General features: G+C 33.8%; 3 protein-coding genes across 3 annotated transcripts; 1 reads left to right on the forward strand and 2 right to left on the reverse strand.

Moving 5' to 3' along the window:
• Nucleotides 1-15,541: 15,541 nt before the first annotated feature.
• Nucleotides 15,542-24,753, forward strand: LOC126775032 (gustatory receptor for sugar taste 64f-like). Its single transcript, XM_050496759.1, has 7 exons — nucleotides 15,542-15,623; nucleotides 16,513-16,667; nucleotides 18,063-18,254; nucleotides 18,593-18,747; nucleotides 23,880-24,042; nucleotides 24,426-24,515; nucleotides 24,700-24,753. The coding sequence occupies exons 1-7, from the start codon at nucleotides 15,542-15,544 to the stop codon at nucleotides 24,751-24,753; spliced, it is 891 nt and encodes a 296-aa protein (XP_050352716.1).
• Nucleotides 24,754-30,439: 5,686 nt separating this feature from the next.
• Nucleotides 30,440-37,120, reverse strand: LOC126773428 (inosine-uridine preferring nucleoside hydrolase-like). Its single transcript, XM_050494386.1, has 8 exons — nucleotides 36,992-37,120; nucleotides 35,488-35,583; nucleotides 34,649-34,748; nucleotides 33,839-34,007; nucleotides 33,416-33,532; nucleotides 32,103-32,239; nucleotides 31,482-31,668; nucleotides 30,440-31,026 (listed from the first exon to the last, which is right to left on the reverse strand). Exons 1-8 carry the CDS (start codon nucleotides 37,072-37,074, stop codon nucleotides 30,902-30,904), a joined length of 1,014 nt encoding a protein of 337 aa, XP_050350343.1. The 5' UTR covers nucleotides 37,075-37,120; the 3' UTR covers nucleotides 30,440-30,901.
• Nucleotides 37,121-41,580: 4,460 nt separating this feature from the next.
• On the reverse strand, nucleotides 41,581-51,977 carry LOC126773422 (uncharacterized). Its single transcript, XM_050494373.1, has 8 exons — nucleotides 51,853-51,977; nucleotides 50,879-51,001; nucleotides 48,864-48,963; nucleotides 44,705-44,873; nucleotides 44,071-44,187; nucleotides 43,380-43,516; nucleotides 42,797-42,986; nucleotides 41,581-42,129 (listed from the first exon to the last, which is right to left on the reverse strand). The coding sequence occupies exons 1-8, from the start codon at nucleotides 51,945-51,947 to the stop codon at nucleotides 41,990-41,992; spliced, it is 1,071 nt and encodes a 356-aa protein (XP_050350330.1). The 5' UTR covers nucleotides 51,948-51,977; the 3' UTR covers nucleotides 41,581-41,989.
• Between the last annotated feature and the right edge of the window lie 325 nt (nucleotides 51,978-52,302).

A 52,302-nucleotide genomic window follows, 5' to 3' on the forward strand; every position in this document is an offset into this window, starting at 1 on the left:
TGTCTTTTACGCTTTGACGGTTAAGCTTCTAAAACAGATTTGGATGCAATTTTGTAAGAAGCATTGAAAAATGTTTCGGACAACAAGAAAAAAAATAAAAATAAACGCGCCACGTGATAATAATAGTTTTGTTGTGGATTTTTTTGCAAAAATTTTTAAGATTAAAAAATGCGAGCATTCATTGGTCTAGATTGATGATTCTCCTTACATAATTCAAATCCTGTGTCCATTACATCATACATTCATCCATCAATTAGCATTTGTGGTACAAAAACAAGCGTTGCGAAATGATGACAATGATAAATAATATTATTAATATCCGGGGACTCCTAGCACATGTTAAGGGGCTTCCCGGCTGGGCTAAGGCCTTCTCTCTTTTTGAGGAGAAGGCTTAGAACTTATCCAATGCTGGTCCAATGCGGGTTGGTGGAATAAACATGTGGCAGAATTTCAGTGAAATTAGTCACGTGCAGGTTTCCTCACGACATTTTCTTTCACCGTAAAGCACGAGATGAAGTTTAATCACAAATTAAGTATAATCACAATTTAAGTACATGAAAATTCAGTGGTGCTTGCCCGGGCTTGAACCCACGATCATCGGTTAAGATTCACGCGTTCTTACCACTAGACCATCTCGGCTGTTAAAAAAAGGCTGGTAAAAGTTAAAGAAATAAATAATTTTAAATGTATACGTGCAGCAGTGGACTAATACGGCCTAATGATGATGGTGATGATGATGAAAGAAACAAATGAGTCGAAAATATAATAATGTATATCTGCGGACTAACATTAGAATATCCTGGTATGGAATAATCAGAGTAACAGTGCGATTTTTACCCAGTGGGAAAATCTCCTTTTTTATGTAAAATTATTATGTATATACATACCTTTTTGAAGTTTGCTAATAACATTTATACGGACAGGTTCGATAGACATTTTTAATAAATGATGTGTTACTTTCAGTCAAGAACATCACAACTAACTTTGATTTTTCGGAAAAACATAATTTGTGTATGAATAATAAATAAACATGTCGTTTGTCGTACATCATAATTTTGTTTGACGTCGCTTTAAGGAATTAAGTGTTAAGTATAATTTATAAAAATATCAAACGTTATGGATCATTGAAATGTTTTGAAATAATATCTTTCAATTTGGTTCCGTTTTTAAAAATTGACAAAATATCGAATAAACCAAGCAGTGGTATTCTGTAAGATTCAGTTCGTTACTCAGCCGTGAAATTATGACAACCGACTTTTGTTGATATATTATTATTTCGATGCGTGTATTCCTAAGCTTGAATAATTATTATGGTCAATGTCGCAATCACTTTACGACATTTCACGACCGTCTTCTGAGGTGAATTTCGAATTTGTTCTTACATATTAGCCCTACAGTATTTGATCTTTTTTTTTCTTGCAGTGGAAACCTTCAGAAAGGTACCCGTGTCCCATGGGGGTGGAACCGGGTTATGTGGGATTCTTACCCACTAAAACCACTGCGATGGCCGTCCTCAGCACGGATCAGAGAGGCTGCGGGATCGTGTTTACATAACGCATCCGCGGCCTTTCCCGTGCTGTGGGCGAATTATGTGCTCTCCTCAGGGGGCGAAGGTAATCTCGTCCCAGGGTTACGCCCTATCTTTTCAGCCCCTGGCATCTGGCTAGTATTTGATCTAATTTAATCCACCAAGAAGGCTAATTTAAATTATGAAAAATACTGATTTTTCCAACTTCTTGATTTATGTTGTTAAAAATTCATCTCGTGGTTAAGAAAACAACGTAAGGATCACCTTATGACATTTCATGACCATCTACGATGAGTTTCGGGTTGTTGTTACAGATTAGGTCTACTGGTATTTAAGGAGATAAATTTAATTGAGAGCTAATAGGTATACCAGGTGGACAGTATATGAGAATCTTAACCTTAACACTTTAGGTAGTTAGGTAGTTAGCTAAGGTTAAGGTTCTCGTCATTACTAAAATATTATATTTAAAACGCAATTGGCCTTATTGAATATAGCAAAAAAGGAAAAAAAAAACTATACTCTATATATCTTTTAGGAATACTTCTAAAACTTTTTTAAGGAATAGGTAGCCGGACTGGCAATCGAGCCACTTGTTTGTAAGTGGTTACCACCGCCCATAAATACTGGCTTTGTAAGAAATATTAACGATCTCCTACATCGCCAATAGGGTATCAACCTTTAGTGGTGGGTCCCTTTACTGGTACGGGCCCGCACACCCTTCAAACTTGAACATAACAATACCAAGTACTGCTATTTTGCGGTATAACATCTGATAAGTGGGTTGTACCTACCCAGACTAGCTTACACGAAAACCAACCACAACCATGTCCAGTTTCAAGTATTTTTTATCATTTACATAATTTTTTACTCTTATAAAATTACATCACGTCAACACGATATTATGCTAATAATATATTAAGACTTGTATTCAAATAATGACTTTATACAAGCGTATAATATGTGAAAGCGATTTTCACAAAGCAAGTTTCCAGGTTCATTATTATCCAATTAACATTTTCGTTTCATAGTTAAAATAAAACGAAATAAATTTAAATTAAATAAAACTGTTGGCTTAATGTCGAATGTCGATGTTTTAATTAGTATATTTCATTAATTATTATAAATGTGAGATTTAATTACATACTTAAACTTCAGTCAACTATAATTAGGTAAAGTTGATTTATAAATTATGAAAAATAATTTATGTTCACTTAAGCTCGTTCTTGTGATTTGGTTTTTTTTTATATGAAACTTATATTGGCGTGCCATTTCGAACAGGTGATAAACTTATTCCATTAAATTATTTAGCAGTGCTTGCATGAAGCTTCTTGAATTAACAGCAGTATATTCAGATTTTTAATACAAAACATTTGTAATATACCCTGTATATCGAGTACCAAAAAACTTTATTTTACAGTAATTTTTGTTCTATTAATCCTTTCAAAAGATGAGTAGCAGCTTTTGCATATAAATTCCATTTAACTGGTTAACATGATAATCCCATAAACAACAGCTCATAAATGTCCTTCCGCGAGTACGTTGAGCTTTGAAAATGTTCCTTTAATACGTTATAGCTTCCAGCGAGAATTTAAATGATATAATTTTTTCGTAATAATATATATATATATATATATATATATATAATATTCGTAATAATATGTATAAATATAATAAATTGAACATACGATATTTTACTTAAATTATCTTGTTCATATATGTTTCGTCCAAGATATGTGTTTAAATTGGTGGTAAGCTTTTGTGCAAGCCTGATATATCTAAGGTTGGTGATGCATTGGCGATACACGAGATCGCTTATATTTTAATAATTTCAAGCGATAATGACCACTTATGAGCCATGACAAACATATTAATAATTAGAATTTTCATTCACTAAAATCTTACAGATAATATAGAGGGTCTGTTCGCCAGGCTCTCTCGTTCGATCACGAACATTTGACTTGACTCTCTTTAGAGGAGAGAAGAGACAACTCAAATCCAATCTCCCGGGTTATTTCTATTTCAGGCAGAAACTCGTCACGATACAGGGCCACGGCCGCGTGCAGAGCCCAAGCTCCAAACTGCCCGAGGGCATGCGATTGTAGGGTAACGAGACAAGGAAACTGAGTTGTCTCATCATCACTGTGCCTTGTTGTTAAAACAACTTGTATGCTCTAAAAATTAATTGCTTTTTAAATTAAAAAATAAAACTAGGCTATACTATATACCTTACTTATTTTTACAATATGTGAAATTTAAAAGCGACAATGTAAATTTTCAGTGCTCTGCTTTATATAGTGAAATTAGAAGACTTTGTATGTTTATAGTTCATTGTCTTGTACATCTTCACTTTAATGTAAAAAGCATTGTACTTACTTTGGAGATAAACCTTTATAGCCCGAACAAATTAAAGCAAAAAAAATTATGATAGCAGTTCGGCCAGCCTGCCTATGATGGGGTATTGAAAAAAATATTATATTAGAGTCAATAAAGAGATAAATAAAACCATTTGTATTTTATAGCCATTTCTTTAATCTATTGAACCAAATGTGAGTTATCTTCATAGTAGAATTTGTCAAAAGTACACATTATACTCGGGTTGTAAAATTTTTGTTACTAAATATGTTTATTATATAACCAAAAAAAAAATTCAAGCGAGTATCGATAATTAATCGGTGCATATGATTAAACGTAATGGTTTTTGTATTTTGTGGCATATGGCGTCGGTATCAGCCAATTGGAAGTATTTTGCAAAAAAAATCGGGTCGTCATCCTGATAGAATTGATCTCGGTACATTTTGACGGCACACAGTTGCAATTCTATTAGTACTGATTTAAATAATAATAATAAATAATAATGTCTCCAGACCGATTTCAGCCACGGCGGCCGATCTCAAGAGAGATATGAGAGTTAGAATGAGTGTGTGCGCAAGCACTCTCTCTTCCCTAGTTCTCATAATCCGATGGGACGGAATTTCGACATGACCGAAAAGAGTTCAGGCGCAGGACCAACGGCTTTACGTGCTTTCCGAGGCACGGGAGTGAACACACTTCCAACTTCCAGACTCTGGACTGCAACTGATAATTTTCTGACAGATAAACCCAATAAATTTTTATTGGCCCGTCCTGGATATTGAACCTAGGACCTCCGGGTCTGCGGCCTTACATCAAGCCACTAGACCAACAAGACAGTCAGATACTGTGTATACATGATATTTAATTAAAACGAATTACTTATTAAATAATATATTAAAATAATTGCAGTGTGATTTGTATCAACTAGGTAACTGCTGAGTTCCTTGAAGGTTTCTTAAAAGAAAATACCAATTAATAAAATTGAATTCTTTGTCTGTGATTAATCTTCACAACAACTGAAAAGCAAATGAGTAGATCTGAATTATTATTAAGAGTATTTAAGGTACCGTGTAATTTTTAATTCATCAAAATCTGCTGCGTCTCTTAAAAGTTACCAAAACCAAAACAATAAAAAAAAATTATTAGCTTACATAATCATTTAATAGTTGACACTATTAAATGATTACGTAAGATAAGATGACAGATTATTAAGGACTACTAGTTAAAAAATAAAAATTGGAAAATATTAATTAATACTAATAAACTCATAGTTGCAACAGGACCAACTCGTACGTCACTATGGTTGAAAGCATCTGAAAGGAAAAGAAAAAATACAAAATGTTTTCATAGAAAAGCAGCATGATTTCTGCCACGCTCAAGTGGTCAACTGCAATGTACATATTATGGTTTATAATAAGCGCAAACACAAGTGCACTCTTTATTCCATCACTCTAATTATCTAGTTGGACAACAGGTTAAATTACAAAAAAAAGACAATTAACAAAAATTTCTGATTCAGTTTTATTATTTACTTTATATGGATTTATATTATTTATATTTATATATTTGTCTCAACTTTGTATGGATGATATGAGTATTTTTTTTATAAAATGAAAAATCTTGTAACCCAAACCCTCTCAAATGCACACAAAATTCATCAAAAGGGATTTATAAAGAATATTATATATGCGTAGGATTAAAATGGTTTAAATTCTTTTTCCAAAATTCATCCCAAGTTCGATCGATCCATATTAGTTTCATGTCAACCAAACTAAATATTAGAAAAAATATATACGAACCGACAGTATAGTTCCTCTTGTAACGTAAAAATATCCTAATCCACTCAGGTTAACCTTTGAATAATACACTTGATCCATAAAACGCTGCACCTGAACAAAGACAGTACATTCTTTTATTTATAGTTTCAAATTAACTTTATCAAGAATAAAAAAAATGTTTCGAATTATATGAAAAACTGACCGTTTAAATTAAATAGTTTGTCAACCCATTTACTGATAAAGGTAAATGGGCTATCTACTCTGTAAATATCCCACTGCTGGGATATGGTCTCTTCTCCTAAGAAGAGCTTATTCCATCACGCTACTTCCATTTGAGTTAATGAACAGATTGTGAATATTTGTTGCCCTTTCATTCGACCTATACATGTTGCCTTACGATGCTTTGCTTCACCGCACAAGATGAATTATTGTTTCGAATAAAGCAATTGAAATGTAAATAAATTACAGAACCTCAAGAGTGTACGCTGATGCTGGCAAAGTATGAAGAGCTCTTAAAGGTTCGCGGCTTAGAGTGTGAAGATGGGCAGTGAAGGTTGATACTAATGTAGTTCTGAAGATAAGGTGGAGTGTAGGCAGAGACGAGTCTAAGATCACTATCCAATCAGAACTGTAACAACAAATATCTAAATCAATGATAAATACCATCGCCAGCAGTGAAAATCTATAAGAACTCACTTCGCATTTCACTTTAGAAACGTTGAAAACTTGCAGTGATACGCAATTTTGATGCGTGTGTCGTTTAAATTATATAATCATTAAAGTGCAAGTATCGAGTTTTACCGTGATATGGACATCAATTATTATTCCATAAATTCAATTAACGATTATGCAACGTAAAGTAACGCCTCACCGTATGTGGTATCAAGATGATATGATTCGTTACGAGAGCAAGATAAACAAACCTGTTCGCGATGCTGCAGTCAGGATTATAGGAATTCATTGTTACGGTCTTCTGTCTCCTTAAAACAAATGTTAATTTAATAAATTTTGCGACATACTTAATGTTGTTTACCTAAACACTATCGGTCTTCTTATAAACGGTGCTTAGACTGATTAATTAAACACTAACACTTTCACTTTTGGTTTGAAGTTCGAAAGAAAAAGACACAGCATTGTTTATATAATCACCCGCTAAACGAGGATATGAGACTATGAGATATGGTATATGGGACTATGAGAAAGCCTTTGATTCGATCGAAACCTGGGCCGTGCTGAATTCTCTTCAAAGGTGCCAAATTGATTATCGGTATATCAGGGTGTTAAAGTGCTTGTACGAGAACGCCACCATGTCGATCCGACTCCAGGATCAGAACTCAAAACCTATCCAACTGCAGAGAGGTGACTCCTAAACTGTTTACCGTTGCATTGGAAAATGTTTTAAAGCTTCTGGACTGGAACGGACTTGGCATCAATATCAACGGCGAGTACATCACTCATCTTCGATTTGCCGATGACATTGTGATTATGGCTGAGACTTTGGAAGACCTCGGCACTATGCTCGATGACCTCAGCAGGGTATCCCAACAAGTGGGTCTAAAAATAAACATGGACAAGACGAAAATCATGTCGAACATCCATGTTGCACCCACTCAAGTCAAGGTTGGAAATTCTGCACTCGAAGTTGTAGACAACTATGTCTACCTAGGTCAGACTAGGTAGGTCCAACTTCGAGAAAGAGGTCAATCGTCGAATTCAACTCGGGCAGCGTTCGGGAAGCTACATGATATCTTCTCATCCCAAATATCGCAGTGTCTCAAGTCGAAAGTCTTCGACCAGTGTGTGTTGCCAGTGATGACTTATGGATCAGAGACGTGGTCGCTCACAATGGGCCTCATAAGAAGGCCCAAGGTCACTCAAAGCGCAATAGAGAGGGCTATGCTCGGAGTTTCTCTGCGAGATCGAATCCGAAATGATGAAATCCGGAGGCGAACCAAAGTAACCGACATAGTCCGAAGAATTGCTAAATTGAAGTAGCAGTGGGCGGGGCACATTGCTTGCAGAACCGACGGCAGCTGGGGCAGAAAGGTTCTCGAGTGGCGACCACGAACCGGAAGACGCAGTGTGGGCAGGCCCCCTACAAGGTGGACCGACGACTTAGAACGAGTCGCGGGAAGCCGTTGGGAGGCCTTTGTCCAGCAGTGGACGTCTTTCGGCTGATATGATGATGATGATGATGAAACGAGGATTATAAGTAAATACGTATGAAGTAAATACGTTTGAGCCAACTTTGAACTATAAAAGGTTCTAAGTCCTAAGTCGCATCGTATGTATTATGTAACACAATAATTTAAAGGAACGGAGCTTTTTTAACATACTTTAAGATCGTAATCTATATATCATCTTTAGTACGCAAAAGAAGATTTAATACAGGCAAATATAATACATAATTTATGGAACTGTTATTAAAAAAAAAATGCTGCTAGCATTCTTGCTTCTATTCCACGCATTCATGATTTGTTCAGCAGTTATTTTGCATTAATACTTTTAAATTAAACAATACTTACAAAAATATATACTTACTGAATGATGTCATACATATGTTTGCATATGACGACAAGGTTTGATAGAAAACTCATGAAAACGAAAGGGTTGACGTAATCATCGATTATTTTCACCAGACGCGTTAAACGGCTGTAATGTGCCTGTAGATCCATCCAAGACACATGTCTGTTTTTTGTACACTGCAATAAAAACTTACGAAATTAAGACGCGTGAGTGTCATTTATTCAGGGCCCCTTCTCTTATGCTTTGTTCGGATTTTACGAATTTTACTTGGTGTAAATTGTCCTTCCTTATACAATCATAAGTGCTCAGAAAAATATGTTCTGGTTCACAAATGGGTAATTTTTTACAGTTTTAAGAAAAGATATGCCGTCTTTTCTTGAAACAAATCTCCATGTTAAGTGCTCTCCGCTGCGGTCTTTTATTTCTATATACTCAAGGTCAATCATTATGTGGACCGTGTGACCTTTTATCGTGTTATAACGAACGTAGACGCAATCCTGTCAACCTTTCGAAATATGATCTTAAAGCTAAAGCTTCCTCCTATGAGGTTATATGGGACTTTAGCAAGAAATGATACATCTGCCGACCAACTGAGCATCTTATTAAATCTCTTTCTTCTATAATTGTCTCTATTTTAAGAAAATCTGACTATAAATTATTATATTGCAATTATAATGAATTAATTTTTGTTTTATAATAATTTTATAATATTACAATTAAAAGGATCATGAGAGACATCTTTACCAAAATCAACTATATTTAAAGAAGCTTGTTCAGCCAGTATCGATCGTTAATTATCATCATATGAAGTTAAAATTATTTTTTAACATTGGACAAATTTGCTACATATTTTTTATTTTTTGTCAATGGCATTATTTGGTTTGCTAAACGTTTGGCATGGTCACATTATTTTTATTAATGTAATGGTGAATACTATATTGAATGGTTATATCGGTAATCCTAAATTAAATCAACTTGATATAATTAAAAAAATATTATAAAATAAAAATTTACTCACTTTTATTTGCCTGATTCTCATCAGTCGGTTGAAATTCCGAAATCTATATACCAAATAAAGTGTTACTACTGTAACAAGAGCATCAATAAAGTAGTATACGAAAGTTGTTTGAAATTTTGTAAGCTGAAAAAAAAAAATAAAAAAAAAATTTAAGTATAGGAAGGATGCGGCCACCTGACGGTAAGGGGTCACCGACACCCATAGGCATTAGCATGTTAACCATTGCTTACATCGCCAATGTATCACCAACCTTGGGAACTAAGATGTAATATATCTTGTGCTTGTAATTAATTTTTTTTTACACAAGAATAAACATAAATACACGCACACTTATTGCTCTGTAGTAAGATGATGGACTCTGTGTGTTGGATACTCCCCTTGGCGGATTTGCAAATTAAGCAACGTTTGAATAATATATGTTACTAATTTACGTGATATTATAGTATTTTTTGTATACTTGTAAGTTCCCCGTTTAAAACGAAATAAGTCCTTTTTCTATGAAAAAGGACCAAAAAGTAAAACCTTAAACTACTTGCATTTTATAAAAAAAATGCTTGTATGTACTGAATACCGCAATAATAATTGCTTGAATGTTAAATATAAAGTCAAAAACATAGACTCAAATATTCTTTTATATTTGTGTATTACATGCCATTACCATATCGCTGTAATATACAAATATACATTATACATACATACAATTACATTTGTATACTAATGTGTTAAAATATCCAGACCTGTAACAAAAATGCCGTTCCATAATTAAAGTTGATATTATCAAAGACCCATCTATAATAAAACGTGTAGTACTTCTCGAGAGTCATAATTTCGTCAGGTTTGTAACATAATAACACCATTCTGACGGTAAATAGTATATGAAAAAAATGATCAACTGAAACAAATAATATATATATATATAAATGATTTAGTACTTCATGGTAATATGGCTGTCTTCATTTGAAAGGGCCATATTCTTAACAGAGGATTGCCAACTTTTAGGGTATATTTATGGTAAACTAGTATTTACGTATGTAAAGGTGTGGTACACCTTACCTCGCTTTCATAATTCAAACAAACGGATAGGATACGGTTATAACGTAGGCGTTTGCTTTCTTAATTTTTAAAAATTAATCACAGAAAATCTCCAAATTTTTTTATTTGCCTGATTCGGGAATTTAACCCAGGACCTCTGAACCTATAGTCATATTATCTAGAAATTACACCAAGAAGGCAGTAAATAAATATAAAACGGTATTAACATACCCAAACCGAAAAGCAACAATGTTAGCATAACACGATTAATATTTCTGAAAATGCGTTTTGGATTTTTGAATGACGGCAACACTTGTTCAATATCTTCAATTTTATTTATCATATCGTTCCACGTTATGCTAAATTTTATTAAAAATAAAGATGAAAATACCGCAAAGATTTGCAATACCAGGCCTCCTGGAAAAAGTCGATTGTTTGAAAATACAAAAAATTGAAATAGAAAATGTTTGAATTGTAGTCTCGTCATATATTTTTTGCTGCGTCATTACTTACCTAAATCTTTAAATCGCCGTTTTGTATTTAATACATCGTAAAGATGGATTGATGCGCAAATAATTGTCAGAAATACACTTACAATATTGTAGATGGTATACTGTGACAACAAAACATATCTAAAACAAAACATTAAATGTCATCGTTACTGCATCTCTTTCTCATGTGTGGCATTAAGAAAGATAGCAACTGTATTAAGTCTGTCAAGTAGATTTCAAGTAAAACAAGTACCAATCTTGAAGAACACCGCTTGGTGTTGATGTGCTTAAATTGTGTTTTTAATTCAATTAGAAAATTAAAACAATGGTTCAGCAAAATGCATGTGTTGGATAAAAATCCCCTCATGATTTAGTAGTTCCAAAGCCCTTTTTTTTAAGATATGTATTTTCTTTAAAATGGTAAAAGTGACCACTTGTCAGACTTCTCTATGTAATTTTCAATACAATACTAATAAATATCAAAATAATATGATTTTCTACTTAAATTATTAATAATAGATGTAATTTATTAAAATGGTTTAAATTATTATAAAAAAAGTCCATCACTTTTATATAGACAAATATAACAAAATCACTACTACATATTTCATTATCGCTTGATGAAGATATATTTACAGGTTTGTGCAATTTATGCAGACAATTATAACGAAAATATGCGTTTTATTTTAAACTTAATACCATCTGATATTTTATTTTATTTCTAACAGCCTGTGAATGTCCCACTGCTGTGCTAAAGGCCTCCTCTCCCTTTTTTTTTTTGAGTACTAGGCTTGGAGCTTATTCCACCACGCTGCTCCAGTGCTGGTTGGTGGAATACACATGTGGCAGAATTTCAATGAAATTAGACACATGCAGGTTTCCTTACGATGTTTTCCTTCGCCGTAAAGCACGAGATGAATTATAATCACAAATTAAGAACATGAAAATTCAGTGGTACTTGTCCGGGTTTGAACCCACGATCATCGGTTAAGATTCACAAGTTCTAACCATTGAGCCATCTTCGCCCTCTATTTATCTATTTTATTTTATGATACCCTTTAAATATTCTAATGAGCATTACTTAAAAGTAAAGTAAAAATTCAAAACTTGAAGTGATTTTTTTGTGATTATCTATTTAGTTTTAAATTGAACATTCATGATAACGAAAGTAATAGAATCAATTTCGCTTCATTAAATTGTTAACATGTACGTAGGTAAATATAATTACTGCCATTAAATATTTGAACTCATGGGGATACACACACCTTTTAAATTACGAAGAATTACCTTTTAATTGCAAAATAAATTTAAAATTATTATTTATCACATGATTTTAAAAATAAATTACTATTAAATAATCATACAAAATAACATAAAACATACTATATTATTTGTACTGTTAATAAATTGTTATTATGCGCGCACGAATATACGATTTTCCCGCATTAATATTAAGCAGGATTTTTTTTCTGTAAATATTAATACTCATATCATGTCGTTACTGTTTATTTTTCCAGCTTCGTATTATAAAATTGTAATCCTATGTGGTCTTACTTTAGCAATAACTGTATAACAATTTTTGTAACGCTGTTGTTTGCAAGTAAAAATAAAAATAAATAAATTATGTCTTTTATCACTCAATTTATATTTCGTACCTGGAAACTTTGCCTTCTTCATTCATCAAACCCGTTATAGGTAAGTAGCCTACTATTCTGCATACGAAGAAAGTTCTCCTTACACTTTCATAGAAGCCTTTTATAACTTTTCGTTCGTCCATTTCGACATACAATGTTAGAATGTCATTATATGTCTTGGTACTGGGAAGTGACGTGATATCACTCGTGTTATTTTCTGGCAATTAAAGCTTTGAATGCAGCAATAATAAAAAAAATTGACATGATAAAAAATATTGAAGATATTATAGAAGTATTAGTAATAATAGAATCAATAATTAATTACTAGCAATGTTTTTTAATATCTTTTATTAAAACATCGCTCTTGATAAGTGGTTAAATTAATAGTTAAGACTGCTGAAATATCATTGCTGAGCTAAATCTTTTCCTATTTAGATAAAATTTTGGTATATAAGCACATATGACAGATTTTTATCCGAGACGACCTTCTCCGACTAGCCGAAAATGAATATTATAAAGACTTGAACGGGCTTGAACCTGTAAGCTATGTAGTGCTTTGAAATTCAACATCGAATCAAAATTAAACTATTTTAAAAACTAGCAGAGTCTGGTATTACCTTTAACAATGACAAGTATATATTGAAGCTACCAACAAAAGCGATGGATAAGAATAGACGAGTGACAAATTATTTCGTCTATCTCAAGATCACGTCAACAAGTCGAGTATTAAATTTTGATGAATAATTTATTGAATAAACAATCAAAGCAAGAGTTTTCGAACTTTTAATGCTCAGAATTCCGCTTTATTTTATTCATTAATTACATTTCAGGCATATAAAATCTCTAAATAGTATAAAAACAAGTCGCTGTCGGCATCTGTCTGCATTTCTGCTTATTTCTTGTAAGCCACGCAACGGATTTTGATACTGTTTTCACTTATAGAAAGAGTAGTTAACGAGGAAGATTTTTGTATATAATTTGTATGATGTTATCAGTCTCTATAAGAAACAGCTTTATTAAATAATAATATGTAATATACATACAACATTGTGATACATACAACATTGTGGTTTCTCAAATTACTTTATAAAAATGTCAAGAAATACTAAATTTTTCATCTATTATTAGAAACGGAACCAAATAGATATACCATCTATAAAACAGACTATAAATTTAGACATTTAAATAAAATTGACCGAATATTATTTCTATGATTCATAACGTTTGATATTTTATAAATTATATTTAACACTTAATTTGTTAAAGGGACGTCAAACAAAATTATGATGTACGACAAAACGACATGTTTATTTATTATTCATACACAAATTATGTTTTACCGAAAAATCAAAGTTAGTTGTGATGTTCTTGGATGAAAGTAACACATCATTTTATTAAACATGTCTATCGAACCTGTCCGTATTAATGTTATTAGCAAACTTCAAAAAGGTATGTTTTATAATATACAAAAATATATTTTTTTTATAAAATAAAAACGTAAATTCACGCTCGGGCAAAGTCCTCTTCTTTTAAGGTAAGGTTGGGGGGATCACATTCTGCCGCGGAAATCACTCAAAGCTGTTAGTCCTTCTTACACCTTTCTCTCAACAATGGATAAGTAACAGCCTGTGAATGTTCCACTGCAGGACTAAGGCCTCTTCTCCTTTTTTTGAGGTTTGGAGCTTATTTAACCATGCTGCTGCGGATTGGAATACATATGTAGCAGAATTTTAATGAAATTAGACACATGCAGATTTCCTCACGATGTTTTAATGATCCATAGCCAAAATCTGTCAGAGGAACATATTTATCTAGATTTAGATATTATAATTTAAATTTTTTGATCTTAATTCAAGTATTTTATCATTTTCCAAAAGAATATCTGAATGCGGAAACTTATAAAGAAGGAACGTTTATGAACGGCAATCGTTATTTAAAAGAGAAAAAAAAAACTGATATGAGGTAAATACGAGTGCTATTTATTTTTATACTTAAGCTTAAAAGATTATCTATCTGTTATAGGGATTACCTTTCGTTTTCAGTACTAGCAGTGATCATTCAAATATGTCACAATGGAAGCGCTTTAAGATTAAGTGTAAGTATATAGTAGTATATATAAATTATATAATTGTACTGTGTTTGTTATGTGTTACCTCCGCCGATGACAGGAGCTGGTTCATTAAGCCTATAGAATTGGTATTGCGGTTTCAACGGCAAAATGCTTCATGGTATGCGACGCGGTCATGGTACAGATAAATTTTAATTTTTAATTGTATATACAATTTAAGTCATTAATGTGAATAATTGTTGTGTAATTGAATATAACATTAAATTTGTTAAGTAAATTTCAGTGACAAGAACCATTCAAGACTTTCCGAATCGCGGATCAAGGCCAGAAAATCAACTTGATTTGTTTGAAAATTCAATGAAATATTGCCTTCTAAGCGGTCAATGGATGGGCATCTTTCCTATCGGGAACATTACAGAAACTAATCGAGAAGAGAAAAGGTTAATATGTATTTGTTCATTAGGTTAAAAATGCAAAGTATTTTATACGATTATAAGATAAACAATTAAAATAAGAAAGCTGATGAATTCAAAAATAAGTGTCGAAAATGAAAAAAAAAAAAAAACTATCAAATATTTTAAATATAACAGAGATATTGAAATATTTTGTTTTATTTCTCTATGTAAAAGCTGTATTTTAAAGGTGAAAATATATCTAATAATAATAAGTGATAATGACATTCGATGCTAATTAAAAACAATTAAAGAGATTGGTATGAGACAAACTTGGTGCAAACCCATCTGAGTAGGTACCACCCACCAACTCATCAGTTATTCTACCGCCAACAGCAATTCTTAGTATTTTTGTGTTCCGGTTTGAAGGGTGAGTGAGCCTGTATAACTATAGACACAAGTGACATAACGCTTTAGTTCCCAAGGTTGGTGGCGAAATGGCTATGTAAGAGTAGTTAATAATTACTTACAGCACCAATACCTATGAGTGGCGGTCATCACTTACCACCACGTGGTAAAAAAAAACTTTCTACAAATTAGTTTTTGCGTAATATTGTATACAACTAAACATTCTAGAAATAGAAGATTTTCTGAACACACCTACCACCAATCTACATCATTTTAGATATCATCTATTTTCCTGGAGATATATACTGTGTTGCATGACTTGTTCAGGGCAAATAATGGCACTTATTCTTAACTTATATGGATTGACAACAAGAACTGTTACAATTACAAGAGTTGGTAAGTAATCGCGTGGAGTAAATACAAGTTTTATAAATTCTTTGAATAATCATCAATTTCGATGTTCCATATCTACCAGGCTACCCATCACGGCATTTTTTGTTTATTAATTGTACATTAATTGAAGCAACTAAGCCATACATTGTAAATTAAGGGTAAATATATATTTATTCTCTAATAAGACATAACAAGTCACTTCTATGAGAAAAATGCAAGAAGTATGTCAATCAAACCAAATTGTAAATAGGATTGAATAATTTGAATGTTTGCAGCATATTTTTTATTCTTCTTGTCCAATTGCTACACAAGCGTTTTCTTCATACGACTGTCAACGAAGTGGCATAATCTAACGAAACAAATTGTTGCATCAGAACTCAAGGAATACTTAGACTTAAGCGTCAGGCTTAAAGGAAATTTTGCAACTATTATAATATTAAGCGTAGCCATCGGTGAGTATGTTCGTGTATTATTATTACCATTTTACTTAGAAATGTTTGTGGTAAGTTTAGCTTGATACAATTGCTACTAAATTTTAAGTGCAATGTTTCAAATATTTAGGCTTTTCTTGAATTATCACCAAAGATTGCGGTTCCACACCTGCAAGCATATATTAATTATCATGCGCTTAATTTCTGTTTATTCAAATCGTGCTCGGTAAAGAAAAACTCGTGAGTAATAAAAATATGATACCTGCATGTGTCAGATTAATTTCTGGTGATAATGGTATATTCACTAACCCTCTGAACCTTATCTTCTGTGTATGAGTAATGAGAAATAAGGATAGATAAAATTAAAAAATATAACAAATTTAGAAGACCCGCTTCAACAGCGCAACCCTAAGGTCTTATTAAGACCATTTATAAACATTTAAAAAAATATTTTATTTCAGTCGAGTATATACTCTCAAGAATCTCTAAGCTGGTTGATGTAAAAAATTGCATTATAGACGATGATAACATATACGAAAAATTCGTTATCGCTTCATATCCTTGGGTATTTGAGCTCGGTTTAACATATTCTCCTGCTGTTGGAACGTATTTATTGGTAATTATAAATGTAATTTAAAAAAAAAAAGAAGAGACAAACTTTGTAATCATGTAACTTTGTTCTGATTTTTTCGTAATTGCATGTTAACTTGTCTGTGATATGATGTCTTACTGATGGTCTATCTCCTTCCTCAAGAGTCATTAACCAACTGTTTTCAAGTGCAAACCCAGGCAACCATCATTGAATTTACATGTGCTTAATTTGTGTTTATAAATTATCTCGTGATTGACGGTGAAGGAAAAATAGCGTGAGGAAACCTGCATGCGTTGCATGAAAATCTGCTACGTGTATCTACTAAACCGCATTGAAGCAGCATGGTGGATGTTCCGAATTCTCTCATCAAAAGAATAGGCCTTAGCCCAGCAATGGGGCATTTACATACTGTTTCTTTACACAAATTATTATTCGTAGATTATGAACACGTTGGCTACAATGGTATGGAACTATTCGGATATTTTTATCATTTGCGTTAGTTTATATTTAACATCAATACAGCAACAAATAAATAAGAAGATTATCTCACGAGACGGTCAAGTAAGTGTTATTTTATATAACTAAAATGTATACATTTAGTGTTCTTAACTTATATACACATTAAAAATACGTACTTTTTTTCTCGCAGTGGAAACCTTCAGAAAGGTACCCGGGTCCCATGAGGGTGAAACCGGGTTATGTGGGATTCTTACCCACTAAAACCACTGCGATGGCAGTCCTTGGCACGATCGGAGAGGCTGCGGGATCGTATTGATATAACGCATCCGCGGCCTCTCCCGTGCTTTGCTCCGCTCGTGGCTCGGCGAAACTCTCCTCAGGGGGTGAAGGTAATCTCACCCCCTCCGTATTCCTCGCTAGTGCGTACGGCAGCGCGAGGCCATCCCGGCTACCGTCCTCCTCAGGGCTGTCTGAAATAGGACACGCTAGGCCCCCACCTCAAGCATCCACGGCTCCAGGGTTACGCCCTATCTTGTAAGCCTCAGGCGTCTGGGCTGTGATAAGGCCGAGACGATGCCGTCATCGTCACTACCGAGCAGGATCGGCCCTTTCCCGTTCCCACTCCGCCATCTCCTTCTGGACCATGACGGTTTCACAGAAGGAGGCTAAGGTGCTCGCAGGGACAGGTCTTGTCCGATTTCACGGACCAGGATCTCCCTCTTCGCACTCAACGCGGGGCAGGCTTCTAACCTATGCTGAGCGGTGTCCAGACCCGCGCCACAGTGGTGACACATTGCATTCGATTCGCGTCTGATTTTACACAGGTATTCTCCAAAACAACCGTGACTGGTCATTACTTGCGTAAGTCGGAAGGTACCTCGTCGCTTTCGTCTCACCCATGCTTCGAAGGCTGGGAGGATCGCTCCGACGACGCGTTTGCGTGAGTTCCATTCTTCGTAGATACACGGTCGTGCCCTGTCGCAAGAGCCCTCCGGTGTTCCCGCCGCTTCAACGCCTCAAGCACACTCGAAGAGGGCGCTCTTTCACTTTTCTGGCGGAGGATGCGGGTTTGTTGATAGACCCTCGCTTCCATATCCGCCAGAATATCCAAGGGCAGAAAGCGCGCTAGGACGGTTTGCACCTATGCGGATGGCCACTCTCCGCTGCTAACTTTGGGTCTAAAACGGGTGTCCCGTAGAGGGCCATCGATCGTACGACACCGGCATAGAGACGGCGAACTTACTCCCTCGTGCAAATACGTACTTATTCTATGATTTAATTAGACATACGCTTATTTTAATATTTTTATTTATTTGTTAATTATGCTATACATCGGTCATTTTTTTTTAAATTCACATACGGACCAAAAGTCAAAATCACTTGTAGAGTAATTTTGAGATATTCATTAAAGATTGTCGGAATATAAAACAACTGAAGTGCTTTTTCATTTATTCGACATTTAAAAATATTATTTTATCATTTTGTTTTAGCATTTACCAGCATCCCAATGGCGGGAATTGCGCGAAGACTATAATAGAGCGACCCGATTGGTTCGTTCCTTTGATGAGGTCATTAATAGTATTGTGTTTACTTCATTTGCGAGTAATCTTTTCTTTGTGTGCGTTCAACTTTACCATCTATTAGGGTAAGTAAGTATTCAACCGTGAAATCACATTTACGATAGTAATTATTTCCTTCTTTGGTACTATTTTTTCTGTAAAAAACTATGTGTATGCTTTTAAGTTCTTCTAAAATAATCTTTTTTTAATAAAATTGGTAGGGGGACTAAGATGTACTATCCCTTGTACCTGTAATTATATACTGACTCCCTCACTCTTGAAACTGAAACACAACCTGAAAAACTGAAACACATAATTCCGTCTAGGTAGGCCACCCTACCTAGACGGGCTTGCAGAAAACTAAACCACCAAGTAAAGTCACTACTATTTGTAAAGGTTATTATATAGATTGACTGGTTTGTTGGTCTGGTAGTTAGCTCATAATGCTTTAGATCTCAAAATTCTGGTGTCAGACATAGACAACATTGGATAGAATTTTCTAATTTATTTTATGAAGAAATTATCAGTAGCAGTTCGAAGCCGGACCGGTCAGCGTGGTTGGTAAATACTTGCCTTTCACGCTGAAAGTTGTGGGTTCGATTCCCACCCAGCACAGACATTTGTGTACATGAACATGTCTGTTTGTCCTGAGTCTGGGCGTAATTATCTATATAAGTATATTTTTACAAAAGAAATGTAGTATTAGAAATCAATAATAGAAATAGGTTTTTTTAAAAAGAGATAAATCAAAATAACTATACAACAATAAATTAAACGTATATCGACACGTACAATTTACACACAAAAATAAAACAAAGAAATCAAAACTGAGGAACTGAAATATTATTTACGAGATATCCGTCACAACCGAGAGTCCAAACAGAAGTGTCTTAAAGCCAGCCTGGCCGGCCGATGAGCTCGGCAAGGCCAGTCCCCGCCACGATGATCATCACGTGATCAAGTCGAGCCGCTAGGCCACGCCCCGTCGGAAGATATTCCACAGTAACAGTAGTATATCAGTTGTCTGGGTTTCATAGCAAATGTCTGCTTAGTTTATGATCAGATGGTCGAGTGTGAGCCAATAATGTACCATGAAGTTTCTTATAACACACTCGCCTCGGAAAACATGTAAAGACGGTTGCCTTGCGCCTTCTCTTTGGTTGTGTCAGGTTGCCGAATCGGAGTACGACAGTTATGGGATAGATAGTGCAACCATGTTTACGTTACTACGGGGGACTATTACATCTCCTATGTAGTTGTCGAGACGTCATTGATATTATCAATATCATTTATAGAAATGTTTACTATCATTACATAGACGACAAATATTGATTATACCGTCATTCTACCGGTTTGAATATTGTGTGAGTCTCCAAACCTTCTCCTCAAGACAGGAGAGGCCTTAGCCCAGCAGTATATAATTACACTAATACTGTCAAATTAATTTGATGTAGTCGATTGATCAATTAACTGCATTAATGATATTTTTTCTTGTTTCAGGCGCATTGAGACTATTAAAAGCATTCCTGCGGTCGAGTGTTTTAATTATTCAAACGGGTTTGTATTCTTCCTCGTATTTTTTTTTATGTGTCCGGGATGGCAAATGACTCTACTCCACCTTATGGTAAGTGGTAGTAGAGTCCAAACGCGACGACGGCCAGTACAGTCGGGAAGAATGTTCTGTACTAGCCGTCACCGCCTTGCCGGCCCGCAAGATGCCTCTTCACGCCTCGTTTGAAGGAACCCGGGTTGTAAGAGGAAACGTGAGCTGGTAAGGAATTCCATTTTTTGATAGTGCGACAAAGAAAGGAGTTGCCAAATTTCTTTGTGCGCGATGGAATTGATGTCACAGTTAGGCGGTGACATCGAGAACCAGCTCGCGTGGACTTAAGAAGGAAGGGGAAAGCAGGAATTAGAGAGAATAATTCCTCAGAGCACTCGCCGTGATACAGTCGATAGAAAGCGCTCAGTGCTGCTATCTCGCGACGTAATTGTAAAGGTTCAAGGGTGTTTGTGACCTTTACGTCGCCAATAATGCCTACTGCACGTCGCTGCAACCGGTCCAAGGCCTCCAGTAGTTACTTAGTGGAGCCATCCCAAAGGTGCGAGCAATATTCAACGCAAGACCGTACCTGTGTTTTGTATAACAGGCACAGTTGTTGCGGCGTGAAAAAACGCTCAGAACTCCGAGTTTTCGTGAAGCTGTTTTTATAATAGCCTCGATGTAATCCCTTGGACTAAGGTCGCAGCGAACGTCCATCCCCAGCATGGCGATTTTGCTTTGTATCATCAGCGGTATGCCACAGAGGGAGGGATGAGGATAAAATGGTGACTTTTTCGCTGTGAGAGCGCATACCTGTGTTTTCTTGGCATTAAACTCAACAAGATTATCAGAACCCCATTTGGCAATGAGCTCTAACGTTCTATCGAGTTTAATGACAAGATTCTCCCGCCTCTCCTCAGTTTCCGCCCGCCCAGCCACTGCGCGTCCGTGGTATCCAAAGAGTGTGGGAGATAGCACAGATCCCTGGGGGATCCCAGCATTCACTACATAGAATTGTGAAGCGCAACCATCTACTAAAACACGAAGGCTACGCTTGTGTAGGAAGCTGGCAATCCAGGTGCATAGCTGAGCAGGCAGACCATATGCCGGTAGCTTGGAGAGAAGACTTCTGTGCCAGACCCTGTCGAAAGCCTTGGAGATATCGAGGCTGACAGCCAACGATTCTCCATGCTTGTCGATAGCTTCACCCCAGAGGTGTGTTACGTACGCTAAAAGATCACCTGTGGACCGTTTTGGTCGAAACCTGTACTGACGATCATTAATTAGACAGTGATCTTCTAGGTAATGGATCAGTTGGTTGTTTAGAATCCGTTCCATCACCTTACAAAGTACTGAGGTGATAGCTATTGGTCGATAATTTGCCGAGTCAGACCGATCCCCTTTTTTGGGAACCGCTTGCACATTAGCTCTTCTCCAAGCCTCCGGCACACATCCCGAAGAGAGAGAAAGTTGGAACAGGCGCGTTAACACAGGAGACAGCTCCGCCGCGCACTTCTTCAGCACAATGGCTGGTACTCCATCAGGACCGCTAGCACGTTGCCTGATTTTGATGTCAGGCATCGTGTGGCCACATGAAGGTATTGTTGGTCGCTGCGCACTACAATCATCGATCACAGAGTTGTCGGCAAAGAGTTTAGCCAGGAGGTCGGCTTTCTCCTGCGGACTGTGAGCTAGCGATCCGTCCGGATTTCTGAGCGGTGGCAGCGAAGGTTGGCAGAAATTGTTTTGCACAGACTTGGTCAGACGCCAGAAGCTACGGGAGCCCCTAGGATGCGAAATAAGGTCATGACCAATCTGTACAATGCGCTGTGCATCCGCTCTCGTGTATGCCTTCCTACAGGACTTGGAATTTTTATTGTAGTTTGCTTTCAGTGAGTCAATGTTAGATACCCCGCTAATGCAGCCGTTGATCCACGCGCGATATGCCGCCTGCTTAGATGATACAGCGTCGGCACATTCACGAGTGAACCAACGGTTACGCGTACCCCTATTGATGAGATCTGAGCTAGGAATGTAGTATTCCATTCCTAACATGATCTCATCAGCAACAGCAGCGGCACTAGCTGTCGGGTCATTCCTACTGCAACGTTCCTTCCAAGGGACTGACGCATAATAATAGCGCATACCGTCCCAATCTGTCGACTTATAGTGCCAAACGCGACATTTGCATACCGCTGATGGCGGCAGCTTGGCCTGTGGCACTTTGGTAGATATAAGGCCGTGATCCGAAGAACCAAGTGGAGCTTGAACCACAACCTGATATTCCACCGTGTGAGAAGTCAGCAGAAGATCCAGTAGAGAAGGCGCTTGCCCATCAATGTCTGGGATCCTGGTGGGCTGATCAACCAGTTGGGTCAAGTCGTGTGTGAGAGCAAAAGCATGAGCAGTTCTTCCAGCATGGTCAGTTTAGAGGGATTTCAACCATGATTCATGGTGAGCATTAAAATCCCCCAAAAACACCAATTCCGCGTTAGGAAACTGCTCTTGCGCAGAATCTGCCAGCCTACTAAGATGGTCAAATAATCGGCTTGTCTCCAAGTCACCATTGTGGGATCTGTAGTGGCACACGTAGACTCGACTCTGACGAACCAGGTCCACACGTACCACCAACATGGAGAAGGAGGGGTCCTCCAAGCAGCGCAATCGGTGACAACAAACATCCGCCCTGACGAACAAGCATACTCCGGCTTTCGCTTTAAAAGATTCTTCTAGCATGTAGCCGGGATAGTTAAGGTAGCTGGTGTCGGCAGGGCGGAGTATTTGCGTCTCCGTGAGAAACAGCGTTGAGGTTAGCGTGGAGTCCTCGGATGTTAGAGAACTTGACCTCAAACAGCGTGGGTATGGTGGGGGTGTGCACCGCTGAACGACCGTTATTTCTTAATTGCGCTACCATTTGGAAAAATAAGGAAAAGATACGTGAAGCGAGCGACGTATTGCCACGATAGGGATGGGCAAAGTATGGAGGCGTGTTTTCCCAAATGGTTGCCAAAAGGGAAAATATACTGATCCGCCTGACGGAAGGGCCCCCGAACCCCCCCGGAAGTGGCCGCCGGGACCCCACTTTCCGGTCACCAACCGGCACGACGGTCCACCCCGAGATTATGCGTGGCTTGGTAGGGCAGCCTCGCGAGCTGGTTAGGCACGCTCGGGCCCCTGTACTATGCCACGGGCGGCCAGCGGAACAGCCGTTTCTTCAGGTCTCCCTGTCCGGCAGGTCAATACAGTTTCCCCCGGCTTCACGACGGACGATTCAACAGCCGTCTCCACTGGACCAACACCCATCGCGGCAATACTCGCTCGGGCACTGGCTGTACGCTGGCTGACCTCGAAACGCGGCTGCAAGCCACTTCACGAGTTTTTCACCATACGTACGGTGGTAACAAGCCAGGCGGATGTTAGCATCCTACCACCAGATGAGCAGATGGTCGCTCAGATATCCCTTAGTCGCCTCTTACGACACCCATGGGAAAGAGAGGGGCAGTGAAATGTATTCTTTCTCCGTCACTGCACGGGTATATACTGAATAAGAAAATATTAAAATTGGTTTTAGACGAATCATCATTATGACATAATCAATTACTGCATATTATTATATATTATGTATTTTATCAAAGCTTATTTATATTAAATTAATAATGAATATTATTTTCTTAGATTATTCAACGGATACGAACATACTCTATACGTCACTTTTTCTTTGATATTCCTTCTCTCGCGTTCCTTGGCGGTTTTGCTCATCGCTGCTCAGGTGCATTCCGCGTCTCTTGTCGCAACTCCATCGCTTTACAACGTCCCATATTCCTCATATGGTACCGAGGTAAGCTTATATACCCATAAATTGTTATATTTAAAACATCATTATATATTTAAAACACAATAACAGTCTGTAATGGAACATATTCCACCACACTGCTCGATTGCGTGTTGAAGAATACAAATGTGGCAGAATTTTATCCGACATATCAAGAAAGAATAACAAGGACAACATCTTGAGAATCTTACATGTATCTTAACTCACTAAACTTCTGCCACAAGTCCTAACTGGAGCGATGGATACACACACAGCGTCGTATAATAAACTAGAAACCTTTACTTCAAAGAGAGAGGAGGCTTAGCTCAGTATTCACAGGCTGTTACGTTACATTACCAAATGAAAAATCTCTGATCAAATAAAATCTTGAAAATAAATCTTTGTTGTAGGTTCAAAGATTCCTTGACCAAATTCATGGTGATACCGTAGCGTTGACCGGTCTTAACTTTTTCTATGTAACTAAGGAGTTGGTTCTTTCTGTAAGTATGAAAATAATGTAATCGTTCACTAGATATTATTAAATAAACAAACATTTCTTTTTAAATTTGAATTTAGATTTTTTTCTTTTTATTGTTTTAAATTAGTTTTTTTCATTTAAGCTTAGCTGTAAATTATTTTTTGTTATATTGTAATGATAATTTGATAATTTATTTTTATTTTTAGGTGGTTGGCACCATTGTTACTTATGAGCTAGTCTTGGTGCAGTTTAATCGATAAGTTGATACTAAGAAGCATTATTAACTACTTTGAAGAACAACAAATAAATTGTATGATACAAGCTATTTATATGATGTATGGCTTTAGAGCTTATTCCCGTTTTGTATGTAAAATTGTGTATAAAAAATGAGACATTTCCTTGACATCTCGTAAAAGAATCAGATCCTCTGTTAGTACAAAGTGCCACAGGAACATAAAAAAATTAAATAAATAGAGTAATAAAGCGCAAATGATATGGTAATAACATTGTGACAGTCTAACGTGTGAGTGTCTGCGCTAATTTGTGCACTATAATATATCTTGCGTAGTTTTGCGAATAGCCACCGTGGCTAAAATCGGTCACGAGGACATCCTAAATATATCAAAAGCAGTACTTTGGTGTTATATTTTTAGTGTAGAGGCCAGTAGTTGAAGTTCCGTTTTATAAATATAAGCTTTCTCTCAAACGCACTTAATATAGATATTAGCTTGGCTATAGTAGGTGGTAGAGCTTTGTGCAAGCTCGTCTGGGTAGGTACCACCCACTCATCAGATATTCTACCGCAAAACAGCAGTACTTGTTATTGTTGTGTTCCAGTTTGAAGGATGAGTGAGCCAGTTTAATTACAGGCACAAGGGACATAAAATCTTAGTTCCCAAGGTTGGTGGCGCATTGGCTATGTAAGCGATGGTTGACATTTCTTACAATGCCAATGTCTAAGGGCGTTTGGTGACCACTTACCATCAGGTGGCCCATATGCTCGTCCGCCTTCCTATTCTATATAAAAAAAAAGGTATACTTACTATAACTATAAAATAAAATTGAACAAACTAAAAAAAGTATTTTTATTTGATAAACTATTCTAAAAATATGTCATTTATATTTATTACTATCTGTACTGATTTAGTGCGGGTAGAATAAGTGTCTAGAAAAAACGTTTATATTGAAGGACAAAACTTCTTGTTTTTTTTTTGGTCCAGAAACTTTTGCAAAGTTTCATCATAATGCATAGCAGACGAACATACAAAGAATCATTCATTTTGATTTATAAGGAGAAAATATTATGTTGGTTATTCTGGCGTTTTAACATTTTCGAGCGTATTTCGTGACAGCTGCTTGAATGTGATTAAAATTGTCTGTTAAGAATTTAAAAAAACAGGCAGTCATAGTGATTGCCGATAAAAGTGAAAGCTTGTAACCGTTATTTTGTTATATTTTTCCAATTTCCACACCTATTGGCATTTCAAATAATAATTCTTACCCTTTTTGTTATACAGCTTTTTATTCATCAAAATACACTTACCTTAATTTAAATAAATAAAATTTAAAACATACTTATATAATTTGTTTATAATTAGTATATTATTGTCTGTAAGTATTCACATACATTTCAATCATTATTATCATCATTAATTTCTACAATACTTAAATTATTTGTACTTTTAACGATTTAATAATATTAACATTAGCATTAAAACGTAATGTAAAAGAATACATTAATAAATAAATCATAAAGAGTAATTCTTGTTCTAATGCTTTAATCTCTCTTGTAATTTAGTTTTCGGGAAGAGTTTTTTTTTATTAAGTAGGTACGCCGACTAATACATTTGTAAGACCATTAGTGGGTTACCATGAGTAGGTGTGGGTGTGGTGTGGGAGTGGTGCAGAGCAACAGAATTTTTAATTTATTATTTAAATACTTATAAGAAAATACGCTTCGAACATAAAAAAAAATATTCAACGATTAAGCTTTGTACGTTTTTATTTCTTTCAATTGTGCTGATTAATCAACGCCAAAATATTTTAAATATTACAAGTATTTATGAAAAGTGGGTAAAATGAATTTATTATTTTGGTTAATAATTTTTGTATTGATGTAAAATAGGTCATTAGATATGTTTAAGTTAGTAATCGTCGAATTGTGCTTTAATAAACGCTTACAGCCTTATATACATTAATTTGCGAATGATTGAAAACATTCAACCATGCTGTGTGTTTTGTTTTTTCAAATGTCATATCAATAAAGACATAAAGAGCGAATCAGTGTTTAACTAAACAGCTGCTTAGTTGATAATAAATAGAGAGCGTCTATTGTTGTATTTTGACTTAAGTTCATAACACTCGTATGGATATACACATAATAATCATTACGTGAAAATCGCGATTATCCAAGTTAAATAGACTGGTATTGATTCAATTATTTGATTGTTGGCCTGTATTCACTGAAATTATTTTATATAACTACCAACGAAAATGGTTTCATATGTACCTTGTGATAATGTATAGTGCACAAAATGTGTTATCGGAGATATAGTTTCTTAATTTTTATTATTTTTTAATAGTTATAAATTGCGTTTCTATCACAAAGGTGACTAGACGAAATCGCCTTAGCGATAAGGCGGCCTATGCACGCTTATAATACTATGAACTATTATTACCTGCATCGTAATAGTCTAATGGTCAGATGGCTACTTTATAAAGCCGCAGGTTTAGAGGTTATTATAATCTACTATATATATCTATATATTGATATTCTACCGCAAAGAAGCAGTACTTGGTATTGTTGTGTTCCGGTTTGAAGGGTGAGTGAGCCAGTGTAATTACAGACACACAATTACACAAAGGACATAACATCTTAGTTCCCAAGGTTGGTGGCGCATTGGTGATGTAAGCGGTGGTTAACATTTCTTACAATGCCAATGTCTATGGGCGTTGGTGACCACTTACCATCAGTATGTTAACTTACCACCAATATGCTCGTCCGCCTTCCGATTTTTAAAAAAAAGGTCATGGGGTTAATTACAATGATTTGGTTTTTTTGTCACCTCTGGACACATTCTGGTCCTATCGGATTACCATCTTCGGATTATAAGAATAAGAGGAATAAAGAATGCACCTACAAATAAATCCTGAGAAACAGTGAAAAACAGTGAATTTATTTATTTTAAACTTGTAACTTTTGTGCGTACATAAAACTGCTGTATAAAATATATAATTATTTTTGGCCAGTGTCAGTATTTACTCGTACTAAGAATAGATAGTTTTGAACTCAAAATAATTTCCTGTTAAATTTTATGAGACATTTTAATAGACTATTTAATTCGAACTATCTGAGAATTAAAAAAAATAACCGCACCCTTATAGTTTTCGCTAAATAATTCAACTGGACCGAAGAAAAACTCTTGAATATTTTAATTTAATTTAAATTAATAATTTAATCAACATTTTCTCCTGATAAGATTGCATATATTAAATTATAGCCCATAGTTTGAACTAATACATTGACTTTACATAGTATAATGACGTAATAACAGATTAATAACATTAGAATTTGAATGATAATTTTCGATCAAATTCATGACATAAATAATATTTCTATTTGGGATGAACTATTCTTTCATTCAAAATTGCATTCGATGTGATGGAACCGATTGTTGTGAAATTTTAAGCGAAAATGAAGATACAAGTACGAATGGAATCCAAAAGAGCGAACGTACACTGTTGCCTGTAATTGTATGTCGTATGGATTTCGTGCAGTCTTTGTTCCAATTTGGAAATGAATTCGACGAAAACGACCATACGCGGCCAATCCTAAAACGTTCATTTAAATCGAAAAGATACTACAAGTAATACGTCATAAAATTATTCGTTTTAATGAAATAATAAAACGGTTGCCCGATTTTACGACAATCATAAAAACTTTTTCAGTATCGCTAAGAGAAGGCCCAGTGGATTTGTGACAAAAATTCGATGATTGTGAAAAAATTATTACACATTTATAGACTATAATGATTACTTTCGAATTATATATTTATTATATTGTTACTTGGTAAAGCAGCAATGCTTTGTATTGTTTTGTTGAAGGGTGTATGCGAGCCAGTGTAACTACAGGCACAAGGGACCATAACATCTTAGTTCCTAAGGTTGATGGCGCATTGGCAATGTAAGGGATAGTTGATATTTCTTGATACGCCAATATCTATGGTCGGTGGTAAGCACTTTAAATCAGTTGGCCTACTGCCAATTTACCTGTTTGATACAAAAAAAATATCTTTATTTTTTAAACGAAATATTGCTAAACTAAGGTAAGGAACTAATCTTTTCGGCCTTTAGCAGTCATATATTAATATAATATTTTTTATATAAATAAGATTGTAAAGAAATAAATATATCTGCCCAACCTTTCTCCGGTCGAAACATATACTTCGAACACTCTTCATGCTTGAAAAGGCTTTTGTTCATTTGTTATTTATAGTACAGTAATTTACTGACTTTCAAAAAGACATTATTTGAGTATTTATATTCAGGGAAAGAACGATTTATGTCTCATTGCAATAGATATTGTCGTAGATATTGAGCCTTATTTTGTTGTTAGCAATAATACGTGGCAGAACTACAATGTTTGCTATCACTTTTTCACGTGTCGGGATAAAAATAATTGCAAGTGATACAGTTCTACCAAATCGGATTAAGAGATTGTGTACAACACTATCGAATTGTAGGTAAATCAATGAGAGGTTATATTGTGAGAGCAGATATAACAATCAAAATAATATATAAAATAATGATAATAATAAATGATACATAAGTTAGAATAGTATAGTATCCAATAACTTTAACTTCTATGTGAATCAAGTTTGCCAATTAAATATCTTCTTACTTTTAAATGTTCCTTAGCGGCTGGTTAGTTAAACATTGGTTTCTGTCTTTATTGATTTGACATACGAAAGAAGAAAACACGGGTTTAACGAATAGTCTATACGATATTAGATTTTTTTTATAGTATAAGCAAGTGGACGAGCTTATGGGCCACCTGATGGTAAGTCACCAACGCCCATAGACATTGGCATTGTAAGAAACGTTAACCATCGCTTATATCGCCAATGCGCCACCAACCTTGGGAACTAAGATGTTATGTGCCTTGTGCCAGTAATTACACTGGCTCACTCAACCTTCAAACCGGAACACAACAATACCAAGTACTGCTGTTTTGCGGTAGAATATCTGATGACTGGGTGGTACCTACCCAGATGAGCTTGCACAAAGCCCTAATACCAGTAATATGTACCCTCATCTGTTATTTCATGATGACAAAGATTATATGTTAGATAATATACATTCATAAATCGCAAATGGTAATAATTACCTGCTAAACAACGTTAATAAGTAAATTGATAAAAAAAGTTATCGTTGATTTTAATGCAAGATAAAATTTCGTATTTAATTTACGTCCACATCCCCTGCTTGACTAAGACCTCCTCAAGGATTTCCACGTAAGCCGATCTTGGTCTGACCGTATCCAACGGTTTCCGCGACCTATACAATATCGTCAGCCTTACCACGCCGCATCTTGTAAAATGACTTAAAGATTTTCATCTAGTAAAACGCGCACGCGGGTGTCTATCCATTAACCGTTATGCCCCGGCTTTAAAAAAGAGAAAATATATAACTTTCTTATCAATAAATGAAAATTTACTAATAAGTAAATTTGTTAAAACGATAAATACACTTGTTATTACCGTTCACTTTATATTAATACACATTATTCATTGCAAGCGCCATCTGTTACACTAAACTAAAACTGCGTAATACCATTGCTAAGGTTATGTGGCAACGTGAAATAAAATACAATATTTTTTCTAGATGTCGCTCGATGTCCATTAATATTATTAGGTTTTTATATCGTGATTAGAAGAAAAATCAATATAAATAATAAAACTGTTATTCCATGATTTTGAGCTTAGACATACAAAAGTGTTATATTAAAAAAAACATTTATGGCGATTATTGTTAAGTTTTTCTTGATACTTAAAGTACCCATTGCCTCTTTAAAGCCTTTCTTGAGGAGATATTCGGATCTCTTATATTATGTATTTTAGCATTTTACTTTAATGTGGGTTGGTATATACTTGGAACGTTTTTATTCGAAACGTGCAGGTTTCCTCGCGTTATTTTCTACCTCATATTACCGTCTAACACGAAATGAATTATTAATAATAATTAAGTACATAAAAAAATATTAAGCTTGCCTAAAAAGCTCATAATCATCAATTAAGATAATTTTAATTCGTGCCTTTCTGGCACACCACAAAGCCAAGAATTGAAATTAATATCGTATATTTATTTTTGTTTGTCACACTATCACAATTAAATGTTTTATAAATATTATTATTCGAGAGCAAATATTTCTAATAAAAATTTTCTATATTCTTCAGTCTTCACGGAATAAGCTATTCTTACGTTGGCCTTTTCTTTTTCCACGAAGGTATTTGTATTAATACCTCTGTTATCACCTGTAAATTAAATATGCATTAGCAATTTTTGAGGTAAAACCTTAAAATATTTTAATGTAAGAATCCCCCTAAATTCTAAATTATAAGGCATTAGGCAAATAACTAAATTAAACATGGAATTTGTCAGCTTTCTCGAGAACGAACTCGGCCTATTAGCAAGTTTTTATATTAATAAAAATTTGCTTCGTGTACAAATTAATATGTGTGTTGAATTTGATAATTTTTTAAGCATAATCTTTACATTTATCTTGTTGGAAAGCCCAATAATTGTAAATTATTTGAAATAAAAAGACTAAATATTCCTTTAACTTTTGGTGGTTGCTTCTCTTAAATAACAATAAGGTAACATTAAAATTTTGGAGAGAAGGATTGGGAATTATTCCACCACACAACTACAGTTAAAACTCCAATTATAAAACGAATAGAATATAGAATATCAAAACATGAAAAAGTACCACATAATATAATGTCGTTTTTAGAGAACTTGTATTCATCCACTAAATCAGGTTTAATGGCTATGGCGACTGTTGCAGGGTCGAGGGCTTCCCATCTATCTCCTCTTCTCAAAGAGATCTTTTCATACAAATTTTGTGCTTTCATGATATCAGTATTGATTGCTCCCAATACTTCTTCTCTCCAAGTCTGAAAATTTTGAGAAACTGTTTTAAAATTATATATTTACTCATCCTATAAATAGACTATTGTACATAAATACTTTACAACAGGAAGGCCCTACTAGGAAACTCCTTGTCGTGCAAACAAATACGGAAGCTACACAAAAATAAATAGTGGGAAAAACATACATATGGAACAGAGGAAATGTAGCTCATATCTGTAAGGTCAACTACTTGCAGTGATCACTGCACCAACCAGCAAGATAGCTTAAAAATATAATATTTCACGGGGGTTTAACGTTACGAGCACACACAGAAACAGTACTCAATACCTAGTCTTGAACTTATTCGAAAAGCTTCTTTATGATTACTCTAGTATAATAAAATAAATCTAAAAATTATCTGCTCTTATCAGTTCAGTGGCAAATATTTTTAACTTTAACCAAAACTCTTAAAACAAACCTTTGAAAAATTCAAATAGCGCTTCGTTTGGGAGAACGGAAATATTGTCACTTTATCTGGTGTTGCGTGTTGGGCAATAACGTGATATGCTTCCACGTCCATGTGTGCATTGAACTCTGCATTTGATATATCTTCACCTTAAAAATGTAATATTAAAGAATTATATTTGGATTATTTAGGTTCCTGCATATTCGTAACTTATAAGGCACTCTCAAGATAATAGTTGTGTAGCAATTATGTCGCTTTCTATATATTTTTGGGTTTGGCTGAATGATGTGATTTACAATAGGTACCAAGAATATTTTAAGAGACATAAGCTCTTTACGCATTTACATAATTAAACTTAAATATCACATATTAAGAATAAACCATCTCGATTTAAGATCAATTCATTAGTCTATACGTATTTCGGATTATTTTTTATTAGTATAAAAAACCTTTCCTAAGAATGGCTAAATGAATAATATTTACATTACGGACTTTATCGGTTAAAACGGTATAATTTAAATAGTTGTATCCAGTGCTTAGATTACTTCAAAAAAACACATATATAATTATATATTTAAGACTTAGAGTAAGGAAATGAATAGTGTATTCGTGTGTGCACACTAGTTATATAATATATTTTTTCACTCGTTGTCCTAGATGGGTGACGGAATACGTTATATAGCGACGTGATGCGAAATAATGTGACTAGATAAATACAGAATAGGACACTACAGAGTAGAAAAGACAAACACGGTTCATTATTGTTTCAACAATGGGCAACTTTACTGCGTTACTACTCAAAATTTCATACTTTGAATACTTAGTTACACAAAAACTTTGAAAACAAAAAGGAAGACAACAAATATCAATGTATTTTGAGTGATATAAATATCATATTCATCATTTATATGTGTCGCACTGCGTCGGGTTTCGTTGCAGACTAATTAAGGCGACAACGTCGGTCACACACACATAAGGACTACTTGATATTTGCGTCACGTGAAGTCACGTCACGTCGCATTACCGCGTTATATTTGTTGCTGTGAAAGTTCTGTGGTTAGATAACAGTTTCAAACTAGTATTTTTTTAGATTTTCCTAAAACCAAAATTATAGGTGTGGATTTGTATTAAGGATAACTGACTGACTATAGTGGTCAAAAAGCGCCCGTAGGCACTGTAAGAAATATTACCAATCCCTTACATCGCCAAAGCACCATCAACCTTGGGAACTAAGATGTCCCTTGTGTCTGTATTTACACTGGTTTACTCACCCCATTAACCGGAATAAAACAATACTATTTTCCTTGCTTAATTCTCATACTTACTATGTATGTGTCCAGCTCCAATGTACAAATGTGATAATCGCTTAAGAAAGTTGGGGTCCAGCTTAATAGCCAATGCAACGTTGGTGAGTGCACCTAATGTAATAATTGTTAGTTGACCTATAAAAAAATCGTGATATATAAATAGCTTATCCACTGTAAATAGAATTAAAAAAAATCTTGACCAATGTTTTAACTTGGACATGAAATAAGCCAAGTCAAATTGGTATAACAAATGTTACAGTTAATTTCCTTTTCGGAAAAACAACAATCATCATTAATATCAAATTATTTTAAATTGGTACCATACTTTTTTGTATCGTCATAATGTCGCGTGAAATATTTTAATAATTATTAATTTTCTGGTTAATCTACGTGGAGTGATAATTTACCTTATAGTCTTATGTATGTTAAATCTATGTATACCTTCATAAGTCTTGGATAATTCAATGAGTGCTGAGATTGCATCTTGCTCCTTAGCAGGTATAAGGTCCGATAATACTTCACCTATATCACCCAAACCATCTTTTCCGTAATATTCCCCAGCATCAGGCGTCGTCACAAGCGAAGATTTTGAACCTCTGTATATAGGAACCTAGAAATTTTTAAATATACATTTGATCTAAATTCACTGCAGAAACTTAAAAGTATATTGCTATATTTAACAAGACCATTGCGCCGCAAAACGTTGTAGTAATTTATGTCCGCAGAATTACTGCAGAGTGCCTGTCCAGAAGGGCTAGCATAAGGCACGACCAGAAACTAATCTGCAATCCTTTTGTAGTTTATACATCAGAATGCAGTGATAATGATAATGATCAGCAGTGCTGTTCTATAGGAAGTCGGTAAATGTTGAAAACTCCTTAAAATTTAGTAATTATTACAGACAATGTCGTATATCAGGATGGTGTTCTGCGTTTGTCCTTACAGAATAGCTCTACTATTTAGGAAGTTAGCTATGTGTAAATACAATACATAATATAAGTATAAATAGGAGTAGGTATAGGGAAGTCATGCACTTTAAAATGATGACTGCATTGTCAAGGTCGTTTCAATAAAAGATGAATGAAATTCAACGACTTCTATTTGATGTATACGTTTTACGTAACGTATACATATATAATGGCAATGTAATGAATCGTTAATATTTCTTACAGCACTAATTTCTATGGGCGGTGATGACCACTTAACATAAGCTTTTTTTATAAACTAATTAACTACTTGTATAATACTTACGTCCTGTCTTTTAGCGACTTTTAGTATTCGTTGATTATTTGTACATACGTTGTTTTCATTTGTGTTACCATTTCCAGTTGTTAAACCAATTAGTTTAGGCCTAAAAATTAATACCTTTGTATTTAATATGAGTCAGTATTACATGTAGTAATAAACATATGTCCAATTTCTTTGCATAATTTGCATGCTTCTTTTTTAATTTTTAAGTCACGAAGGCTGCGTTAATAGAAAAGATTGTCAAGTGCTTGATCTGTGCTGGCCCCTTTTATTAACTTGCTAGCTTATAAATCTGCCGAGATCCTGAGATCAGAGACTCGAGCCGATAAAAAATGCCATACAATACTGTGCCTCTGACACATGAAGTCTTAAGTCCAGTGGTGTTATTTACGATTGTGTCTGATTACTGTCCCATTAAATTATCAGATGGAATAGAAAGTGAATTTGTGTTTGCTCACACATTCGTGTACTTAGTTGGCTAGTATCCATTTTATAATTACCTCTATGAAGGAAATTATAATAACATTTATGCATCGATCTCAACTCTTAAGGAAAACATTTAAAGGTTATTATACCGAGTTTGCTCTATTAAGTGGGGGGGGGGGGGGATACAAATGACAAAATCTGATACATGCTGGTTTTCTCGTGATTTTTCCCTTCACCACTGAGCAGACGAATTATAAAAACACAGTAAGTAGATGCAAAAGTAATGGTGGTTGCTCAAATTTGAAACCAACATCTTTGGCCACCCCAGTCGAATCAGTAGGAACGTTTCAATCGATTCTTCGTTCCTTCAAAGGCATTTGACTCGTTAACCAACAACAATTAAAAATATTAATTACCCATGAAAGTGCTTTTCATATAAGAGTGCCAGAAATATTGCCATCGCATCATCACCGCCTGCATCGTTGTCAATAATTATTTTTGGAGAAGAATCTCTGAAAAAGACACAGAAACGACTTTAATGTTTCAGAACAAACATAATATAACTAGCAAATATCATGGAAATCGATTAAAGCTGATTTAATGCAGCGCTATCTAGCAGCTAATATATTTAAAGGGCAAATTATATTTACTTATCATTAAAATTTTTCTATTAATTTATCTAATATTTGACAGTGTATCTAATATTTCACAGCTAAATATTAGATAAATTAATAGAAAAAATTTAATGATATCGAAGTCTATGATATACCACAACGCATAAGTTATCCAATATTAATATAATAACTATTTATAATAGTAACAATGACAAAAATTTATCCGAATATATGTGTATAATTTATGTGGAAAGGTCAAGCTCAGGTTACGGTTAGCTATAATAAAATCACGTTTCCCAAAATGAATAAACATACAGTAATATTCTGAACAAGATTATATAAGCGATAATAAGTTAGTATTGATATTAAACATATATAAATGTCATTGACCGAGTTTCTTGATTATTCTCCCTAGATATGTTTATATCGAATTGGATTGAAAAGTTTTTGTAAGTCTATTGTAATAAAGTATCAGATATTAAATGCAATACGGTTACAACGAATCAAGTAAAATAACCGTCTGCACTTCCCATTTTATTTAGCATACTTTATATAATATTTAAAAAAAATGGCAACCGTTATATTTACCGTTTTAATTTACAGTCAGCAGTTAAGTCTTTATTTTATTATTTCTATAACTATATATTCTATAGTGATGATTTTTCGTCGTGATTACAGAAAGTTGGTCATAATTGTGCTTATAATATAATTAATAAGGGCTTTTATATTATAGGAATATAAATTTAACTATAAGAATTCAACATCATATTGAATAATCATCTAATTTCCTTATTTTCCTTAAATCTACAAGTATAAATTGATCATTAAATAGCACCACTTATTAACCGCATTATTTTTATGTTTTTTACTAGCTTTCCCCGCAGTTTTGCACGCGTCATAATTCAGAATAGCCAATAATCATACCAAATTCCAAAGTTCCTTCAAAAATGAAGGGCTTTCATACAAACTTTCACTAGCATAGGCTTAAAGATGTCTAAATCTATTTTCTAGCCAGTAGTTTTGGCTGTGCTTTGATATGTCAGTTAGTCAGTTATTCTTTTATGTATATAATATGTCATCATAAACTTGTATGGATTGTCAGATTTTAAATCTAAATAGAATCTAAATCAAAAATTGTGAACGCAGCATCCGATTTAAAAACAAAACTCTTTTAGGTTAGGTTAGGTGTTGTATAACTTAAATCAAATGGGTCAGCCATTATATTAATAACACAATCGCTAAAATTATTATTAGCTAAAAGTCTTTACAAATATCCGGTGATCATTATATTTAATTAAAAACTTACGTAACAGAACTACAAGTCACCGTACATATTAAGTCCACTAAGAACACAAATACGTAATATTTAAGCATTTTTATTATCACCATAACAAGAACACTCAGTACTACGTCTGATAAGACACTGAGTTAAAATATCATTACAATATGTATTGAGCGTGTTCGCATCAATATAACATAAACGCTTATAAAATTAACAGGACTATAATAATAAATATAGAATAGTGAAATTAATTTAAATAATCTGTAAAACGAGATTTGAATGCTTTTGTGAATGCAACTCAAACAAAATTCAGTTTCTTACCGGTTCTTATCAGTATATATTATTCATTTTATATGATAAAAAGTCTACTTGAAGCCTTGATGGTATCGTAGATATAAGACGTGAATCTTAACTGATGATTCCAACTACAAATCAGGCTAAAAAAACCTGGGCAAGCACTACTAAGTTTTAAGGTGCTTAATTTGTGTTTGTGTTTCTAATTCAACTCGTACTCGGTGGTGGAGAACATCGTGAGGAAATCTGCATGTGGTAGATAACCTGCCACGTTTATCAACCAACCCGCATTGGAGCAACGTTGTGAAGTAACCTCCAAAACCTTATCCCCAAAAAAAGGAGAACAGGCCTCAGCCCAGCATTTACAGGCTATAACTTTACTATTTGAACAAAGTATATTTAGATTTCGATAAAAAGGGTGGACTTAGTTGAAGAACGTGGAAAACTTTATTTAGAAAAAAAAATACATTTTTCTTACAAAATATCATTCTCGTGACGTGGCGTGGTTGGTAGATACTTGCCTTTCACGCCGAAGGTTGTGGGTTCAATTCCCAGCCCGGACAGACATTTTGTGTGCATGAAAATGTCTGTTTGTCCCGAGTCTGGGTGTAATTATCTATATAAGTATGTATTTAAAAAATAAAATAGTATATGTAGTATATCAGTTGTCTAGTTTTCATAGTACAAACTCTGTTTAGTTTGGCATCAGATGGCCGTGTGTGAATAATGTTCCAAGATATAATTATTTTTTTTTATTATTATAATTGGTCTTTAGTATTTGTATATACACCTATATACTATTAACGTATTAATTGTTACTGAGTTACTGATATCCCTTGCTCACACGCGCCTTGAGGCGGACTGTCAATACCTCATGAAATATATCAAGATGAGATCATAGACAATTTTATTACTTTTTATAGTTTTGACATATTCCTAACAGCAATGTGAAACATAGAAATAGATTGCTATTTAAATAGTGAAAGAAAATCGTGACATTGGCCGACTATTTTGCGCTAAACTAGGAACATACAGGACAGCAAAAAAAACAATATATATATATTTATTTTTTTTCTTTTGTAAATACATCGTGAGGAAACCTGCATGTGCTGGATAACTTGCCACGTTTATCAACCAACCCGCATTGGAGCAACTTTGTGAATATATTTGTGAAAATATAGTAAAAAAAATAGATTCTTTCATAAAAATCGAACTGGTTGTATATTTAAATTCCAATTAACATTGCAGTAACAAAGGCTTTTATACGCGCCTACTTGAATAATGAACATTTTGATTTTGTTAATTTAATAAGGAAAATTTTAAGCTTCTTACACTAACAATGGCTATTTGCCGAGGTCTCCTTTTCAATTATTTATCGTCATGGCCTGATGTGAAACATCAAAGTTAATTAAACAATTTAAAATAATTGAGGAAACTTAATTAATGAATAAAGAGTAGACTTTTATTAAGATTATAAATATATATTTCTTATTATTATGAGAATAAATAACAACAAAGAAAGTATGACTAAGCATACGCACCACGAACACAAAATTTTCAAAATCGGTTATATCTTTTTAGTTTACGAACCTATTAATATATCTATTTAAATATAAATATTTAATATTTAAAAGCGCCTAATCTAATATGAATTATATAATATACAATAAAATACAAACTTACAGTATCCGTAAATTAATACACGTGTATCAATGTGTTAGTGAATTTAATGTATGTAGTTCACAATTTCTGTATTATTAGTAACAAAGAAAATTTAAATAAAATTAAAAATATTCATATAAAATAAAACTACCAAATTGCCTTTCCAGTTTCTTTCTAGTTTCTTTCGCCGGTTCTTATCAGGGTGTTTCTTTTCCGAACCAGTGATAGTTTCTAGTTTGACTATCAATACGTAAGTGCAATGCTTCCATGTTGAATAAAGTTTTTGATTTTTGTCTATTACATTGCATTGTATAGGTTATTTGGAAACCGATGTATTATGAAAGTCGATTAAATTTAAATCGTCCTAAATTTATTCCTTATAATATTTGATTTGGTGAAATATATTATTTTCTCTTACAATTACGTTAACTAAATGAACTTTGTAAGCAATCTTATATAATATGTCGAATATTACAAGACATTAATTGCCGTATTTCTAAATAATTATTATAAATAAATATTTAATTGAATTTTTTAAAACTTTATATCCAACGTGTAGTGTACACCCATCTACAATAATATACTATAAACTAGTATTTTATAATATAAATATATATTATCTGTGTATATATTATCTGTCATCTCGGGTGACATACATCGCGGAGCGCGGGAAAATACAATGGGGATATTGGAATTGGAAAGTGAAGACGGTGTGTGTGCATGGCGAGCTGATATATATAAAATATAATAAATGTTAGTTAGGTTGTAATACCGATATAATGCCCTGAGTTAAAGTGTGAACATTACACAACGTCGAATCACACGCGATAACGCGGTTTGAACATATGTATATACCAACATACATATATAATCTATATACGAGTGTTTCTTTCGTATTTTCATTCGCAATATTTTTATGCAAACATATAATATATGATATTATAAATAAACAAATAATATCAAAATCCACGTGAATGTATGTGTGAATTCAAATATGATTGTCATTGTGTAAAATTATAATTTAAAAGATAAATGTATTTAATATTCAAAATTAAAAAATGCAATTATTCATTTAAATAATATATTTAACAATAATTATTTAACGGCTTACTTATACATGATGCTGATTACATCTATTTCGCTCTTTCTGTCATTATAGATTTGAAATTCGAAAGAAGACAAAGCATTGTTTAACCGATCACTAAGAAACTTAATGCCGTAAAATACTACAGGCAAATGAAAAGACAAAGGTCTTATGTTAAAAAAAAAAAATTGATCTCGCGGATTTAAAATGAACTTTAAATCGTTAATAAAAAGGGATTTTAAATAATAATAAGTAAATACATACCTATCACGTTGCATGTTGAACTGAACACTGTTATATACAATTAGAACACGTTCGGTCACACAAAACGGTTTGAATGAATGAACCTCTCATATTGTAACTATAAATAGATTATGACAAAGAATTTAGATTCTACACTCTTTGTTTACTTATACGTGTTATATCTAAAGCATATAATTGATAATATAAAATTTATTTTCTAATCTGTCAAAGGTCAATGAACTATGTGGCACGTGCTAATATATTAATGTGTGAGTGAGAGGATGAGTACTTCTTCACTACTTTATTTTTTATTTATTTTTATATAGTACAGTAACAGCCTGTTAATTTTCCACTGCTGGGCTAAGGCCTCCTCTCCCTTTTGAGGAGAAGGTTTGGAGCTTACTCCACAATGCTGCTCCAATGCGAGTTGGTAGAATATACATGTGGCAGAATTTCAATGAAATCAGACACATGCAGGTTTCCTCACGATGTTTTCCTTCACTGTCAAGCACGAGATGAATTATAAACACAAATTAAGCACATGAAAATTCAGTGGTGCTTGCCCGGGTTTGAACCCACGATCATCGATTAAGATTCACGCATTCCAACCTCTAGGCCATCTCGACTCATATTTATTTTTATATAATATTAATATTAGGATGGAATGAAAGTTAAATGTCAAGGTCAAATTTGAGTAAAATGTTTCCATGTAACGTAACTTTTCACACACATACTTTTTTTACGTGTACCGCGAATAAAATTAATTTAATTTGTTGTTTTTTTTTTACGAAATAGGCAGCCGGACGGGTAAATGGACCACCTAATATAAATGGTTACCACCACTGATAGACGTTCGTACGGTAAGAGATATACTACCTTTACTTACAGCGCCAATGCGCCACCAACCTTGGGAACTAAGATCTTATGTTATTTGTGCATGTAGTTACAGGCTCACTCACTCTCAGAGCGTCATGGTAGCATGCGATAGCGACCCTGTGGTGCTCCTCGTTAAGACGGAAAGGGTACCGCAGTTTTTTAGTGGGTATTCCGATGTTCAGGGTCGCCTTGGACCGGCGAGCCCCACATACCCCTCCACTGTTCCCGTGGGGAAATGCGAAATATTATAGATACTATTATAAAAAATCAAATACATTGAGATGAAACCAGAGATAAACTACAACTTTTTAATGATTTGACATACTTAGCCTTACACTCCATGTGTAAGGCTAGTATTTTTGTATATAAAAAAAATATCCCTTAAAGTGTATGAAGTTTCGATGGTGCTGCTGAAGTTTGCTGGTAGAATTTGAAAGAATTAGAGGAAGAAACATCCGCCTTTGAAAAATAACCTTTTATTTTGTTAATCAAAATTTATAAATCACAATGAACTCACACATAAATGTTAAGCTACGTATACATTACGCGCGGCAAACTCTCGGACATTGCCATTGAGAGATGCCGTGCTCGGAGACCACGTCTCCATAACGCAGCCACCGCGCGAACCAATGTTCTAGGGTTTGCAGCACGTAATGTATACGCTGCTAACACTGCCGAGTACAAATACCAATTGTCACGGCGATCGGTTAAATGGTATAGAAGAAGTGCTGCACCGTAATCTTGCGCATTACAAAATATTCGTTTAAAAATTAAATCTTCAGTGTCTATTATTTTAAAACGGATTCTAACATCAGTATTATAGAGAAACGGAAATGAAATTATTTAAAAAAAAAAAATATAACTTATTTACTTGTTCGTAATTCCGCCGAAAATAAGTCATATAACATTTTTTTGTAAGGTTCTTTGCTGACTTCGTATATAACGCGAGCGTTAGAATCGTTGGTTGTTGTAAAATCATTTGTATTTACACCTCGTTGATCGCCTGAAAAAAATACATATTAACCAATTATACAGGACATACAATTCGAACGAAGTTCCTCGCACGTTACAGTTCAGATACTCGGCAAATGAGAACTAAATATGTATAATGTTAAATGTGTATAAATATGTATAATGTTAAATGTATTGTAACTGGCTGGTTTTTTAAATGTTTTCCTTTACCATTACTGGTGGTATCTGGGTACCTACCACCCGTCTATTCTCATATATTACTAATCAGATATTCTACCGCAAAACAGCAGTACATGTTATTGTTGTGTTCCGGTTTGAAGGGCGAGTGAGCCAGTATAATTGCAGGCACAAGGGACATCTTAGTTTACAAGTTTGGTGCATTTCTTACATTGCCAATGTCTATGGGCGTTGGTGACCATTTACCATCAGGTGGTCCATATGCTCGTTCGCCTACCTATTCTATAAAAAAAAAACCAATGAGCACAAGATGCTTGGTGGTAAAGGAAAACATTTAAAACATATAAATGAAGATAAATACGAATTAAGCATGTGGTATCTTCGATTAAGATTCACATATTCTAACCGATTTGTTATCTCACTTTAGTTGATAGTGATTAATGAAAATTAATCTCTTAACTAGTGATTAATAAAATCTAGTCCGCACTGTGCTTTGTTAAGAACCACCATAGAATACTTACCGCATAAAATGATGCTGTTGTTAGAAAATCGAGTTTCTTGAACAATTAATGTTTCATCCAATGCTATAGCCATCGCTGATGGGTCTAATAAGCACCAATTGGTGCTTACACTTAGTGATACTCGTTCATAATTATTTTGAGCTCGCATTATTTTGGTATCGATAGATCCCAGTACATCTATTCTCCACTCCTGTAAATTAATAATATGCAATGTCCGATTTCAACGAAATTGCTAATCGAATTTACTTTAAAGTTATTTTTTTTCACAATATGTTTTTTATTAATAACTTTTAACGGGCCGGCTGTGTCCGTTACATAATGATTAACGAAAATATCTGTAGTATTTTTTTCCAAACAAAATACAATCACGATTAAACTTTTTTTTTAAGTTATCCGCAATGCTTGTTGAACTCGATTTTGTATAACCATTATTAAGCCACAAGATATTTTCTATTACATTTAATATATTTCATTTATTATATTATATATTTAATTTGTTTATTTCTGTTTAGTTTTATTTATTAATTATATGTTTTGTCCAATTTCAAGTAAAGGAATGTATGTTTCGTCTGAATTATCTTACCTTGTTTATTTTCTGATATAACCTTATTTGCGAGAATGGAATTATGGTGAGCTTCTCAGAGGTTCCGCTTTCTGTTACTATATAATATGATTCTACATCCATATTTGCATTGAACTCTGGTTCTTTAAAATCATCACCTGTAAAATGCAATATTTTTTGAAGATTCATAAAGGAAGTGGAAAATTTTAATTGCATACATTATTCAAAAGCTAATCACCGTCAAAACAGTTCACATTTAAGACTAAGGTTAGGAGTTTATTTCTGATCACTGCTTTAATATGTATAACGTGGCTAGATAGATTATTGGGTTTTTCTGTCGAAGATTCTCGGTAGCAGCCCGTCTGGAAGTTGGAAGTGTGTACACTCCCGTGCCTCGGAAAGCACGTAAAGCCGTGAGTCCTACGCCAGATCTCTTTCCGATCGTGTTGCCGTTCCATCGGGTTATGACAGTGAAGTAATGGAGAGTGCACCTGTGATTACTCTTTGTGCATACTTGTGCACTATAATATGTCTTATGCAGTTGGTTAAGATTGTTTGATTGATTTGATTCTCTCTTAAGATTGCCCGCCATGTACGAAATCGGTCAGGATGACATCGTTGTCGTTGAAATTAAATTAATATTTTATCTATTGGGCCATCCAGGTCCAATCATTTTAAGTACTACAATTATTTTGAATAAAAATAGTTTTACCATAAATATGTCCAGCCGCAACATAAATATGTGAAAGTCTAGACATGAAGCTTGGATCAATTCGAATCGCCATTGCAATGTTGGTGAGTGATCCCAAAGTAACTATAACGAGTTCACCTGAAATTTAAATAAAATTACATTCTTAAAAAAATGTGGCTGTCACATGTGGAACGACGAAATTGGTATTTATTAAACACATTTCAATTTCAGAACATCATAATGATTGATAACTCAAATAAATATTTAATAGCTGCGTGTACACTACACACATTCGCACGGAGAAACAACAAAATATAATCCTTGTGTATACGCACCAAGCATTCACAAGGGAGTTGAGAGTGGCGGCGGAGTTGGGACATGATCTCTTATACTGTTTCCCGTCACGGCATAAAATAATAAATAGCATATCATTTCGATAGCAAACAAAAAGTTACGAAATAGTATAAATTGAAACAGAGAGGTGTATTCAATGTATTGAATAAAAATAAATTATTGGCACTTCACATTCTTTTGCTTTTTCAAGCACTTTAAAATTTATACATTTATTTTAACAATATTAATACAATGTTTTTTCAAAGCAGTACATTAGGATGTACTAATTAATGAGTAATATTATTTAATAATGTATTCAAACCTGAATATTTTTTAGACAGCTCTATAAGACCAAACACAGCGTGTTCCTTTTGTGCAGCAATCGGTTCATAGATGTCCGTGTTGTTGTCACCCAGACCATCGTAACCAAAAAAATAATCAGGCGGGAATTCCCCTATCAGAGCACGAGTACTGCCTCTATATATGGGAACCTGAAATCATAAAATGATCCTATAATAAGATATTTACAGAGTTCTTCTCATTTATTATACTAGCAGTATAATAGTGGAGTATTATAATATAGTTGGTCTAGTACATAAGGCTGCAGCCCGATATCTGGGATTCGAATCCTGGTTCAGGTCAGTTAAAGTCTTTGGCTTTCGTCAAGAAACAGTAGCCAGTCTGGACTTGTTCTCTAATTCCTCATTCTCAAAGTTCGATAGCTTTATCGAACTTTGAGAATGCGGAATTAGAGATTTCTGTAATTTCATGGCAGGTCGTGATAATCCTTTATTAGTAGCAATGTATTTATTTGATTTTTTTCAAACTTAATCAACAAATCATCATTTCATAGCTTATGTTATAAATTTGTACAATATACTACTTCATGATTCATATTTCAATTGGTGAAAACAGAATGAAAATCACCGAAGCACTTTCTGATACAGATACGCTTTCTCACTTATTTTTCTATATAAATATTTGATTTTACTTTTAGATGAACAACACTAAACTAGCAATCATCTTAATGTTATATATATATGACTTAACTATTAGGAAGTATAAATTTTTCCTTGAGTTAACAAGAATTACATTATATACGTTCACAAACATTTTGCTTATTATATAAATAATAACCACGAATAAAAAAATAAACAAGTTTTGCAGTAGATTGTATTAACCCTGATACAATGGCTAATAAAAATAAATTGTGATTGGGAACAGGATACAAGATTTTCAAGGTCTGTTTTTCCAAATCAAAATTTTGCCCATGGCTTGAGTTCGCCGAACTTACTTAAAACTTTGATTTTTTAATTGGCCGTTAAATTTAAACATCAAGGAAAGTTTTGTCCGCTCGCCGTGTATTAGTTATTGTAGTAGCTGGTTTTAATATCCAGCGCTTGTGAGTATAAATGTGAGTATATATTAATATAACCTTCAAGCTTATAATGATGAAAAATGTAAAAGATATCTTTCAATATGCACTTTGCTGTGGATCTAATATAATTTAACTTTGTAAGTTTATCGAACGTTACACACACTTTACATGATTGTCATTAATACGCTCCTAACATGAGCTTAAGACAAGTAAAAAGTAATATATTCACTAAGTAATTATTATCACATCAAAACAGTTTCATAGCCGAGATAGCTTAGTGGTTAGAACGCGTGAATGTTAACCGATGATCGTGGGTTCAAACCCGGGCAAGTACCACTGAGTTTTCATGTGCTTAATTTGTCTTTATAATTCATCTTGTGCTTGACGGTGAAGGAAAACATCGTGAGGAAGCCTGCATGTGTCTAATTTCACTAAAAATCTGCCCCATATTCCATTAACTCACATTGGAGCAGCGTGGTGGAAATAGCTCCAAACCCACTCCTCAAACAAGGAGAGGAGGCTTTAACCCAGCGATGGGACATTCATATGATAGGCTGCTACTTAAAACAGTTGATTAAATATTGAATAATCCAACCCTAAGTACTTGAAATTGAAATTGATTTATAGCATTTCTTGTATAGTTTGCTCCCTCGTTAGTATAACAATACTTTAATTTTTGTGTATATAGTTTGACCGTTTTATTAAATGTATAAACATATCGTGAAAATTCGTAAATTGTCGAGAAGTTTGAGTTATATTTTTAAAAATTATTCATATGACATATCTGTCTTTATATCTATTCTCATAATATAAAGAGATTATTCTTGCTTTTGTTCGATTGTTTTAAATATTTGTACAATAGTTTTTAGCACTTGTGTAGTTATTTCCAGTATAATATAATAATCGTAACAATAGGTGTATGAGTCGTGACGAATGTATTACAAAATTAAATGTATTTTAACGACTACCGCTCTATCGTTATTTAATCATTATTATTGTAAAGAAAATTATTCATAATATTTCGTACAACGACCACACCAGGTTATTATTATTCAAACTTTGTTTAGCGTGTAATTAGTTAAGGTGTCTTCTTCTTTCGAATATGAAATCAATGATTTTAATACAACCGATACTATATTATTTTTATCAAGCACTCTAGATTTAAATATTCATTGGAATTTTCGTAACAGGAAGTTGCATATCCCCAGCATCCACGATTAGATAACTAAGATAACTGACTGATATTGTTACTGTATGATTTGTATATTTTGGCTTTTTTATAATATTATATCACACGACACAATATTAATTTGGTGTAACGCTACAGATATCGAAAATATTTTAATAATAAAAGCGCTACCCTAGCTTTTTATTGATCTTGGAGCTCGTAACATATGGTGTTTAAAAGTAAATAGAAAAACAGTTACATCACAATATAATTACAACAAAATTATAATTAACGAATAACATTGATTAATATTAATAATATCCTGGGACATTATTCACATACGGCCATCTGATCCTAAACTAGGCAGAGCTTGTACTATGGAAACCAGACAACTTTATCAGTTGTCTGGTTTCTAAATAAAAATAATAAAATAAAAAAATAGTATATGTAATATATCTACATATACTATTTTTCTTTTGTAAATACATACTTATATAGATACTTACAACCAGACTCAGGACAAACAGATATTTTCATGCAGACAAATGTCTGTCCTGGGTGGGAATCTAACCCACAACCTTCGGCGTGACAGGCAAGTATCTACCAACCACGCCAACCGGCCCGTCAAATTATTTTAATATAATCAATTTTGTATAAACATGAGAAGTAAAGACAAATTTATGATAACAAGTCAACGGCTTTTCGAAGTCAATAAATACTTCCTGGGCTCAAATATTCATTTTCCTAATTAAATTTCGGAGATTATCAACCTTGTCGTTTAAAAATATAAAAAAAAAAAACATTAATATAAAAGGCATATTAATCTGGTCAAGAGTATAACATATATCATAAATAGGCTTCGAGTTAGTATTCGTTGATCTTAATGTATCATATGATTGATGAAAAAGAGTACCGATTTTTTGCCGATTCTTTTCGGTATAATTTAATTTGTAAAATGACTTCAATAATGCAGCAAAGAGTCCAATAAAGTATATATTTGTTTTTGATTTAATCAATCGTGTGGAATAAGTATTCGTAAATTCTTATCTTTACTTACGGTTTATTACGGATAATTAAATATTTTATTGGCCTTAATTTTATGTATATTTTTTCTCAATGGCTTCCTTCATAGCCGCGCACGAGAATACTCGGCAGATTATTTAATGGCACGAGAGCCTTGACCGCTTCGCTGCAGCATAGCTGATTGTTTGAAATATTGTACTGTATACTAATTTTGGAACTGGTATTATAATACTTGATCACGATATCGTTTTTTTAAGTAAGTAATACTTATTGTTTTTGTTAGTATTGACTTTTGAACCCACAATTTTCTCTTAAGGACCACGTTTACCCAATGGGCAATCTTATCTTTAAAAGTATGGTGGGCTACATTATTGCGTAACATGCTATAGTAAATTAAAAGCCTTTATATGGACATATTGTCTTCTTTTGAGGAGAAGGCTTGGAGCTTCTATGCAAGTTAGTGGATACACCTGACTGTGTAAGTTCTACCGTCACATGCAAGCACGAGGTGAATTATAAATTATTCAGCACTTGAAAATTCAGTATTATTCGAACTACTTCATTATTTCGTCTTTCAGCATGCTTTACTAAAAGTATATAAACAAATAAGGTTTTTTTTTCTATAGCATATGTAGGCGGACGAGCATATGGGCCATCTGATGGTAAGTGGCCACCAACGCCCATAGACATTAGCATTGAAAGAAATGTTAACCATCGCTAACATTGCCAATGTGCCACCAACCTTGGGAACTATGTAAAAACTGGCCCACTCACCCTTCAAACCGGAATACAACAATACCAAGTACTGATGTTTTGCGGTAGAATATCTGATTAGTGGGTGCTAGATATTCAGACGAGCTTGCACAAAGCCCTACCACCAGTAAAAATAAATAAGTTATGTTTCGTACTTACATCCTTCCTGTCAGCCACTGTTAGTATTCGTTGAGAGTTGTTATATGATTGGTCTTCATCGACGTTCCCAAAGGTTGTTGTAAGTGCAATTACTTCCGGTCTGAAATATATCTCTGATTCAATTTTCTGGGTATAAAAAAAAAAACTAATGAAATTATTTGACAAGCATGCAACGCTTGGATGCTTGGTTTCATGAGAGTCAACGAAATTACATTTCTACAGTATATTTAAAAAAAGCATACGTATTTTGAGCTCATTCTATATAATTTTAATGCTCGAATTAAAATATATGGAAATAGGTTGATAGGTTGAAGCTGACTTGATGACAGAATTAGGAAATGGGTGGTATACTCTCTAATGACTAGTAAGCCTTCGTTTGGGCTCGTATAATTTGTTTTGGCGACTTAATCATTACATAAATTAATTAATTCCCGAATCGCCATTAATGATCGCCTCCATACAATTTCAAATAAAAAAATATAATTTTATTATTATATGAAATCGCCATTAAAAATTATATTTTTTTCAGATCTGTGATGTTTATCTCTGAACCGGAGGTATATTTTTGATAATCAATAAGCAAGTTTAAACTGTTTAACTCTTATTTATTTAATAAAGATTTTTTTACTTTTGACTATATTAAATACCCTTTGATATTATTTCAGTCCAGTCCAGCATAAAGAAGGGGTGAAGTTCGGAATAGGATATGAATTTTAAAAGTTTCCTCAAAATTCTCATAAAATCTCGAGATAGTGGGCGGTAGCGCGCAGCACTTAGCCATACGTACTGTAATTGGTTTGGGTGCTGCAAAATTAATTGCTGGAGCCAATGATAACACAGTTACCACCAGCTCCAGATGAATTACATAATACTATATTTTGTAATTGTAAGAATGGACGCGGTCCACGCTGTGAGTAAAAAAAATCGGGGTTGCGATGCACTTTATCTCGAGACCAATATAATAGGCCATCTTGCCTCAATGCTGTTTCATTGCAAAGTGGCCACGCGGAAGAGAGTGTATTAGATCCTGAAATTCTGGAAGTTCTGAAAACAACCAACAGTCCAAAAGATGTCGATGAATAAGAAGAAAATTAATACTTTTGTTCTTTAAATTATTAAAAATGTATAGATTTTAACTTTAGCTCAATTTAAATTGTAAGAAATGTACAGCTGCGGAATAAATATAAAATAAAATATATGTAACTCGTTTTAATTCTAATTAACATATAATTTAAATAAATTAGGATAAATAGTAAGTATTTCACTTGTTAATATTTAGATTATACAAAGTAGACAAGTTTTATTAAATAGAAATTTCATATAAAATGTTAGTATATACAATGATACAAATAATTCTTGTTTATGATATTTTAATGATTTAATAACTTTATACAAGGTTTTATTCACCTTCATTCACGGCTGACCTCGCATTACAGAACGTAGGCTGGCTCTATTTCAAAAACGGCTGAGCTCGTGGAAATAAATGGAAATAAAATTTGTCGAAAATTTTATCCTCTATCAATTTTATAATAAAAGTTAACATCATTGGAGTTCTAGAAACCAAGATAATCGTGAAAAACAGATTTTGGTGACCTTTGACCTTGAATGACTTACTATGCAGCCAAAGATTTTATGAGGCTTTTGAGGCAACTTTTAGAACGCTAAAATGAAGGGATAGTGTAGTTTCCAGCTTTTTATCTCTCATTCCAAGGTTGATCCCTAATTTGACGGGACTATGAGTAAAATTTTTAGTATATTTTATTTAATTGTATTTATTACGGTGTCACTTTTTTAAATTAATAATATAACCAGTGTGACTACAGACACAAGGGAAATAGCAACTTAGTTCCCAAGGTTGGTGGCGCATTGCCGATTTAAGAATGATTGATATTCCTTCAGCGCTAAAGTCTATGAGCGGTGGTGACCACTTACCATCTGATGGCCTACTTGCCAGCCTGTCTACCTAATACATTAAAAACAACTTGTATAAAAGATCAATACTGTACAATACTTACCCGTCATAGTACTTTTCGTATAACAAAGCCATAAATATTGCCATCGCGTCGTCTGCTCCGCCATCATGATCTATTATTAGCTTTCGTTTCACTCCAGAAGATTCATCAGTACCACCAGCACAACTAATAAAATTAAATAAAAAAAAAACAATATTAAAGTTGACAATATTGAATGATAAAGTTCAAATAATTATTCTACTTCTATATGAATTTGCTACAAGGTAGTATGAACATGCGCTCCCGTGACGCCCTCCCAAAGAGACGGTGAGTGTACCGCTCGTTTTTAAATGGATATACCGGTGCACTGGAGTTCCAGGCACCGGTGAGTGCCCCGAATACCCCCATGCGTTTTCCCAGCAAGATAAAAAAATGTAGAGCTATTCTATAAGAACTTACTTCATTACTCACTCATGAAATGTTGACCACTGACTTATGATACAGGATTGATTGATGCTTAGTTATAATTATTATGGTCAATGTCGCATATTTTTAGAACGCTTTGACCAACTTTTCATGATCATTCAAACTTTTCATGACCAGTTCAATGACATTTCATGATCAATTTTGCGGTGAGACTTGTTTTAGTTCTTACAGTATAACAGCTATAATTAATTCTATCGAATGTTTTAAACGCTAAAATGAACGATAGTAAACGTTCTGTTTTAATTTTTTTTATTAATAACACTAAATCTTGTCAATAATTTTCAAATAAAGATTACACACATAAATAAAGATTACACAAAAAAGAAAGATTCAGTTTACTGTTTTATTTTTGCCGTATAGTATATATTTTTTATTGTAATAAATAGTCTATTTTTAAGCATAAAATTTAATTAATTAATTACTCTTAAAAAATATAATTGTAATATTAAATAAAATATATAAGATAAATTTCTTAAGCGTCGTTACAAAATTTAATAAAAAAATATATTTATACCAAAAAGTTATAAAAACGTATACATATAAAAACTTACCTGCTTGATACTACAAAAAAAACTAAAAAATAAATAAACGCAACCATCACTGGAATCAAAATAACAAATGCCAATTTGTACATTTGAATCACCATTTAAGTATCTCTTAAGTACTTGCCGTCCTTATCTTAACAGCTAAAATATTATATATCTGCACTGTTCACACATTTCTTTTATTTATCACTATAAAAAAATGGTATCATGTCATATTATAATAATAACGTGTAATATATTCTAACGAGTAATAAGTTCCTAAAATACGAACGCGGTTCGACAAACAAGTTCAAATTATTTAACTGTTTCCGGGTAAAAATATTATTTTTAGATATTAAATTCAGAATAATATGAAGTAATAAATAAGTCGTTTTCTTCATATCAAAATGACAATTAATCGTGTTATTATCTTTCGACAATTATGTGTTGATTTCAATGTTATTCTGCATATAAAAG

Source organism: Nymphalis io, chromosome 2 (assembly GCF_905147045.1).
Source record: "Nymphalis io chromosome 2, ilAglIoxx1.1, whole genome shotgun sequence".
NCBI classification, from domain to species: domain Eukaryota; kingdom Metazoa; phylum Arthropoda; class Insecta; order Lepidoptera; family Nymphalidae; genus Nymphalis; species Nymphalis io.

Excerpts from the sequence above, each read along its gene's own strand:
- LOC126775032 (XM_050496759.1), top strand. The coding sequence starts at position 15,542 with ATGACTTGTTCAGGGCAAATAATGGCACTTATTCTTAACTTATATGGA. Across the intron at positions 15,624-16,512 it reads TGTTACAATTACAAGAGTTG|TCGAGTATATACTCTCAAGA; the intron begins GTAAGTAATCGC and ends ATTTTATTTCAG. Across the intron at positions 18,748-23,879 it reads CAACTTTACCATCTATTAGG|ATTATTCAACGGATACGAAC; the intron begins GTAAGTAAGTAT and ends TTATTTTCTTAG.
- LOC126773428 (XM_050494386.1), bottom strand. The coding sequence starts at position 37,074 with ATGGTGATAATAAAAATGCTTAAATATTACGTATTTGTGTTCTTAGTG. Across the intron at positions 35,584-36,991 it reads GTGACTTGTAGTTCTGTTAC|AGATTCTTCTCCAAAAATAA; the intron begins GTAAGTTTTTAA and ends TGTCTTTTTCAG. Across the intron at positions 32,240-33,415 it reads TGGAGCTGGACACATACATA|GTGAAGATATATCAAATGCA; the intron begins GTAAGTATGAGA and ends TACATTTTTAAG.
- LOC126773422 (XM_050494373.1), bottom strand. The coding sequence starts at position 51,947 with ATGGTGATTCAAATGTACAAATTGGCATTTGTTATTTTGATTCCAGTG. Across the intron at positions 43,517-44,070 it reads TGCGGCTGGACATATTTATG|GTGATGATTTTAAAGAACCA; the intron begins GTAAAACTATTT and ends TGCATTTTACAG. Across the intron at positions 42,987-43,379 it reads TATATCAGAAAATAAACAAG|GAGTGGAGAATAGATGTACT; the intron begins GTAAGATAATTC and ends ATTAATTTACAG.